Genomic DNA, 72,089 nt, shown 5'->3' with positions numbered 1-72,089 from the left:
TCCTTGAAATTTTTAGTAAAGTTGGTACCATATAACATTTCTGATTCATCTGAGTATGATTTGAAAATCTGATCCTGCTTAATGTTAAAATAGCCAGAGAGAAGGAAAATGGCTGTCATAATGTGATGCATTTTATCATAAATTACTTTTTCTACCTCTTTTGGGATAATCATGTGGGTTTCCTACTGTATTCTTTTAATGAGGTGATTTACACTAAATCGTTTTCAGATGTTAAACTGACCTTACATTCCTGGGATAAGCCACATCAGTTGTAATATGTGTGTGTTTTTGTGTTTCACTGCAATATGATCACTCTGTGTCTCAACTGACATAGCTAATCTGTTAACATTTAACGTAATAACTGATATATTTGGATATATATTGGGATTTAAATTTATCATCTCATCATTTGTTTTCTATGTCTATATTTTCTGTTATTTATTTATTTTGGACTAATCAAGTTATTATCATTGTTATCATTACTATTATTATTTCATTTTGTCTCCCCGTTACCTTCTTAGTTTTACAAACTTTCATTATTCCTTTGGTGATTGCTGTAGATATTTTAGAACACAACCTTTAACTTATTACAGTTTACCTTAAATTAATAATATTAAACTTCTCAAATAATGCAAAAGTATTACAGCATTTAACTCCATTTACATGATTTCTGCCTTATTGCTACCGTCACCATATATTTTAATTAAATATGTATTTTAAAATCAGAAAAGACCTTATATTGTTATTGTTTTAAATAACCAATACCCATTTTGAGTTAACCCCATATTTAATTTTCCTGTTTCTCTTTATTACATTTCTGTTTCTCTTACTACATTTTTGTGTTTCCTGCAAGGCTCATTTTCTTGATTGTAAAAAAAAAAATCCCTTTAATATTTAATACAAACAGCTTTTCTGATTACATATTCTCTTAGTGTTTCTTTGTGTGAAAATAGAATTAAGGGTTGGATGTTATTTAAGTGCTTTATAAATATGTGATTTCATTGTCTTCCAGCTTTTGTTGTTTATGTTAAATAGTCTTTCATTAGTCTTATTTTACTTCTTTGAAAGTAATATGTCAGTTTTTCTCTGACTGCTTTAAAAATTTTCTCATGGTATTTGGTTGTCAGATAATAAATTTTGGATGCCTAAGTATGGTTTTCTCCATATATATCCTGCTTAGAGTTTAGACCATACCATATCTATGGATTTGTTTGTATTAAAAGCTTATCTTTCAGTGCTTATTAAATATTAATTCTGTCAAATGCTGTCTCTTCTGCTTCTAGGCTCTCAAATATACATACATCAGAAATATTCACTATGTCCCATATGTGTCATATTTTATTTTAAGTTTTATTCCTCCACATTTTTTTTCTTGCTTTCCTTCAACCTGGATATTCTTTACAGACTGAACTTCCTCTATTCTCTTCTGTCACATCTAATATTCTTTGAAGCACTTTTGTAAAATACTTAATTACATTTATTGTATATTTTAGTATTGAATTTCCAACTGATTCATTTTTTTTAGGAGATTATAGATCTTTGGCAAAATTTTCCCTATTTTTTATGCCAGATTATCATAGTTTTATTTTCTGTGAAATAACTTCAATATCTAAATTTCTTATAGATTTTTTTTCTTTTTTTTCTCTTGGTTTTGTTTCCTTTGGTCTTGTTTATTGTTAAGGTTGGTAACTTTTTTATTGAATTCACAGTATTTTGCAGGAAAAATATTATAGAGACTTGATGATATTATATTCCTTTAGATAGTATTAAATTTACCTTTAGCAGAAGATAAAAAAAATAGGCAGATCACTTTGATCTAGCTGTGTTAGATTTTAGCCTTTCATTGGGCTGCACTATTTCCAGTTTGCACTATTCTCAATGCTTACTCTTACTCCTAAAACATGGTAGTTACTCTGTGAGCAAAACTCTCTGTGGTCTAAGCTAAAAGCTTGAAATATTTAGCAAGACCCCTGTATTTCTGAAGGGTTCTTAAACTCATCCTACATATTGTGAGATTATTTATATATGTGATCATATCTCTAACCACATACCTGGTGATTTCTACTTGTTTTCATACAGTGTTCTTGGCACCTGCAGTATTCCTTGCATATACAAGAAACAACAAACGTGCCAGGGAAAATTGTGAACAGTATTTTGAGCTCATTTCTATATGGTTTCCTTCTCTTTGAGATCTCAGCCCCTGAAAATCCTGAATGCCTTGACTGCCTGGAAATCCATGCTCTGTCTCCTCTGGTAAGAATGCTTCAGATCCTAAGCAACATGCTTTTCGACTGACCTTTAGGCCATGCATTAAGAATTATCATTTTCCTGAGGGAAAAGAGTATGTGAACATGAGAATCTGTGAGAAATACATCAGTGTATTTCTCATCTCTCTAGCAGAAAAGAAACCAAACCCCGCCCCCTTCAAGTTCTGTGTGCCTTAGTCAATCTCTTATGCTTTGAAACATTTCTTTTATATTTTGTGTCCTACTGTTCTGTTTTACATTCATGAAAGACCTAATCGGATACAAACTGTTCTGTCATGGCTAGATGCAGAAGCTATCATTATGACATTTTTATTGTCAGATTTCTCCTAAATAATAATACAACCAATGACCTCGGATTTGTTAAGTAAATTAAATAACACAGTAGATTCATTTACCCAAAGGGAAAGCTATAAAAGTTAAAAGTCAATTTTTATTTTTATTTTCATTATTTTTATGCTCTCTGATTTCCCAAATATCTATAAACTGATGCCTCTGATTTTTGTGAGGGATGTAGAAATAAAAGAGACCTAATTTTCACCAATCTAATATCATGTCTATTTTTTTAAAAAAGGTCATATGTTGTATGATTCCATTTGCTTGAAATATTCAGAATAGGTAAAGACAGAATGCAGACTAGTTGTTGTCAGGGACTGAGGGAAGGGTGAAGTGAAGAGTAAGTGCTTAATGGATATGAAGTTTTATTTAGGAATGATAGAAATGTTTTGAACTAGATAGATGTGATGGTTGCATAACATTGTAAATGTACTTAATGCTACTGAATTGCTCACTTTAAAATGGTTAATTGTAGCCAGGTCATGGAAGCAACCTAAATGCCCATCGACAGATGAATGGATAAAGAAGATGTGGTACATATATACAATGGAATATTTCTCAGCGATAAAAAGGAACGAAATTGGGTCATTTGTAGAGATGTGGATGAATCTAGAGACTGTCATACAGAGTGAAGTAAGTCAGAAAGAGAAAAACAAATATCGTATATTAACACATGTATGTGGAACCTAGAAAAATGGTACAAATGAACCGGTTTGCAGGGCAGAAATTTAGACACAGATGTACCGAACAAACGTATGGACACCAAGGTGGGGAAAGCAGTGGGGGAGGGGGGTAGTGGTGGTTGTGTGATGAATTGGGAGATTGGGATTGACATACATACACTAATATGTATAAAATGGATAACTAATAAGAACCTACTATATAAAAAATAAATAAAATAAAATTCAAAAATAAAATAAAATGGTTAATTGCATGTTATGTGAATTTTATCTCAAACACATTTTATATATGGACATATATTAAAGCTGTTATTACTTTCAAAAAATAAAAAAAAGTGAGTTCTTTTAGAAGCAATACTAATCAATAAATTACCAAAATCTGAAAAGCTACAGTAATCCTAGAACCATAAAGAAAATATAGAGAAAAAAATTTTTAATGCATTTTGTTTGAGGAAAAAGGCAAAGACCATCAAGGGCAAGGTACATAAGGAAAGACTTCTTGTGAAGAAAATAATGAAAGGAATATTAGCTTGCAGTAGGACCCTGGATTGCTATTGGGGGAAACAAAGTAAAATATCAGTATTTAATATCAATCTGAGCCTTCTTATCAGTACTAATAACTCATTATAATAGGACAGTTAAGCTTTCTCATTATCCCCTGGTTAATACACAAAATTTCCAGAGAGAAAGGACATGGCATGTATGACTTTATCCATATGTAAAATGTCTTAGTACAAAATGACTATAGAAAAAAAGCCATGACTGAAAATATTCAATCAACAACTTCCACCACTTCCATTTTCCATTATCTATCCCCAAATTATCCTCAGAAACTCACAATTTAGGCTTCCCAAATAACCTACATTTTATGAATACTAACATGATTTTTATATGTATGTGCATACCTGATCACACAGACACAATCAGAAAGCGGCAACATTCATTCCTACTTAAGAACCTTCTAAGCACTATACAAATTGGCTACTTCACTACTTTTATCCAAGAAAAATTATTAAGTCAAACTAGAAATTGGCACAGATGCAGATATAACAGTCAATCCAGAGACAATATATGAGAAGACTTAGGCTAACTCCCTAGAGAGTTTAATAAGCAAGATAAGTTACAGGCATCCACAGAATGCATTAGAGATATGTCATCCATTGGCAAATGCTTTTAAAATGAAAGCCTTGTTCGAAATGAGGGATCTGTGTGATACTAAAAGGATGCCAAGTAACACCAGAATGTCCTGGAATTGCAGAAACTACTTTTATCTCAACGGTGGGAGCATTTGACTTCTTGGAAGAGCAGTGGTTCTATCAAAAACATTGTTTGAAAATTATGGAAAAAAAAGAGAACAGTACAACATATTAATGCTCACCATATGACAAACCATATGCCATCTATATTCCTCAAGCCATATTTCCAAAGAACACTGATAGAACTAATGTCGAATATTGCAGCATATTTTATTTAGGAAAACTCATAGAACCAAATTTTTAGGTTAGTTATCACTATGGTTAGGATATTCCAGCAAGGCAGAGCAATTTGTCTGGTATAATCTATATACTAAGCATCTGAATATTTTTCATCACAAAAACCAGGCCTTATCATGAATTTTAAGGTATGAAAGTGAGGTTTAAAACTAAAGGAAAAGATCAAAAGGAATCAAGTCATCTTCCTCAAGTCCTCATTTATTTCAGATTCTCACAGAAGTAATTAAAGAAATAAAAATATCAGGGAAAAGTCTGTATGGGCATTCTAAGCTTAAAAAGGGAATCATCCACTTTTCAAACACAGTATTGTATTAGTTTTCCACTGCTGTGTAACAACTTACCACCAACTTAGTGGCTTAAAATAGCACCCATTTGGTATCATAGTATCTACAGTCCAAGCCTGGCTTAATGGGAGTCTCTGCTTTGAATCTTGCAAAGCTAAAAATAAGGTGTCAGCCTGTCTTAATTCCTTTCTGGAGCTTGTGTTTTTGTTTTCCCATGCTTATTCAGCTTACACTCTTCCTTTTCTATATACTTGACCTTCCCTGTAGGAAGTTCAAAAAAGTTCTCAACAGAGCTGCCCCTTTCTTCTAGGTTAGCAGGAAAGTGTCTCTCTCATACTTCAACTTCTTTTAAAGGGCTTGCCTGATTTGTCAGTCTCACCCAGGTTAATCTCACTTTTGATTAACTCAGACTCAACTGACCAGTAATGTTGTAATAGGAGTGATAGCCCATCATATACATAGGTCTTGCCCACTTTAAAGGGGAGACGATTTTATAGGGTGTGTTCTCCAAAGTATGGGAATCCTGGAAGCCATCTTAGAATTCTACCTACCATAAGATCTTAATGAAGAGTGCCCGGCAAGTAAGACAACGTTTAGGGAGGAAGTAACTAGCCTTGGATCCATTGTATTTGAAACAAGTAGAAAGAATAAGTAGTGGCACCCATTATGAAATTTAGTTTGGTATGTAAAGGGACCACATATGAGAATGTTTAAGGGGGCCACTAAAAAGTACACCATGTGATAGAGCTCAGAGCTTGAATACAGAGAGATACAGGATCTCCCAGTAGAGTTCACGGTTTTTCCAAGACACTGGGATTCCATAAAGAGGACAGGACTGATGAAGCTGGATTACTGTAACACATTCTTCTTCCTTTGCTTAAGAGCTGGTCACCATCACCTTTCCCATGATAATTTTAAGAACCCTAGAATTTTATGGCTTAACTTTATCACCAATTTCCTTGCTTTAACTTGTACAGTTATTCTTGCAGAGGGGTGGTTAAAAGTGATTTTCCATCTATTACTCATGTATTCACTGGTATATTATGCTGAGACTCAATGGGTGAATGAGGATGATTGCTTGTTAAGGTTAACTCTAAAATTCCCTTATTTAACATCTCTATATAAACGTTTTATGACTTTAAATTTAGAAAGATTCATTTTCATTCTAAGTCTTTCAAATTTGCCTGGCCCTTGAACAAGCTAATATCAAATTTGCTATTTTAACTATCTAAATAAATAAGTAGAATATTGGATCCCAATATATAAATGTATTATTGGGGTTTAATTTGAGAGATAATTAAGATTAGTAGGTAAATCTTTTTAAAATTAAAACCCTTTCATCATTTCCGCTGGAGAGAAAAGAAGAATTATTTTTTCTATCATCTTAAAAATCCCCTTTTAGACAGCAAATATTTGAATTGCTAATAGCTTCATTTTTGTTTACAAATACTTCTGTACAAAAGTTAAAATAATAGAAGGATAATAGAATAATCTGTTTACATCATCACATTACAGAAACAGAACTACAGTTTAGAATTATTAAACTACTTCACATTTCTTATTTGCTATCAGAAAATTTAACATTCAAATAATAATAAGCTCTTCAAGTGAAGGCACTGAGACAAGATCAGTGCATATATGTAGAAATTATCCACATCTAACTTGTCTAAAGAAAGGATCCTCAGGTACAATAAATTACTTAAAATCAATAAAATATCTTGAAAAATGTTGATTCCATCTTATCCTACAAGATTTATGATTTTCTAATTTCATTTGGATCTGGTTTTCAGAAAACCAGAAATCTTGCCCAGTGGAATGTTCAGATGAGTCAAGAGCAACCTAGCTTTCCATAAGTCTCTACCAGTTTGGTCTTAGCATTTAAGAGCTCTGATGAGCAAAAGGTAAATAAGAATAACTAGAAACATTAAAAATCAGCATAATTCCAGCCTCTATGTAGCGGCAGAAGTGTATATTCTAGGCCAACAAGCAAAATTTTGCCAAAGCTCCCCACCCTCTGGCTCTAGTTAATCCTGCTAATACCATGGGGAAAAGAGAGGTAGGGGTGGGGGTAGGCTGGGTCCTCAAATACTCTGGACTTTGATGAAGGAGTTGGGCCATGAATGGTCCTCTAATGAAATAATTTTTCATGTAGTAGTTTGATCGTACTTTGTAGAATGACAATTCTGTAAGTCAGAGATAGGATCCCAGGCAATAATTCCTTTAATCTTCAAAGGTTATCTGATGTCCTTCAGAGATGCACTGAAAGATCATTAGTAGTAATCAAGCTGGAAAGATTACTCTTGACTTTATAGGAAGGATGAATTTCATTTTCATTTCATTTTCTAAATAAGAATCTATAGGACTTAGAAAAAGTCAACTCTTCTGAAGGATTAGATTCTTTACGTGGTTCTTTATTGACCTCATTTTCAAAAGGCTGCTTGATTTCTAAGCCACAGTTTCTGTATGGTTGTTTTTACGTGCAATGATTCGTCAACTGCCATGTGCCCTCAGATAAATTTAACAACTGTTCACCATAACAGGCAGAGCCTTATTTTTAACAGAAATAATTGAAAAGGCACCAGGGGCTTCTTGAGAGCTCTGACTATGCCATTGCAAGAACACCATTTCCTGAATCAAGTCAATAATAGAGCAGCATGAGAAATAGGTTCTGAGCAACATAATTTTTCAGGGGAACAAGAGATACCAGGTAATATTTGGAGAATACTTTGTGATCCTCAAAAAAAGGGGAAGTATATAAAATGTCCTTCCCAACCAAGTCCAGTTGTTTACCACCAACATTTCAGGGCTCCATCTGCCTGTTCATGATTCCAATTATTGTAGGAAAATAACTCATGCCCTGCTCATTGAAATTCCTTATTTTATTATATAGTGAAATATTATTTATTCTGACCAATCTACTATTAACCCATACTAATCTGTGGGGCAATGATAATTACCATGGTATGAGAACTAGGTTTTAAAAGGCTTTGCTATTACTTTAAAATATATGCATGTGCTTTTGTGACTCCTTTATTTCAGCTATTCAAGCAGGCAAGTATATACTCTAAATATGATAAGGGGAATGAGTTTATTTGAATGAAAATGTAATATTTTGTAACAAACAAAGCAAAAGAATAAGTTTGTTCTTGCACATTTAGTTATTTATGTGAAGAAAAACTCACTCCTGAGAAAACTGGTAATGGGGACAGACACAAGCAAAACATAATTCCAAAGCTGCAGTTTGAATAGCAGTTATTTTTATTGACTCTTGTGCATAAAAATATGTAGCTCTCGATTGGTTGAAGATTGTGCCTTGAACCACTTGTTTTGTCACTTCCGTTCTTCATTTCTCTTGCTTTGCTTATACCTTCCTTTTCTCTTTTTTTTTTTCCTACCTAATTCACTGTAAAGACTTATTACTGGGAGAGACGATTGTAAAATGAAAAGTGGTATTGGTGAGAATAGGATTATTTTTCCTTCCTAAGGCTGAATTGTGACTTCAGAGTGGCATAGTAGAAAAACACAGGAATACCCTGTCCTAGTTTTCTAAGAAAATTGCTTTGGAACATTTTCTAAGATCAATTCATTAATAGTAGAGCTTATTAAGAAACACTTTGCTACCCTTAGCCCATATTCTTTTAAAAATACAAATGAAATGGCCTGTCAGAATTTTCAGTCTGTTTTCTGACCAGATAAAACTGTTAAATTATAAAGTTTCTTTTCATGGTTAACCTGTTTTTGCATGAACAACCTCAGTAAAATGGTTTACCAAGGATATCATAGTTATAACATGTCCATGGGGGTTGTGAAAATAAAAATACCCCAACTATCTCACAGTAGTAACCTCTGAAATTATACTATTTTATCCTGTTAAAACTGTTGCAAATGGGACAAATACACATTTTATTTTAAATAGCATTTTGCACTTTATTTTAGATAGCATTTTGCACTTTATTTTGCTTTTTTTAATCAATAATTGATAAATTTTGAGTGTTTATTTAATTCCTTATAATGATGCCATGGACACGCTATCATTCCTAAATTGTTACTGCATGTTTACATAGAAACAAGAAATAAAATGGATGACGCGAAGCATATTGAAAAGACTGCAAGTGACTTCTTGGGTATGTAAATAGATAGCTGAATTAATTTCTGACGATCACAATGATAAATTATGTTCTTATTTCAAAGGCTTATGTCAAGTAAACAAAATTCTGTTTGCTCCCTTTCTTCTTACACTTTGGCTTCTTTCTCATAAGTTCTATGCCCTATTATTAGAAGAAAAATTAAATAATTCCCTTGAAGTTAAATTAGCCAAGTTATAAATTGTATTTTGTCATGAGTTTTCCAGGACTCCTAAATAGATCTAAAAGTAAGTATATTTTTACATGTCCATTTCATCAGTTATATATATACATATTAACTTTTTGTTGGTAGTTCTCTCTACTATAGCAACAACAGAATCCCTTCTCTTTTTCTTACCAAGTTAAATGTCTGCCTATGCTATTTTTCTAAAAACCTGTGCTTAAGATCAAGTTCTTAATAATTTGTTAATAGTTAAAACAACACAATAAAACAACCAATATATGAATATTTCATGTAGTATATAGGCATACCTTGTCTTACTGCACTTTGCTTAACTGTGCTTCACAGATATTGATTTTTTACGAATTGAAGATTTCTGGCAAGCCTGCATTGAGCAAGTCTGTCTGCATCATTTTTCCAACAGCATTTGCTTACTTCATGTCTTTGTGTCACATTTTGGTAATTCTCATAATATTTCAAAATTTTTTGTTATTGTTATATTTGTTATGGTGATCTGTGACCACTGATCTTTGATGTCACTATTGTAATTGTTCTGGGGCACCATAACCTGTGCCCATAATAAGACAGCAAACTTGATAAATGTGTGTGTTCTGACTGCTCTACCAACTGGCCGTTCCCCCATCTCTCTCCCTCTGCTCAGGCTTTCCTATTCCCTGAGACACAACAATACTGAAATTAGGCCAATTAATAAACATACAATGTCCTCTAAGTAGTCAAGTGGAAGGATGAGCTGCATGACTCTCACTTTAAATCAAAGCTAAAAATGATTAAGCCTAGCGAGGAAGGTATGTCAAAAGCTCAGATAGGCTGAAAGCTAGGCCTCTCTCATGCCAAACAGTTAGCCAAGTTGTGACTGCAAAGGAAACATTCTTGAAGGCAATTAAAAATGCTACTCCAGTGAATGCACAAATGATAAGAAAGCAAAACAGCCTCATTGCTGATAGAAGAAAGTTTTAGTGGTCTGTATAGAAGATCAAACCAGCCACAACATTCTCTGAAGCTGAAGCATGATCCAGAGCAAGGCCCTAACTCCTCTTCAGTTCTATCAAGGCTGCAAAAGGTAAGGAAGCTGCAGAAGAAAAGTCTGAAGCTAGCAAAGTTTGGTTTATGAGCTTGAAGGAAAGAAGCTGTTTTTGTAATGTCAAAGTGTAAGGTGAAGCAGCAAGTGCTTATACAGAAGCTGCACCAAGTTATTCAGAAGATCTAGCTAAGATAATGAATGAAGGTGGCTAGACTAAGCAACAGCCTTACTATCTAGGCTGTCTAGATGCTATCTAGGACTTCCATAGCTAGAGAGTAGAAATCAATGCCTGGCTTTGAAGCTGACTCTCCTGTTAGGGGCTAATGCAGCTGGTGACTTTAAGCTGAAGCCAATGCTCATTCACCATTCCTGAAAATCCTAGGGTCCTTAAGAATTATGCCAAATCTACTCTGCCTGTGCTCTATAAATGGAACAACAAAGCCTGAATGAAAGCACATCTGTTTAAAACATGGTTTCCTGAATATTTTAGGCCCACTGTTTACTGCTTAGGAAAAAAAAATCCTTTCAAAACATTACTGCTCACTGACAATGCACCTCACCTGGTCACCCAAGAGCTCTGATGGAGATGTACAATGAGCCTTATGTTGTTTTCATGCCTGCTAACACATCATCCATTCTGCAGCCCACAGATCAAGAAGTCATTTCTACTTTCAAGCCTTATTACTTAATAAATACATTTCATAAGGCTATAGCTGCCATAGATAGTGATTCCTCTGATGGATCTGGCAAAATGAATTGAAAACCTTCTGGAAAGGATTCACCATTCTAGATGCCATTAAGAACATTTGTGATTCATTGGACGAGTTCAAAATATCAACATTAACAGGAACTTGGAAGAAGCTGAAACCAATGCACATGGATGACTTTGAAGGGTTCAACACTTCAGTGGAGGAAGTAACTGCAGATGTGGTGGGAAAAGCAAGAGAACTAGAATTAGACGTGGAGCCTGAAGATGTGACTGAATTGATACAGTCTTATGATAAAACTAACCGATGAGGAGGCACTTTTTATGGATGAGCAAACAAAGTGGTTTCTTGAAATGGAATCTACTTCTGGTGAAGCTGCTGTGAATATTGCTGAAATGACAATAAAGGATGAAGAATATTATATAAACTTAGTTGATAAAGTGGAAGCAGGGTTTGAAATGATTGACTCCAATTTTAAAAGAAGTTCTATTATGGGTAAAATGCTACCAAATAGCATTACATGTTACAGAGATATCCCTCGTGAAAGGGAGAGTCAACTGATGCCACAAATCTCATTGCTGTCTTGTTTTAAGAAGTAGCCACAGCCACCTCCGCCACCTTCAGCAACCACCGCCCTGACCAGTCAGCAGCCAGCAAAAAGATTATGACTCGCTGAAGATTCAGATGACAGCACTTTTTAGCACTAAGGTATTTTTTAATTAAGGTAGGTACATTGGATTTTTTAGACATAACGCTATTGCACACGATAGACTACAGTACAGTGTAAACATAACTTTTACATGCACTGGAAAACCAAAACTTTGTGTGACTGGCTTTATTATGACATTCCCTTTATGACATATACCTATAAACATCTCATTTGAACCTCAAAACAACCACAAAAGTACATATTATTATTAAACCATTTGATAGATAAGAAAAGTGAGGTTATAAGAGGTAAATGTTATTTTTCTTAATGTCCCTTAGCTGATAAATATCAGAAGAAGAACACAAATGCAGGTATTCAGACTCAAAATTTCAGTATGCACTAGTCTCTGATAGGATTTGCAAATATAAAGATGAATGAAATATGTCCTGTCCTTCCGGAGCTCACAATCTGTTGGCTTATAATTATGCTTACTGTTCTGTGGGTGGGGGAAATGGTGGAAGCTTTTAATTCAGTTTGACCTAGTCTGAAAGAATTACTGAAAACTGTCATCCTGAACTGAGCCTTTAAGACTGAATAGGAGTTTGCCAGATAAAGTCTATTGGAATGGGATAGGGATATTCTTTCCCAAATGACGAAACAACATGAGGCAGGAAGGAGAGTAGACTCAATTTCAGAAAGATAGAAGAGGAATGAAATAGCAAGTGTCAGTAGATGAGCTGGAGAGTTAAGGTAAATGAGGAATTTGAATGAAAGGGTTTTTATCTGGTATGTTATAAGTAACCATTAAAGGGCTTTAAGAAAGTAAGGATGACATTGCATTTTTTCAGTAGATTTCTGATAAGTGTGAATATATTTGAGGAAATGAGCCTAGGGGCAGGAGGTCCAGTTAGTTGTCTATAAAAATTACCCAGTAAGAGTTGTTAAAGGCCTGGACTAGGATAACAGGAGTAGGATTGGACAGGAAAAGATATTTGAACAAGATTAAGTGGGTAGGAGTTTACAAATGATTGGATTTGGGAATGAGTGATTCTAGGTTGATAGAGTGAATGGAAGATAATGGGATCCCCAACTGAATAAAGGAGCACATGAAAAACCAGTTTTAGAAAAGAGAAAGTATTTAATTTGGGACAGAATTAGTGATGTTAAACATGTTCTTATGAATTTAGACCTTCAGAACAGCAGGTGAAAAACTTCGTACTACATAAATTTGGAAGTCATCTAAGTATTTGTGAACATTAAAAATGAGAGTAAATTATATCTTTCAACAATTGCATGTCACGTGAGAAGGGCAATGAGCAGAAAAAATAAATCTGAAGAACACTAAGAATTAGGTACCAGAGCAAAAAAAAATCGGAAAATATGAGGAATAAATGGCACGGTATCAGTAGAGTTTCAAGAAGAAAGGGATGGTCAACAACTTCAAATATAGAAAGTTTCAGTAACTGAAGGTAATATTTGGATTTGGCAAAGGTTAGAACATTTTTGGTAAAAAATCATCTTCAGAGGTTTGTGCTTCCTTTGAATCCTCTGGGGAAATTCTTCTTTTCCCTAGTACTACAGAATTGTGATTGTTTTTCTTGCTTTATTAATTCTGCAATGAGGTGCAGAGAATGACATCAGTAAGATAAGGATTCCCTGGCCCCCTCACTGTCCACTTCCGTCTTGGCAGTTTCCACTCTCAGTGTGAATCCCTGAATGGAAATATAATGCTCAATAAACAACTTCTGACTGTGGAATTCTTAAACCAAGCTAGTAAGTCAGATGCAGTCTGTAATTCAGTTCTGTATGAATGGAGGCCTACGTATCCCAAAACACTGCTGCACGTAATCCACACACTCTTAACTTTTTGCTTGTCGACAATGTTCTCTCTGTGTAGACTTTTCCTCCTAGGAGGTGCTGCCATTATATTAACACCTATTTCTGTTCCTGGTGGTTAGTGCAGTGAATATACACTATTTTTTTTTCTTTGCCTGGCACCTAAAGCCCCTCTTTAAAATGGAAAATTCGTCACGTTTTGAATCCTGGTGAGAGGAAGAGTTCAGAACTTCTACTGAAGTTGACAGTTTCAGCTACTTGCTCTCTCAGTGTTCAGATGTCTTGCCCGATTTCTCTCAGATCCATTTCCTTCCTTTCTCTGCTCAGCTAGCTCTGTATCACAAGAAACTACAACAAACTCTGGAGAGGTTAGGCCAATGGAAGGCATTGATGGATGTTTGGAACTTGGAAGGCATGCAGAAGCTAGGCAGGGTAACTGTGTCTCTATTATTCTGTCTCAGGCAGCATCTCTGTCACATCTCGTCCATAGCTCAGTCTCCTGGGACAATTTATCCCTCAGGGTCTCAACTTTCTCCAGGCATTCCTTAATTTATTTTTAGTTCCAATCAAATCTCCCTCTCTTCTGAGCTCTGGTAACACCCATTTTTCCTCTAGCCCCAGGAGTATTACTAGCTTCTTTTTGTTCCTTAATTTCTGGATGGGCTCACTGTCTTCCGTTTGGCTACTCAGCTCTTCCAACCCTGCATTACAGATCCAATATATTTGTAAGACTAAATGGTTTCTTGGTCTTATAACTAGACTAGACCCTGACTACCTCACTCAGCCTCCTTTGTAGCTGGGGTGCAGGTCTGTGTCTCAGAACCCATCAATCATATGCATTTACTCTGGACTTTGGAAAGGTTGCTGTTGCCATGATAAAGAGACGAGACAGAGAACACTCTCTGGCTGTTATATGAGTTTCAATGTTGGCTGCAGTGTTAGTGATGCTAGTGATGGTGTCCATTGCCCCATTCCATTATTTTCAGGGGTACAAGCTTCAATGTCCTGTGGCTTGGAGCACTGTTACCTCCTCACCGAGTTTCTCAGCCTTCTAGGAAATTCTATACACTACGCTTCTAATAAATTCTCCTGAGACAAAAGAATTAGTTTCTCTTGCTTGCCACTAAGAACACTGACTGATACATATTGAATCCTAGGAGTTACAGTCTTAAAACCAATATAGAATAAGAAAATGTAGGCAGTTCCCTGGTGGTCCAGTGGTTAGTACTCTGCACTTTCACTGCAAGGGGCACGGGTTCACTGGGGAACTAAGATCCCGCAAGCCGCATGGCGTGTCTAAAAAAAAAATGTGAGAGAAATAGTTTTAAGAAATGAGCCTGATTCTGGCCAGCTCTGACAGTTCCAGTGCAATTCTACCTGACAACATCCTTGAGTCCCAGATTTAGAGACAGCAATTTGGGATGTTCTGGGTCAGAAGGCAGAGCAGGTATAGTACAGAGGTATCTGTAAATCTCTCCAGACACCAACTTAGTTCCTCTCTTTAGTTTGTAGCATTGTTGCCCAGATTTGTGTATCTACATTCAGGGCTATTTCAGTGGAAATTTAGGAGATGACTAGGCATTGCTCAGTAGCCAAAATGTCACCACAGTGCCCAGTCCCTGTAAGTCATGCTGCAATTGATTGTTTATTTGGCTCTCTAATGGGACAATGAACTCCTTAGCAACAAACACTGTGTCACTTTGCTCCACATTCTAAGACCTAGCAGAGAACAGGAAAGATATTCAGCAAATATTTACTGAACAAATGAATGGATTCTGGAAAACCAGACTGAGAAACTAAAATTTTGTTCTGTTTTGTTTCTGAAAATACAGTCACTGAATTTAGAACATTGTCTTTGGAAAGAGTACACAATGCTTTTTAGTTCAGCTATTCTCAGACTCCTCCAAGCTTCCTCCCTCATATTTCTTTACAATATCCCTCTTGTGATTGTTCAATAAAATGTCATCTCCACGAAAACCTCCTTGTAAAGTGTCAGTTATTCCTTCCTTTGTGGTACAATATCACTTTGTACTTATGCTAATTATAAGAATTGTTGTATCACACTGTGTAATTCATCTAATTGTCTGTATCCTCTATTAGACTTGGAATATTTCAATGACCAGAACCATGGTGCAGAACCTGCATCAATCCTTTGCACAATCTCAGGCATATTTTAGGACCAAGGTTCTTCATAGATTACTTGAAGGGATTCAATGAGACTGACTTTCTTCTTAATGCATGCAAAATTTCATGCAGACACATGCTCTTTTTTGAAGAAAAGGTCCATTTAGTGTTTTTAAATGTTTGTTGTATTTAATTTAATCAATCTACATATCAAATATGTTTTTGTTTTCTTATATTTTAATTTTTTCAATACAAACTGCAATACATTACAACATTAAATCTGATACAGTGTTGTTTTCATGAGCATTCTTTCCATAGTAAAATGTAAAATGTTGGGATAAAGGAAGAGAAAGAAAAACAAGGAGAAAATAATCTGTTCTCTAGATCACTGTTCTATAGATTATTATTTTTATTATAATGTTCTACCCCATCTCCTTTCTCTCCACTAGGCAAGGATTTCTCCACACTGCTAAGATGTTACCTATTATGAAATGAGACGGAAAGAAAAGCACTGAAGTAATAGTTCTGATGACTCCATTGAGGCATTAAAGTCCTTTCAACTAAATACTCAATTTAAAAATATATTGCTGATTTTTCTCACCAGAGTTTTTCAGTCCACAGTTCTTTATTTGAACTTCTTGAGGTCAGATGGGTTTTCAAATGCTGTATTTTTTCTAAATACTAAAAAGGTAATAAAATGCATTTACTGCCTATTAAGCAGCACCCTAGTGGAATCTGGGACAGCATCCCAAGATCCAACACACTAAAAATGCTATAGAAAACTGTATGGATATTCAGACTGAGAAAGATAAGTAAAGACTATAAATAAACCAATGTCATTCTTTGAAGTCAAAATTTGAAGCCAAATTAGGTCAGGTTTTGCAGACAAAAAAAAATTAGTTTTCAGAGTTATTTGGATCTTGGAAATCAAGGCTTGTGTTCAACTTGCACTACTGGGCTCCTTATTATGAATTTTTCAACTGAATTATTAAACTATATCAACTTCAAACTCATAATGGAGCTTATGGAATGCTATCACTGCCAAAAGAAGAGTAGCTGAAAAATAATGAGTTATAGGGAGTGTGGAGAGAAGAAACCTCAGCATCTTAAAATGTTAACTACTACAAAAATAATTCAGAGTTTTAGAATTTATGTATGTCACATACATAAATACACAAACATGCACACACACACCAGATAAGCAACAGCAAACATAGAGCACTAAATGGCATACAGGCATGGTCAAGGTTACTTTGGATGCTGTAAGTTAGAGGTTGAATGAGAAAGTATGGGGGGGAAAATGGGATATGCAACAAGGAGACTGTCATGGTCCCTATAAACTTACCATAAGGATATCAGACTCACCAAGCAGTTTAAAAAAAAGAAAGGGCCAAAACCTTCTGAACATTCACAAATGTTCAGAACAGAGGTATTCACAAAACTTCTGCTCATTGTGGACTTAGTGGTTAAACAATCTTTAGCAGAAAGTTAAGGTGCAGTTTCTGGGTCAGTCATTCTAGTTAAAGTATCTCTTTTCCCTTGATTTTCACAGAAGGACCCTCTCTGAATGAGTTTTTAAAAACTCAATAGTTTTTAAAAACTATTGGGAAAAATTTCACTGAGAAAGTAAGAGATAAGCAATATAAGCATCCTATTAAAAAGTAATTTCAGATGACTAGAAGCAAAATATACAAAGACAAGGATGTGAAAAACGAAAGAGCATTCTTTCATGCCTACCATGAACATTTTAAGTTAAATACTTTTTTAAAAAAATTTAATTGTACTGTCAACAATAAGGACCTTCTCAAGAGCATATTAACCAAAACATGGGGACCTAGTTCACTCATTAAAATGTTTCATTACTCAGACAATGTGTGTTACCTATTGATTATTATCAGTTACAATTCCTAACACAAATAAAACTTAGTCACATTTAAAAATCAGGTTTAGCAAAGTCATTTTTGGTAATAATGTCCTTATAAAAGTACTTCAAAATCATACATTTTATACATATATATATCCCTTCAATGGTATTATTTTCCTGAACTCAAATTATCAGGTGGATGTAACCAGACTAGCATGGGACACAAACAAATTCTACTTGCTCCTTACAGAGAGGTGAATCATACCACGGGGATCTGGGATGCTGGAGACCATAGTCTCCACTGATACAATTTCCCCCCAAATATCCATTCTTTTCCTCGGAATATCCCGCCATATTCTTTCATCATGAGTTATTAAAAGAAACCCCTCTGAGGAAACAGCAGTACCTATCAGATCACTGATGTGACGGCTTAAGCAGAGTGACAGATGGCACATGTGCTTTACACATTCTCAGAGTGACATAATTATAATCGATGATTGGCCTATCTTCCACATTTCCCCCAGGGAATACTTCTTTTCTTGTTTGCTCAGTCTCTCTCTGGAATTTTTACTTTTTCAATTCCCTGACTTCATATTGTTCCTTAATTCCATACCCCTTGTTCTTCTGCTTCCTTAGGAATCCAGTCTAAAGCAAACATATTAGAATAGGAAATTTAAATACAATGGCATTAGAAGATAAATAAATAAATGAACATAGCCTTCTTAAATGACAGGATTTTTGACTGAGAAACATTCTAAGATAAAATGCAGCTTACTAATTACCATAATTATGTTGTTTATATATATTAATACATGTATACAATGCGTGAAAGACTTCACTTGAACTAGCGTTCACCGTAAGCAAATATTAGTCAACACTTATTTTAAAAAGAGCTATATTAAAATTTAAAATGAAAATTAATACAAAACAGAAATAGAGAGAGACTCAGAAAAGGAAGACAAAGAATGTGGATGGCATTTACAGAGAAAACAGTATCACTGAAATGGTTACTATATTGTATCATTTTGAAATCACAGTAGAAGACGGCGCTAATGACTCCACCCCCACAAGTCTGGGAAACGGAAATATTACAGATGTTTTTCAAGTAAATTGATTAAACACTGAAGCTTCTGAAAATTTCTGGATAGGAATGGTTTGTGGAAGTGGTTGCTCTCACCGTTTCCCCACCACTCTCAACACACACATCCACACACATATATACAACATGAAGTGTCATCACACCATTTTACAGCATATCAAGAAGCCACTCTATGTTTGTTAGCTTAAACAAATGTATCATTGAACTCATCATTTTTATTATAAAATAATTCATCTCTCTTCATAGTTTCCACAGACGTCCATGAAATTTCTATGGCAAGAATTCAAGAATTTAATAGGCAACTCACTGATAAAAAAAAAATGAAGAAAGAAGATAAACATTTTTTGAGAAGCATAAAAAAGTACTAGTCTAAATTAATAGAGAAATTTCTACCTGCTGTGATGAGATTCATCTATTTAAATATTACTTAAGAATTCATTTTTAAATTTCTATTATCAGGATTAGTTTCATTATATAAATGCATAGTTCTTCTAAGAAAAGGTTTAACATTAGTGTATACAGTTCACAAAAGTGTTTCCTAATGATTCAGAATTTGCATGTAAATATGCATAGCGTTATAATGCTTGGGGAAAGGAAAAAGTGAAAATAAGAATACAGCTACCAGGGACTCCCCTGGTGGCGCAGTGGTTAAGAATCCGGCTGCCAGTGTAGGGGACACAGGTTCGAACCCTGGTCCGGGAAGATCCCACATGTCGTGGAGCAACTAAGACCGTGCACCACAACTACTGAGCCTGTGCTCTAGAGCCCACAAGACACAACTACTGAGCCCACATGCCACAACTACTGAAGCCCACACACCTAGAGCCCATGCTCTGCAACAAAGAGAAGCCACCGCAATGAGAAGCCCACACACCACAAGGAAGAGTAGCCCCCGCTCACCACAACTAAAGAAAGCACACGTGCAGCAATGAAAACCCAATGCAGCCAAAATTAATTAATCAATTAATTAATTAAAAATAATACAACTACACATATTCTACTTGATATAAATCTCTGTAGATTCAACATTATCTTATCAACTGATAGATGATAATGCCTTTGAACATTTGACAAGGTCTATAGGCAATTGAGGGGGCACACTGCAGAAAGTTAAGAATTGGTCTAATCCTAATTATTTTGATAGTTCATTTGTAACCAATGCTATATAGATTCCAGACAAGCACATGAAAATGAAGTGATGTGGAATATGTAGATAAATTGTCATGAAAAACCCATTAGGGGAAAAAAAAAAATTACAGTCTCACCAAACACTGGCCCAAAAGGAGGGAATTTAAAAGAAGCTATAAACCTCCAAGTATTTAGACAAGTTATAAGTAAAAGGTTATGGTATGTTGGGTGAGTATCAAATAGGGATCACCACAGTAAGCAAGTTGTCCATTTAGCACAGAACTCTGAAGTCATGACAAATGGATATTATATACTATCATTCCTGGTTGAAATTATTCCTGATAATCTGGAAAGTGAAATGAGTTTTTTTCAATTAGAATTTGTTGAAGCACATTTGATTGTGACAGATAAACTAGAATCTTTTCTTTTAATCTCTCAGCTGAACTCAAAATTCATCCACTTGAAAATTATCTAAAACTAAAAACCTATGCCTCTTCCTCCATCTTTCTATCCACCTGTAATGTTCTCCACGTCAGATTTCAGCACTATCTTCAGACAAGTCACTGTAACCCCACACCACTCTCTTTTAACAAGCTCTGCTCTGTCTTATCTATCTATACCAAATATTTGAGGTTTTTCTGTAGGTTTATAATCTAGTAATTAGAGAAGAATATTAAAGATTGAGCATCTAAAAAAGTTATACAGCTGCTAAAAATAATAAAGTTCATAAATGAAGTTAGCTCATTATTTCCTTCCTTCTCCATCAGCATCTTAATTTACTTTGGAGCTACTCCTACACAGCACGTTTCTCTGTCTTCACTCACAGATGTTGCATAGTTTTCTCTACATTCCTAGGTTCTCACCCACTTCTCATATTTTCTCTCTTTCAGAACCAGTACACACTGAGGTTTATTAATAATTGTCATAGATATAAAGTATAAAAGGCCTCAAATGAATTTCAGCATCACCTTTTTGCAAGAAGTACAGATATCTGAGGTCATTCCAGCAGAGATCTTAATTTACTTCATAAAGAAGGGTAGAACAACTGTCCTCTGGCATAATATTGTAATCTAATCACTGGAAATTCTGTTTTCCTCAGTTTCATCAGAAAGACCATTTAACAAACCTGAGCTTAGCTCACTTTTTTAAGATATGGAAAGGAACAAATATAAAGTTGGAAGCAACAAAACTGTAAGCATTGTTAACTTATAAACTTCAAATGAAAAAAAGAATGTAAAAATATTTCAGATTCTGAAATGTTTCACATTCAGAAAGCAATATATATTTCTATCATAATTAATATTTTTATTGTTGAAATTTTTAGACTTAAAAAAATCAGCTATTCCAGTATAGTTTAATTGTCATTGTTTTTGCTTATAATTAGATATTAATCACTATAAAGTCTTTAAAGTTTTCCGTTTAGTGGTATCATTTTAGATTACTAAGTTAAAGTTGCTCTTTTACATGAAATCCTTAAGAGAGGAGATTATTAAAATATGGGTTAACTCATGTTCTGCATAAGTCTAAGAAGCAAGCAGAAAGAAGACCAGGATAAAGTACACTTACAACATGAAAGAGCTGGAAATTATGAAGTGACTTGTAAGGGATTTTAAATCATACTATAAAAGGGGCCCTTGAGTTAAGAAAAAAATTCAAATTAGTTATCCTATTAGAGATACAGTACAGGAAAAAATTGCAGATAGGGCAAATACTTTATTCATAACATGCTAACTAAAATTTTAAAAGCTGAAGTAATATCTTATACATATGCCTCAAAGATAAATATTAATGAATCAAAGAAATTTCCATACTGGTGAATGGGAAAAAAATCTATAGTAGCAAATCAGCCTATGGTTTTTTGTTTGTTTCCTTTTCTTTTGTCTGCTATGTGATTTCAATAAAATTAAAACTCTTCGCAGCCATCGCTGATCACACCAGTGGATCTAAACAATCTTTCCTCTTCTCACACATGAGTAGAATCTCACTCTTTAATGGACCAGTACAACTGATTAACACATTTCTAATGAAATTTATATACCATTTTTATGTATTTATCTCATATCCTATCCCTGTGTATTCCCTACTGCCAAGAACAATAAGTTCTTGACGACACAGCAAAGGTCTGTGGTCCTAGGTCTACAAATGCGTGGTGAGGAATTAGAACAAACCCGAGACAGACCATTTGACACATGACTCTGCCCAGCTGTGTTAGAACATTACTTTGACTCCAAGCCTTAAAATACCCACGTGGAGTCTGTGCTCACCTCATTCACACAAGGAGTTCCCTGGACACTGAACCTCTACGAAGGAAAAGAGTCTCCTCTGGAGCAGGGGCATCAGGCTTTGCTTGGGAGCATGACAAAGGCGAGCATGGGGCTGGGCCACGCCCCGGAGGCACTGCTACTTGGGAGGCGCCACTTCACCTTTGTATCAGTTACTAAAAATAGAATTTGGAGCCTTTGGTCAGGTTCCCCCAGATTCTTTTAAGAGATGTCCATGTTCAATTGCTTGAGCTTTGTTTGGGCAACCCCCTGCCCCAAGTTGCTTACAGACTGTTCTTCACCTTATTTCCAAGGCTGAGGAACAGAAAGTAGCCTCTGTTTTGAGCAGGTGGAAGTTAAGTACACATTTATTTTTTACTGTGACTTGCTCAAGACCATGTTTTACAAAATGCCTTGTTTCCTTTATTATTTTTTCTGGAAAGGAAAGTTCTATTAAAATTGTTTTAGTTTGAATATAGAATAGTTTTTTAAATTAAGGCTTATTTTGAAAAAAACTGAGTTTAATTCAAATGTATGCCAGTACCTTCCAAAGTAAGGTAATATTCAGAGACAGCTGTCCTGATCAGATAGCTTAGAGAAGTTTCTGGAATATTCACATTTGAAGACTCCTTATTAATGAATATCTTTGACTTAAATCTAGCCAAAAACTGGAACATTATTCTTCGTACATTTTCATTATATAGTGTTAACAAGTTTAGTTGCAAACAAATAAAATATTTAAGCTATTAAAAAAAAAAGAAATTCTATACTTAAAAGAATTCATGATTCTCTGCCTACTCTTTCAATTTAGTATTTTCCTTATTCCCTTTAAATTAATAGAAAATATTGTGAAACTAGACAAATTGGTCTTACTACAAACTCTTGCTAACTCATCAATGATTTATTCATATCCACCTGATTGCCTTTTCTGCTTTCCTTAAGTTCCCTATTCCTTTCAGCAAATACTCTAGTCTATTATTGTCTGAGGCCATTCAGTATTAATTGTTTATTCTTCCAATTTTCCTGCCTCAAAATATCTGTATTTTGACACATTCTCTTTTCTTTACCTTCACTCTACAAGACTGACACTTGTGCCCTACTTTCACCCTCCCTATCATCTTCATAACCATTATGCTTTAAAGAGTGTTTTCACCATGCTTTTGAATATTCAATATTTCCAAGGTATCTCACTACACAATATAATCTTCTTTTAAATTAATTAATTTATTTATTTACTTTTGGCTGTGTTGGGTCTTTGTTGCTGTGCGTGGGCTTTCTCTAGTTGTGGCGAGCAGGGGGGCTACTCTTCATTGTGGTGCGCAGGCTTCTCTTGTTGCAGAGCACGGGCTCTAGGTGCGCGGGCTTCAGTAGTTGTGGCACGCAGGCTTGGTAGTTGTGGCTTGTGGGCTCTAGAGCACAGGCTCAGTAGTTGTGGTGCACGGGCTTAGTTGCTCTGTGGCATGTGGGATCTTCCTGGACCAGGGCTCGAACCCGTGTCCTCTGCATTGGCAGGTGGATTCTTAACCACTGTGCCACCAGGAAAGTCCTACAATATAGTCTTCACTCTTCTAAATCTCTTCTTCAACTTATTACCCCTTCAAGCAATACATTCCCCTTTCTCTATTTCAAATGTTTTGAGAAAGTAGTCTTCCCTTTATAATCACCCACTTCATTTGAAATTGTATTGACACAACTTCACCAATGATTCACTCCATCCAAGTCCTTTGGCCTTTTTCTCATATCCTTAATCTTGCTGCAAATTATCATACATAAACCTCATGTCACTAACTCGTCTACATTTTAGAAATCTCCATACTAATCTAGTTTCTCATTCTTGACCTTATCTAAAGTGTAGGCATTTCTCAAGGTTCCAGGTTTTTTTGTCAAGTCCCTATCCCCATAACTGTCTATACTACATCATTTATTGATCTCTTATCATCCCATACTTCAAGATATTACCTCCATGAAATCAATTTCTAAATTTATAGCCCAAGGTGCCCCCTTTTCTGGTAGTCATTTAAGCAGAAACTGCCTAAGACATTCTTTATTTCTCCCTCTTTTAACATTGCCATCGGAGCAGTTGCCCCACTGAGACAATTCTACTTACACAAAACATTTTTCATTCCTACTGTCATCACTTTACACCACTATCACATCACCTAATCAGTCTCTCAATTTGTCTATTTCACTCTCTTCCCTCAATCCATTCTGCATATTAAAGCTGAGTTAACTTTTCAAGGATATAGTTCTGATGTCACCATCATCATGCTCAGAAAAATTCTTTCATTGTTCCCAAAGTAGAAAAACTGATTGGCATCAGGGAATTCTATAATCTGAGCCCCATTTATCTCAAAAACAGTTTGTACTGATTCACTTTAGGCACTCCAGGCACCAATCAATCTAGACTCACCATTTGATCATAATATGTTTGTCAAGACTCTGATTTCAAGGAACAAAAACCCACTCAAGTAGTTCAAATAAAGGAGTGTCTACTGAAAGGGCATAGTGTCTTTAAATAGCACCAGAACAGAGTTAAATCACATGAAACCTGGAGATGAGACTTGGGAAACTACTAAGGATTGAGGCAACCTCTTGAAACTTTCTTTGCTTCTCAGCAGCAAATATACCAAACATAGCTTTCACTCTCCTGACTCCACGTGATATTTTTATGAACTCATCTCTATCATCCTACCTCAGTGCCTTTGTTTCTTAGTTTTAAGTTTTGAAGGACAGACTCCACTTGGCAGTTGGCCAACCAGCAGTATGACTCTAGATAGGTACTATGTCCAGAGAAGGAGTCAAACTGTGCAATCAAAAATATGTTAATTCAAGAACATACACTGTGTTTCCTGTTCCTGAGCTAGTTTTTATATATGCCTTCTACTTGCGACTCTATGTACTCCCCCAACCCCATCTTTCCAAATACCCAAAATTACTCATCCTCCCAAGACGTCACACAAACACTACATCCTCCTTGAAGTTTTTCCTGATTTCTCAACTGAAAGTAATTGCTCCCTCCTCTGAACTCCCATAGCTCTTCCTCTGACTCTCTGCTGTGGCAAGTCTCATCTCCCAAATTCAGCTAAAAGCAGAAGCTATACTATTCCCCAATGCTTAGATCAATACAAGGAACACAGTAACCACTCGGTAAGTGTTTGCTGAATAGCAAAGAGTATTCTAAAGGATAATTAAAGGCAGGAAGTACTTCTAAACCTTAAACTGAAGCCTTTTTCAGAAAGTAGGTCATGTACTGTCATAAATATTCTTACAAGAGAGGAAATATTGATGGGCATTAGAACATATCCAAACCAATTCAATCTCAGTTAAAAGAAGATGAGACTGCATTTATGTCCTAGGTGGGAGACCCAAATGATAGATTTACTTTTAAGAAGAAAAACAAGAACAAACAAACAAAAAACTATCCAATCATTCAATAAGAATTTGCTGTAGACTTAGAGGACACTACTCTTGTGTTGACACCTTACTTGTGGTAGTAACATTCTTTGTTTCCCAGAAACAAGCCTATCATTAGTTAACCATTCTATTACCTTCCCCTAAATAGAATAGTTGTTAAACTCTGTTGGATTGCTAATCAGTATATTATCTTCTTCAGAGAGGCAAACTGAAGTAACAAGATATATATTGCAATTCTTTAGTTTCCGCTAGTCTCTTAAACTCTAAAGTATACACTTACTACTCAAATTATCTAAGGAGAGAGATCCTGTGCTAGCTAGGGACTGCAATATATCATTAAACAAAGGCTATGGAGCTACTAAAGCATCTCTGTACAAAATGCTAAGATTCATTAAAATATTAAAGTATTAGCTATTATTGCACTTGAGAATGGGGACAGAAAACCTCTCTGCTTCAGAAGAGTTGCTCAGTTCCTCTATAGGCTAAGAGTTTGGTCGAGTATTCTGTTAGCTTTTAGGATTAATAGTTCAACATGACTTGATCTCTGCAAAGTTCATTCTGCTCATTTTGATATTTTTACTCAATATTTTACCTCCTTATCCAGGTCCCTCTCTGGCTTATTAAAGCAGTTCATCTTTCTCACATATTTTGAATAATAATTTTGAACTGTACACAATGAAATGTATTTCTGGTTTCTGTACTCAAGGGCTTTAACTGTGAGACATCTTCTCTATGATTCTTAGGTAAATAAAGATAAATAACCTCTCAGGGTATCATTCATTTATAAATTATAGTAGCCCTACTGTTTCTAGGAATTCTCAAATAAATTGATATTTACGTCTATTCTTGCAATACTTCTGCCGCATATCTGTGTTTCCCTATCCAGACTAGAGTACTGTTTAGCATTATTATTTAAGGCGTTTGTATTTTGCCTAGCCAATATTTCATCATGGGATCCTTTTAATTGGATTTGTCCTAGGCTTACTGAATAAAATTCCAATGTAATTTTTCTTTGATTATTTTTCCCCGAAGTAAATGTTTTGATTATAGTCAATGATGTCACCAAAGAATGATTTTAACCCCATAAACCTCCATCAGCCTCTCCAAAGTTCCCTCTCCCAAAATAAGCATACAATATAAGTATAAATGACAGTTTTACTATGCAGACGCAGCTTCCAGAAACAACTCCTCGGGATGCGGATGCGCCCTTTCCAACTAGATTATCCTTATCCCCTTCATACATATGCATCCTCTTCTAATACAGCTTTATACGCACTCTTTCTTTTGAAGAATATGAAGAGACACCATTTTATCCAAGTTCATGCCTATCCTTTAGCATCACTCAGTGTCAAGCACATATACCAGATACTCAATAACTGTATGTTAAACAAAACTATATTTGGAGTTCATTTTCCCCCCCTAGGCTGAAAAATTTTGTATATGGAATGGTCCGTGTATATGTTGTCAATCTGACCACTGAATTGTACAATTAGATGTAATTACAATTTGATTCTATTACAATTTGATGTAATTAAACATAGAACAAAATTTTAAACTTTTCCTTTAAAATAATGCTGAAATTAATTGTTTTCCCTAAGTGTAGCATACATAGGTCTTGGCCAGATGTAACATCTTTTCCACCATTAATATGTAAAGGTACTAGTGAATCTTTAAGAAATGTAAAAAAGCATATCTTGGCTTCAGGATTAATTAAATTACATTGCTTCTAGTGACTTGGTGTTATTAGTCCTTTAATTTTCCAGGTTAGGTCATGATATAAACCTAAATGAATGCCAAACAGAACCTTAGGATCCTGAAAATTCCCCTCAAAAAATAAGAGTTCCATTGTCATTGGCTGACCCTCTTGTTACATGTAAAATACTGTTTCTTCCTGCCTGCAGTGCTCTCTGCTTGCCCTTTTCTTTGTGAGGAATAATTTAGCCATCCCATTCTTAAATAGTTTGAGACCCTGTTTAAAGAACACTTACCCTAATGAGCTTTTCTTAACTCATTATTTTCATCTTCCCTTGTCTTACCCTCACCAGTTTGTGATAACACATATATTTTATTAAAGTTGTTTTAGATATCTGTCTCATTAAACCAGAAACTTATTGGGGTTAGTGACTTAGTTTTATTTTCTTTGTATTCCGAAAGCCTTGACTAATGGCTGGACAGCAAAATGAACTCAATAAATCTATGTTGTAGGCATATCATTTTACATGTGTGAATATTTTAGAAGGTTGAGCTAATACTATGTCTATATTTAAAGCATATGCATATATTATAACAGTGGTCTTTTCAAATGTCATTTTAGAAGCACCATGACAATAAGTGTCAATGGTGAATTGCTAGTTCAGGAGTGATTTCTGATTTAAAAATAAGATCACTCATCCTTGTCATCATTGTAAGGTAATTAATATAAATTTCATTTGCATATTCTTGGCTCATTTCTTTTCACTCTTTAATCTTGTAATCACTCCTAGTAATACTCTGAAAAGGTGACCTTAAGAAGCGATTAACATATTTGTTTAGAATAACAGAATAATTGCTTGTTTATTAGGGTACTGTTTGAACAAATAAACAATAGATTAACTGAGGAAGAACGGTTCTCAAACTGGAAAATTGGTGGACAATGCTAATACATGTCATCTTTTTAAAGAACAGGTAATGAATTTATTAAAATACTAAAGAAATATAAGCTTTTGGTAGAAACTGACAAACTTAACGTTTAGACTTCAATACAGCATTTCTTTATCAACTTTTGTTTCTTTATATTTTTCCCTTCATTTTCTTCCTTAATATTTGTTTCATTTATTTCTGAAAATACTCATTTATACCTTAGGCTCACTCCTGTGACTTTTCAATGTTTTTTGCTATAATACTTCCTGTTTCTATAGATTCTAAAGTCTCTCTTCCATCATTTTCCTCTTTCTCATTTCTTCTTGGTCTAGTTCTTATAAACTTCTTCCTCATTTTCACTTCCTATAACACTTTTCATTTTTTCACATCTTCCATACCACTTGTCATATCTTCTTTTTCTCCTTTCTCTTATATCACACTCTTCATTGTAACTTGCAGTTATTTTCCTCTGTGTTGCATGCTTTTCTGATTCATCTGAGCCTATTATTCCTCATACTCAAAAACTCTACTTCTTTTTAGGAATGACCCTAACTCAGGTTCCCATTCTTCAAGAGGTCACATCTAATTGCACCTGTTATTGCCATCAGAAGAGATTCCTTTGCACAGGAATCTTTCACATATTTCATAGACTTGAGTTTTTTTTCCATTTCTAGTGAAAATTCAGCTAATGAATTTAAGAAGATTCATCTGGAATTTATGATACATATCCTATCTTCAATAACCCCCATCCTATCTCAATCATTTCCATTTTAATGCCCAGAATATAACAATCCCAGTTAGAAAGTTGATTTTTTTTTGTTTATTTTAAATTCAACAATAAAATACTAGTTAACACCAAACAATTAAAAACATCCCAGACATTTTTTTATTCACAGCTTATCCACTTTTATGAAAATCAAAATATCAGTATTAAAAACACATGTGGTCAGGTACACACTTCAATGTCCAAACGGATGCCACTTCATTCTTCTCAATGGGCTATAAAATGGCAATAGTTATTTTCAAAAATAGCTTACTATAACAGAACATTTTCTATTTGCCAGGTGCTATCCTAAAAGTTTTAAATGTATGAACTAAGTCTTCACTACAACACTATGAGGTATATGTTATTTTTATCCTTGTTTGTACAGATGAGAAAACTGAGATACAAAGAGCCTGAGTAACTTCTTCTGGGTCTCAGCCCAGGGTCATCCCAGACCCAGACAGCTTGCATTCAAGGCTGAATACATGAGATGCTCAAAAACATGCCCAGCCTCCCATGTAGTCTATAGAGGTTGATAGGTACTCTTTTTTCAGTGAATACCCACTATGAGTAGACACAGTAAGTGACTAAAGTTAAGAATGTAGGTGAACATAAAGAGGCAGGATAGGTTGGTTTAGCTTTTCTCATCATGGTTCACAATGGCCAATTGTTGAATGCTGCTGAGGACCTCTCACAGTACTAGAACAAAAATATTTGCATGCTTTGTGGGAATTTGTTGACACAAATCATGTAAACACATATATAAATTAAAAAATCCAAGATAATCAATATGTATCTAAGTTTGACTCATATACTGATTCCATGAAAATGTTATCAACAAAATTACAATTTTGCATTGATTGTAATGCTAAATGTTCAATTATATACACACATATTTACACAGAGGATTTTTCTGCATTAATATTTGTTTACATAAAGTTCTTTTAAAAAAATAAATCAATTGCAAAAATTTATAATTTTGTGTGTTGTTATTTATTTTGGATTTCATGCAATTTGATGCGTAGCCAATTCAAAATCAAATATATTATTCCTTATTGATGAAATATAACTGAAGATATCAAAAATAGAAGCCTGTGTTTACCACAACATATTTGTAAAACTGGTATATTTAAGTGTTTACTTATACAAATACACAGATTTTTAAATTGTTCCTTGCATGTATTATATAATCTCATTCCTAAAACAACCCTTTGGGATAGGTTCTATTTTTATCACTGCTAGAAAGAATATTCACAATATTAAATAACAGGTATAGCAAGAGTATGGACCATTTAGAATGCAAGCCAACCATGATGGAGCAGGATTCTGAAGGATTCTTACTGAGTCCAGTTCTGTGTTGGGGAGGACCAGGGGAGGGCATTCTTGAGGAGAACTTAGGTAGCCAGAGAAGTGGTGGGGGGAGGAGGCACTTAGAGGATTCAGGACATTAATTATTTACCAACTAGTATGCCTCATAAAGTGATTTTAATTTGTTCATAAAGACCTTGCCATTAGTTGCAAAGCTATTAAAATGTATATATTTCCATTAATTTTAATGGGAAAAATTATGATGCATTTCATCCCAACCCAAGACACTCAAACAACTTTCAAAGATAGAAAAATATGAACAATTTAAATAACATAAAATACTATTGTACTAAACAAGGAGGCAAATATGACTCAATAGTAGGTGGAGCTAAGTGGAAAAGGATACAAAGAAATCATACTGGGGAAGGAATGAAGAAATAAAGAACCAAGTGATTGACTTTGACCCAGCTAATAAGCCTTTTGGGAGGTACATGGTTATTCTGCACTCAAATACAATTAAAAATAGTTACAGTACAGAAAAACAACAACAATAAGAAGCTCAAAATAAAAATAAAACCTGAGAGCACTTCAAAATAAATCAAATTTGTGTGGGCTCACAACAGAGAGACTGAGGTGTCAGAGAAGCATCTACTTCTTCATATCTCTCACTTGTGCTAATTATACAAAGCAAACATGTTAACACAGTGATTGGATATTGTTTTGTAGTATATTCTCTAACCAAAAGCTGATGTTTTTTAAAAAATTGGTACACGTGTCTTTGCCTGAAACTAAAGTGTCAATATGGTAATATATTTATTTAGTAAGGTGTGGGATGGAAAAAGTATTATACTGAAATAAAGAGGTCATCTGAACAGTGGTGTAATTTTTTAAGAATCATTATGACTCTTAAATAACTGAAGAGTTAGCAATCAATACAGCCATATGGGACAAAAAAGCTGAGTATTAGACCTGATCATTTTCATTTTCCATTGCAGCAAATGAGACTGAATTAGCCAAACCTCCGTCACAAAGGTAGTAAAATATAGAGTCAGAACTTCACCCCAATTCTGTCTCATATCAAAGCCTATGTCTTAAATAATTGTGTTATGTATGAAGAATTTCCTTGTTGATGTCTATTGCCAACATTTGAATGATAAAAAGGAATTATACAATTTTTTATCAAAAAGTGGAGTAAGAAAATGATCAGATTTGCAAGAGTCTGCTTTGCAAATCTGATCATTTACAGGTGAAGTCAGTAGATTTTTCCTAAAATATTTCCACTTCCAAAACTCTGTTGCTAGTGACTGAAACTCTACCATTTGATAGTCTTTCAACTGGGCTTAGAAATTGTCCCTAATACAATGTATTCTGGGATAAAAGCTAAAGGAAGCTTTTATCATACATAAATACCACGTGAGATTTAACTAATAAGTGTCTTTCCAGAGTAGCGCTACGGAAAGAATGCTGACGTATGGTTTTAGTTCTCTCTTGGCCACTTACTAACTGATTGGCACTGGTGATGTCACTTGACCTTTCTGAAGTCAGTTTGTTTATTTACTGGAGGTAACAATGCCTTCCTAATTACATTGCAGCTTTGCTGCAGAATATCCCATGTAATAAGGCAAGTTAATGTATTCTTAAAGCTACTTACCGCATCAACACATAAGCTTTCAGTTCTGTTAAATGGAAAGGGGATAGATTCATATTCCACCGACAAAAGCTTTATTTGAAATAGTGAAATAAGAAGAAGCTGAAAAGGGTCTCTGGGTACCTGGTGTCAGGGTGGGGAGTGGAGGAATAGAGGTGCTAAAAAACAGACAGAAGAAAGGCAAACTTCATCTATTTTACAAATTTGTTTCTAGATGGCCATGAGATTTAATGTACAAGAAAACAGAAGTAAAACTAACTAAATGAAAAATAAAATGCAAGTTCTTTTTCATAGCCTATCTACAGCTAAGTCTCTTGTTCCACTTACTCTGGAAATGTAGGCTCATTTAAAATGGAAATCATTCTTGCATACTGTTTACAAATATAAATCAATTCTAAGATACAGTCTAGGTTGGTTCTACAAAGAAAGAAAGGGGAAGGGAGGAAAGAAAGAAAGAGGAAAGGAGGGAAGGAAGGAAGAAAAAAAGGAGAGAGGGAGGGAAGGAAAGAGGAAAGAAGGAAGGGACAGAGGGAAGGAAAGATTTAAGTATAATGCTACGAAATAGGCAATTTCTTGTTAAGAGTACCTCTGTGGACTCTAGCTTTAAATTTCTGCCATCTGATTAAAGACCTAAATGTAAGGCCAGAAACTATCAAACTCTTAGAGGAAAACATAGGCAGAACACTCTATGACATAAATCACAGCAAGATCCTTTTTGACCCACCTCCTAGGGAAATGGAAATAAAAACAAAAATAAACAAATGGGACCTAATGAAACTTAAAAGCTTTTGCACAGCAAAGGAAACCATAAACAAGACCAAAAGACAACCCTCAGAATGGGAGGAAATATTTGCAAATGAAGCAACTGACAACTGAGGATTAATCTCCCAAATTTATAAGCAGCTCATGCAGCTCAATAACAAAAAAACAAACAACCCAATCCAAAAATGGGCAGAAGACCTAAATAGACATTTCTCCAAAGAAGATATACAGACTGCCAACAAACACATGAAAGAATGCTCAACATCATTAATCATTAGAGAAATGCAAATCAATGCTACAATGAGATATCATCTCACACCAGTCAGAATGGCCATCATCAAAAAATCTAGAAACAATAAATGCTGGAGAGGGTGTGGAGAAAAGGGAACCCTCTTGCACTGTTGGTGGGAATGTAAATTGATACAGCCACTGTGGAGAACAGTATGGAGGTTCCTTAAAAACTACAAATAGAACTACCATATGACCCAGCAATCCCACTACTGGGCATATACTCTGAGAAAACCATAATTGAAAAAGAGTCATGTACCAAAATGTTCATTGCAGCTCTATTTACAATAGCCAGGAGATGGAAACAACCTAAGTGTCCATCATCGGATGAATGGATAAAGAAGATGTGGCACATATATACAATGGAATATTATTCAGCCATAAAAAGAAATGAAACTGAGCTATTTGTAATGAGGTGGATAGACCTAGAGTCTGTCATACAGAGTGAAGTAAGTCGGAAAGAGAAAGACAAATACCGTATGCTAACACATATATATGGAATTTAAGAAAAAAAATGTCATGAAGAACCTACAGGTAAGACAGGAATAAAGACACAGACCTACTAGAGAATGGACATGAGGATATGGGGAGGGGGAAGGGTAAGCTGTGACAAAGCAAGAGAGAGGCATGGACATATATACACTACCAAACGTAAGGTAGGTAGCTAGTGGGAAGCAGCCACATAGCACAGGGAGATCAGCTCGGTGCTTTGTGACCCCCTGGAGGGGTGGAATAGGGAGGGTGGGTGGGAGGGAGGGAGACACAAGAGGGAAGAGATATGGGAACATATGTATATGTATAACTGATTCACTCTGTTATAAAGCAGAAACTAACACACCATTGTAAAGCAATTATACTCCAATAAAGATGTAAAAAAAAAAATTTCTGCCACCACATTATTCCTCCTGTGTTATGGGATTTAACTTACCAACACTCATCCTGAATGCTGAGCCATTTAGAAATCATTCATTCATAGCTTAGAAAACAAATAGGTCAGAATATTTTTAGAGTATAGGTAAATTATGACTACCAACTTACCACAGCCATCTCAGCTGGACTGCTGAATGGACCTAAATTAATCTCTGTCAATTTTAACCCATAGAAGATATGACCATTAGGCTTTTCTTCAATAAAAATCAGTTGCAGCAAAATAACTTTGCTTCATTAGTAAACAGTCATAACTTGAGCACTATCTAGCTGCTAGCTAACAAGCAGTGTCTCATCCTAAAGGTACTCAGAGCACAAATCATAAAATATTGCAACTTATATTTTTCTAGTTTTATTTCAACATATAACCAAAGTTAATTTTAAGGAGACCATATAACATTAACAGCTATCACTGTGTTGTATTTACTATATCCAATGCTTTTACCTTTACTTTTAATATCAAAAAAATTCCTTAAACTTGAGAAATGATAATAGTTTTCCTAATCATGAAATGTTAAAAATACCTCTTTTACAACTCATGATTCTAGTGAGAAATAGGAGAATATTCTATTCATGGTACTTCCCACGTGTTATTAGTAATTTATTGATCATCCATAATTTTAAATGTCTGTAAATAGTTATACCTCTGAAAACTCCCACCACTTTTTCTCTCCCAATTTCAGTTTAAAAAGCTTATAGATCTTGGGGGCTTCCCTGGTGGCGCAGTGGTTGAGAGTCCGCCTGCCGATGCAGGGGACACGGGTTCGTGCCCCGGTCCGGGAGGATCCCACATGCCGCGGAGCGGCTGGGCCCGTGAGCCATGGCCGCTGAGCCTGCGCGTCCGGAGCCTGTGCTCCGCAACGGTAGAGGCCACAACAGTGAGAGGCCCGCGTACCGCAAAAAAAAAAAAAAAAAAGAAAGAAAAACATTACCTATTCAAATAGGTTTGTAGAGGCAGCTCATTGTGCTTTTAATTTGTATTTCCCGAATGGCTAATGATGTTGAGGGTTTTTTTCACGTGCTTATTTACCATCCATATAGCTTTTTTAGTGAAACGTTCGTTTAAAATTCTTGCTCATTTTTCATTGGTGTTTTTTGTTTGTTTTCATATTACTGAATTTTGAAAGTTCCTTATATATTTTAAATACAAGTCATTTCCTAGGTCTGAGGCTTGCAAAGTCTGTGGTATATGAAGTCACGTATCCATTCATACAATTGTACATGGACAGTCATAACAGCTTTATTTACAATAATTCATAACTGGAAACAACTCAAATTTCCTTCAAGAGGTGATTGAGTAAATAAACGAATGTATCCATACGGAGGAATACTATTCAGTAATTAAAAGCAATAACTATTAACACATGTGGCAGCATGAATGAGTCTCAAAATAATTATGTAGAAACAAGACAGACAAAAAATGTACTTACTATATGATTTTCTTTACATAAAATTTGAGAAAATACAACCTAATCTATAGTGAAAGAAACAAAATTATACTTTGCCTAGAGAGAGGGGTAGGAGTAAGTGGGATGAATTCGAAAGGCACATGAAGAATCTTTTGGGAGGTAATGGATTTATTCATTATTTTAATATATATAGAGATATATTAAACCTTATCCGACGATATGTGTTAAATGTGTGCAATTTATTTTTTTGTTAGTTATACCTCAATGAACAAACTTAAAAAATATACTAGGGAATTCTTTATTAAAAGAAACCTAAAGTGAACAATTGTTTCTAACGCAGATTACCCCTGCACTCTGGGCCTGCAAATATAGTACATAGATTTTGGATTGGGTACAGTTCTCATCTGTGAGATGTTTGCCTCAGCACCTGGTTACTTATGCCCTTGTGGCTCTCTTGAAAGGTGTGTAATGAATGTTGTGTGTTTATTTTGCCTGTGGTGCTGCACCAGGACACCCTACCAACATCTTACCAAGGCCTTGTCAATCCTCATGAATCCCTTGGTCCTACAGCTGTCAATGCAAACATACCACATCTGTCTTTCATTCCTTCAGGAAGTGTCACCTGGTCAGCTGACAAGGGAGACCTCTACATTAATTCTGTGAGAGCTTCTTTAGAGTTTGTTTCCCTTACTACACAGGGAACTACTACTACTATTGCTACTACTGCTGGTACTACTGCACAATACAGCCCTAACCCGTGTAACAACAGGATTTTCTGCTCAATGTTTCTGTATTTTCCTATTCAGTTCTGTAGCGGACGCAGACCTATTTTGTTTTTGTTTTTAATTCAATCAGGTGTTTCTTTAGATTATCCCACCAAATACTTAATTAATGATTTTGTCTTGATTGTAACCTAGTTTTGTTTGACACTACACCAGACTTGGATTCTGGTTAACTAGTAACAGATATATTATGCCATCTCTGTTACTTATTATTTGTAATTAAATATTCACAGCTGAAAGCAATTTATTTCAATAGTGACAAATTCCTGCTGAGGGACATATCCAGGATATCCTAGGGGAAAGGAGAATAGAAAGTCACCACTTGGGTGTGATTTCAGAGTGCCAAAAGGCCCTTATGTAAAAATATTGGAAATATTTCCCCTGGCTGTTACTACCACAGTGGCTGAATTTCCCATGACAGGCATTTTTCCTTACAGATCTTACCAAGAATCTATGTATATTTTTACATGACAAAAGCATAGTGCTTTCTGGAAAATCAAGTATACCAGTTATCATTTTAGTACAGGGACATTTATAAGATTAAACAAAATTTGTATAGGTTTTATATTGAAAAAGATAAACCACCTATTGGCCCAACTTTTAGCAAAAAGAGACATATTAAACAAGCTTGATACCCAATTAACATGTTTGCAAAGCTATTAATTTTGTCTTTAATCTGTTTTGGGAAAAAAAATAAAATCACTTAGTACTTGACCATAATTAGGGATAGCATTTATACATGTTATGCACTCAAGTATGTTCATTTGAACTCTTTCTCAAAATGGAAAAGCAACATTCAAAATCATAAAAGAATGAATCACGTGGCCTAACATTTTTACACTATACGTATGTTTGGGTTTTTTTTTAACATCTTTATTGGAGTATAATTGCTCTACAATGGTGTGTTAGTTTCTGCTGTATAACAGAGTGAATCAGCTAGACATATACATATCTCCCCATATCTCCTCCCTCCAGCATCTCCCTCCCACCCTCCCCATCCCACCCCTCTAGGTGGTCACAAAGCACTGAGCTGATCTCCCTGTGCTATGCGGCTGCTTCCCACTAGCTATCTCTTTTACATTTGGTAGTGTATATATGTCTATACCACTCTCTCACTTCATCCCAGCTTACCCTTCCCCCTACCTGCATCCCCAAGTCCACTCTCTATGTCCACGTCTGCATTCCTGTCCCGCCCCTAGGTTCCTCACAACCAACTTTTTTTCCTTTTAGATTCCATATATATGTGTTAGCATACTGTATTTGTTCTTCCTTTTCTGACTTACTTCACTCTGTACGACAGTCTCTAGGTCCATGCACCTCACTACAAATAACTCAATTTCACTTATTTTATGGCTGAGTAATATTCCATTGTATATATGTGCCACATCTTCTTTATCCATTCATCTGTCGATGGACATTTAGGCTGCTTCCATGTCCTGGCTATTGTAAACAGAGCGGCAGTGAAGACTGTGGTACATGACTCTTGAATTATGGTTTTCTCAGGGCATATGCCCAGTAATGGGACTGCTGGGTCCTATGGGAGTTCTATTTTTAGTTTTTTAAGGAACGTCCATACTGTTCTCCATAGTGGCTGTATCAATTTACCTTCCCAACAGCAGTGCAAGAGGGTTCCCTTTTCTCCACACCCTCTCCGCACTTATTGTTTGTAGATTTTTTGATGATGGCCATTCTGACCGGTGTGAGGTGATACCTCACTCTAGTTTTGATTTGCATTTCTCTAATGATTAGTGATGTTGAGCAGCCTTTCATGTTTCTGTTGGCAATCTGTAAGTCTTCTTTGGAGAAATGTCTATTTAGGTCTTCTGCCCATTTTTGGATTGGGTTGTCTGTTTTCTTGATATTGAGCTGAATGAGCCACTTGTAAATTGTGGAGATTGATCTTTTGTCAGTTGCGTCATTTGCAAATATTTTCTCCCATTCTGAGGGTTGTCTTTTGGTCTTGTTTATGGTTTCCCTTGCTGTGCAAAAGCTTTTAAGTTTCATTAGGTCTCATTTGTTTATTTTTGTTTTTATTTCCATTTCTCTAGGAGGTGGGTCAAAAAGGATCTTCCTGTGACAAAAAGGATGTTGCTGTGATTTATGTCACAGAGTGTTCTGCCTATGTTTTCCTCTCAGAGTTTTACAGTTTCTCACCTTACATTTAGGTCTTTAATCCATTTTGAGTTTATTTTTGTGTATGAGGTTAGGGAGTGTTCTAATTTCATTCTTTTACATGTAGCTGTCCAGTTTTTCCAGAACCACTTATTGAAGAGGCTGTCTTTTCTCCATTGTATATTCTTGTCTCCTTTGTCAAAGATAAGTTAACCATATGTGTGTGGATTTACTCCTGGGCTTTCTACCCTGTTCCACTGATTTATATTTCTGTTTTTGTGCCAGTACAATACTGTCTTGATTACTTTAGCTTTGTAGTATAGTCTGAAGTCAGGGAACCTGATTCCTCCAGCTTCGTTTTTCTTTCTCAAGATTGTGTTGGCTCCTTGGGGTCTTTTGTGTTTCCATACAAATTATGAAATGTTTTGTTCGTGTTCTGTGAAAAATGTCATTGGTAGTTTGATAGGGATTGCACTGAATCTTTAGATTGCTTTGGGTGGTATAGTTAATTTCACAATGTTGATTCTTCCCATCCAAGAACATGGTATATCTCCCCATCTGTTTGTATAATCTTTAATTTCTTTCATCAGTGTCTTTTGTCTTTTGTCTTTCATACAAGTCTTTTGTCTCCTTAGGTAGGTTTATTCCTAGGTATTTTATTCTATTTGTTGCAATGGTAAATGGGAGTTTCCTATAAACTTCCCTTTTTTGCTGCTTCCATAGGTTTTGGGTCATCATATTTTCATTGTCATTTGTTTCTAGGTATTTTTTGATTGCCTCTTTGATTTCTTCAGTGATATCTTGGTTATTTCGTAGTGTATTGTTTAGCCTCCATGTGTTTGTATTTTTTACAGATTTTTTTTCCCATAATTGATATCTAGTCTCATAGCATTGTGGTCAGAAAAGATACTTGATACAATTTCAATTTTATTAAATTTACCAAGGCTTGATTTGTGACCCAAGATATGATCTCTCCTGGAGAATGTCCCATGAGCACTTGAGAAAAAAGTGTATTCTGTTGTTTTGGGATGGAATGTCCTATAAATATCAATTAAGTCCATCTTGTTTAATGTATCTTTTAAAGCTTGTGTCCCTTATTTTCATTTTGGATGATCTATCCACTGGTGAAAGTGGGGTGTTAAAGTCCCCTACTATGATTGTGTTACTGTCCATTTCCCCTTTAATGGCTCTTAGCATTTGCCTTAAGTATTGAGGTGCTCCTATGCCGGGTGCATAAATACTTACAATTGTTATATCTTCTTCTTGGATTGATCCCTTGATCATTATGTAGTGTCCTTCTTTGTCTCTTGTAATAGTCTTTATTTTAAAGTCTATTTTGTCTTATATGAGAATTGCTACTCCAGCTTTCTTTTGATTTCCATTTGCATGGAATATCTTTTTCCATCCCCTCACTTTCAGTCTGTATGTGTCCCTAGGTCTGAAATGGGTCTATTGTAGACAGCCTATAGATGGATCTTGTTTTTGTATCCATTCAGCCCATCTATGTCTTTTGGTTGGAGCATTTAATCCATTTACATTTAAGGTAGTTCTCAATATGTGTGTTCCTATTACCATTTTCTTAATTATTTTGGGTTTGTTATTATAGATATTTTCCTTCTCCTGTGTTTCTTGCCTAGAGAAGTTCCTTTAGCATTTGTTGTAAAGCTGGTTTGGTGGTGGTGAATTCTCCTAGCTTTTGCCTGTCTGTAAAAATTTTAATTTCTCTGTCAAATCTGAATGAGATCCTTGCTGGGTAGAGTAAGCTTGTTTGAAGATTTTTCTCTTTCATCACTTTAAATATGTTCTGTCACTCCCTTCTGGCTTGCAGAGTTTCTGCTGAAGGATCAGCTGTTAACTTTACGGGGATTCCGTTGTATGTTATTTGTTGCTTTTCCCTTGCTTCTTTTAATATTTTTCTTTGTATTTAATTTTTGATAGTTTGATTAATATGTGTCTTGGCGTGTTTCTCCTTGGATTTATCCTGTATGGGACTCTCTGCACTTCCTGGACTTGATTGACTATTTCTTTTCCCATATTAGGGAAGTTTTCAACTATAATCCCTTCAAATATTTTTTCAGTCCCTTTTTTGTTCTCTTCTTCTTCTGGGACCCCTATAATTCGAATGTTGGTGCATTTAATATTGTCCCAGAGGTCTCTGAGACTGTCCTCAATTCTTTTCATTCTTTTCTCTTTTTTCTGCTCTGAAGTAGTTATTTCCACTATTTTATTTTCCAGGTCACTTATCCATTCTTCTGCCTCAGTTATTCTGCTACTGATTCCTTCTAGAGAATTTTAAATTTCATTTATTGTGTTGTTCATCATTGTTTGTTTGCTCTTTAGTTCTTCTAGGTCCTTGTTAAACGTTTCTTGTATTTTCTCCATTCTATTTCCAAGATTTTGGATCATCTTTACTATCATTACTCTGAACTCTTTTTCAGGTAGACTGCCTATTTCCTCTTCATTTGTTTGGTCTGGTGGGTTTTTTACTTTGCTCCTTCATCTGTTGTGTATTTGCTCCCAAAGTCCTCTGCCTCAATTTTAGGATGACTCATTGTCTATTCAGGTATTCCACAGATGCAGGGTACATCAGTTTGATTGTGGAGATTTAATCTGCTGCTCCTGAGCCTGCTGGGAGAGATTTCCCTTTCTCTTCTTTGTTCGCACAGCTCCTGGGGTTCAGCTTTGGATTTGGCCCCGCCCCTGTATGTAGGTCACCTGAGGTCATCTGTTCCCCACCCTGACAAGATGGGGTTAAAGTAGCAGCTGATTAGGAAGCTCTGGCTCACTTAGGCCAGTGGGAGGGAGGGGTACGGAAGGCGGGGCAAGCCTGCAGCGGAAGAGGCTATCATGACGTTGCAACAGCCTGAGGTACAACGTGTGTCCTCCCAGGGAAGTTGTCCCTGGATCACGGGACCCTGGCAGTGGCGGGCTGCACAGGCTCCTTGGAGGGGAGGTGTGGATAGTGACCTGTGCTTGCACACAGGTTTCTTGGTGGCTGCAGCAGCAGCCTTAGTGTTTCATGCCGGTCTCTGGTGTCCGTGCTGATAGCCGCGGCTCACGCCTATCTCTGGAGCTCATTTAGGCGGTGCTCTGAATCCCCTCTCCTCCTCACGCACCCCGAAACATTTGTCTCTTGCCTCTTAGGCAGTTCCAGACTTTTCCCTGGACTCCCTCCTGGCTAGCTCTTGTGCACTCGTCCCCTTCAGGCTGTGTTCACTCAGCCAACCCCAGTCCTCTCCCTGGGATCTGAACTCTGAAGCCTGAGCCTCAGCTCCCAGCCCCCATCTGTCCTGGAGGGTGAGCAGACAAGCCTCTCAGGCTGGTGAGTGCTGGTTAGCAGCAATCCTGTGCGGGAATCTCTCCACTTTGCCCTCTGCACCCCTTTGCTGCGCTCTCCTCCGTAGCTCCGAAGCTTACCCCCCGCCCACCCACTGTCTCCACCAATGAAGGGGCTTCCTAGTGTGTGGAAGCTCTTCCTCCTTCACAGCTCCTTCCCAGATGTGCAGGTCCCATCCCTATTCTTTTGTCTGTTTTTTCTTTTTTCTTTTGCCCTACCCAGGTGCGTGGGGAATTTCTTGCCTTTTGGGAAGTCTGAGGTCTTCTGCCAGGGTTTAGTAGGTGTTCTGTAGGAGCTGTTCCACATGTAGATGTTTTGATATATTTGTGGGGAGGAAAGTGATCTCCACGTCTTACTCCTCCGCCATCTTGAAGCTATCTCTAATGTTTTATTTTTTAATTTTTTTTGGCCATGCTGAGCAGCATGCGAGATCTTAGTTCTCTTGACCAGAGTTCGAACCTGCACCCCCTGCAGTGGTAGCATGGAGTCTTAACCACTCTAGTGTGTTCATCTTTTTTTTTTTTTTTTTTTCCAGTATGTGGGCCTCTCACTGTTGTGGCCTCTCCCATCGCGGAGCACAGGCTCCGGATGCGCAGGCTCAGCGGCCATGGCTCACAGGCCCAGCCGCTCCGTGGCATGTGGGATCTTCCCGGACCAGGGCACGAACCCGTGTCCCCTGCATCGGCAGGCGGACTCTCAACCACTGCGCCACCAGGGAAGCCCTAGTGTGTTCATCTTTAATGAACATTTTCTAACTATTTTCACAGTATATGTGTTTTAACAGAAAAATGTAGATTATTCACATTTTGTATAATGATATATTTAATTTTATTTCTTGATCTTACTTTATGTTTACTATTCATTTCCTTGGTTACGTTTTTTTCCTCTTCCTTTTTTTAATTTTGCCTAGTTTTATAGAATCATTACACAACCCCCTTTTCCTCTTGTTACTCTGGAGATGTTTTTCCTGTAATGTTTATCTTCTTATTCTGAGGACTCATTAAGGAATACATGTCTCTACTCTTATATGAAAGAAAGATGAGAACTGTTTTTCCCCACTCAGGGCTCTATTCCCAATTTGCTTTTCCCACCCAACAAGATGAGACTTGGGGTGTGAGTACTTCCCCCAACCCACTCCAACCCAGTGTCAGAATAGACCTTTGCTGGCTCTTCTGTCTTTTCCTCTTCCTTCATCCCCAATCCTTGGTTTCACGGGATACAGTGAGAATAGTTTAGCACTTTTCACTGCAGACTCTTATTAGGTTTGCTTTGCATGATGCCTCCTCTACTTTTAGAATCGTCATTTAGCCTCATTAATGTTTCTTCCCCTCCTTGTCTTCCATTCTCCTAAGGCCACTGCTGTGATTCATTCATCATTTGGGTGGAATTCTTAGCAAGGATTTTCTTCAGATGGACTGTGTGGGTCTTATATACTCTGAGTCTTTGCTTATCAACTAATATCTTTCTTTCCCCTTGACAGGTGAATTATATCTCATCCATATGTAGGATTCTCGAGTTGCAGTCCTTTTCTTTCACTAGTTAGCAGAAGTTATTAAACTGCGCTTTTAGCTTTCAATATTAAAGATAAGAAGTCTAACGAAAGCTTGACTTTTTTTCTTTGTATGTAACTTTTTTTCTTCTGTTTGGAGCCTTATAAGAATTTTCTCTTTATTTTCTGAATCGGAAACTTCACTGGGATATACCAAAATATGTCTTTATATCAATCCTGCCTGGAACCTATTAAGTCCTTTCAATTGACAAACTAAAAATCATTATTCAAACTAGGGAGAATTTCCTTTGTCATTTCTTTAATTACTATAATTCCTCCATGTATTCATTACTCTCCTTCTAAATTTCTATTATCCAACACTTTCCCAAGTCTCTAATCTTTTCCTTCCTGATTTCAACGTCTTTGTATTTCCATTCAGAAATTTTTGTTATTTCTTCTATTTGATCTTCCAGGCCGCTAAACTGGCTCTCAGTAGTGACCATCCTATTCTTTAAAATAATTTCTCAATGAAATATTATGGAAATTTTCACACTTATACATAAGTTGAAAGAATACTATAATATACACACCTTCCCTTCCCACCTCCCATGTGCCCACCACTTAGCTTCAACTACTACCAGCACATGGCCAATTTTGCTTCATGGAAACCCATACCCGCTACCTCCTAACCCAAATGGACTATTTTATAACAAATCTCAGACATCACATCCTTTCATCCCTAAATATATCAGGATCTAAGGTCATCTTTCAATGTCATCTTATGTCTTTATGTGTCCAATTATTTTCTGTTAAAGTTCTTATTGTCTCCTTCATGATTCCTATTTCAACAAGAGGCAACTGTTCTAGGTGCTCTATTTTCTTTTGTAGATAAAAGGTTCTAGGCATCTGAGGTCAAGATGTTGCAATGCTTTACACTGTTGGCATTGCGTGTAATCAGCATTCTTATCTGCAGGCTCAGAAGACAAAAGTAACAAAATTTCATTATCTTCTTTCCTTCCTTTTTCCCCTTCTTTGACCTCTCAGTCTCTGCCTCTGTAAACTGGCAATCTGACAGCTGGTAAACTGTCACTCTCTTATAGTGGAAAGAGGAAGAAATCTTTATTCTATTCTCTCTTCAGCTGCAAATCTGTGGTCTGCATGCCCCAGGATAGTGATGGGTTAAAGCCATCAGTTTCTGTCTTCTGTAAATCCTTAAGGTCCAAAGAGACTAGCAAGTCTTCCTCCCATGACCACTCATGAAAGATAGTGTTGCCCTTCCTCTCAGGGGTCAGTGGATCTCCATGGGCCAGTTTTTTTCCGATAACCAGAGTCTTGACTCTTGCCACAGAGCTCTCTACTACCATCCCAGAGCTTAGTCAGTTCTAAAGGAGAAACAAGCCCTAAGCCCCCAGTCCCATCTCCTTCTGAAAACTAGGGAGGTCATTTCTCTCATGAACTTGTCAGACTCCACCTGCCTGCTGGCCCTGGTATCTGTGCTTGTGGATGGACTGTAATTCACATTGGAGGATGATAAGGCAGTGCAGGTGAATCACCATCTCTACAGAACCATTCTTCTTAGCCCTCTGTTCATAATACATTTTTTCTCAAACCACATGTCATTTTAAGGAGTCTGAAGCATACCAAATGTCTTGTGCCTAAAAATATGAACTTAAGCAAACATTACTAATATCAAGTCTGCATCCTATGCATCTTTCCTAAGCAGATATCACCTCTTGTAGAAAAGAGGATAAAGTATAAAGGGAACAAAATTTATTGAGGTTGTTCTGGCCTCTGTTTCTAAGAAAACTCATAATGTCTAAATGGAGGCATTTATATGGCTGATCACTAGTATATGGGCCCCACAGGAAGATGACTTGGTCCAACACAAGACTTGAGTATTAGAAACCTATATAGTGTAACGGAATTATGCAGTCTTAGTACTTGAAAGTATATAAAGATCATCTGCATGCACACACACACACACACACACACACACACAAATTCTACCTCCTCTTCTATACTAAAGGAACCATGTGATTTTTCTCGAGGTGATTGATGCCAATTTCTCCAGGCCACCAATATGTGTTTTACAATGTACACAAGAAAATATCATTTTCTCTCAATATAGACTTGTCCAATTTGGTTGTCTGTTATATTTGGTTAAAAATATATGACAAAATAGCACCATAGGTGTCCAATCATACAAAAGAATCCATCAAAATTAAGTCTGGCAAAAATAAGCATAATACATAGACAAGGTGAATCTATGCTTTAAGAAAAAACATTCTGTAGAAGTATTGTGGGCATTTTTTATAAGTATAGAGCAAAATTAGATGGATGACACTATCTACTTGCTAATATTTGAAATTGAAGTACCTAAATAAGCATAGAAAATCTGTGTCTACTCACCTGAATTGTTAAAATGCAACATCTCAGGGGATTTATATTAGAATTAGATTGACCTTTATACCAATCAGAATATAATACATATGGGGAGGCTACATTGAACCCTACAATATTTCTTCTTTGGCTTTGCCAAAGAAATTAAGTCCATATTATTTTCAAATAATGGAAGTAATTGCATGTGAGACCATAATAAAATCATAAAGAGAAAAAAGCAAGATACGTATATTAAAGTGAAGTGAAATGCAGAGTTAGAAGGCACAGGGGGTTCTTTTGGAAACAGAATGATGGCTGGAGACATCTGTGTGTGTGATTGGCAACTAACATCAGCCATTATTTGTCATATCTTTTTCATCAGTGAATGAGAAGTCTCATAATTTTTAATGAAATTGACCAGATGAATTCCCAGAGTTCTCTATCAAAACTCTTATACAATATACTTGCTAAATTACAAGTCATCTCTTCAATACCTCTTTTACAATACAGTGTGGTGTACCTTTCAGGTGCTCTCAGTAAACTAATCTGATGACTATAAAGTTGAATTATGAAAAGGTAAAAACTATCTACAGCAGGACATACATTTATTTTTAAAGAAAACAGTCTTACATCAAACATGTCCATTTTTCATGTTTGATAGGTAGAAGCTAAATATGGATACTATTTTAATAAATAATCTTAAATACAGAATAAGCCCCCGTTTGTATTAAATACATTTTTAGATTTCTAAGAATTATTCAGTATTAATGAAATATTGTCATCAAAAGATATAGATCAATAATTGAAATAATCCAGTTTTATTCTAATATCACAAATGGATGATATTTCCTAAAAACATCTGAAATTTAGCTTAAAAAAAAACACACAACCAAAAAAATCCACATGTCATTCCTGCATACCTTATGGAGCACAAGGTTATTTTATCCCATAATCCAGTGCATCTGTACTAGTATTTAGGACCATGGCCCATCTAAGAGATAGTTAATTTTTTCTCACCCATCTGGGACAGGTAGGCAGAGAGGAGCAAAGAAAGAATCCTATTGATGATCAGTTTCAGAACCAGTGCCTCCAACTGCCCATAAAAGAGAGACATAAAAAACAAAAACTGTGGCTGCTACGCATGATTTTTTTTCCACTATGGTATCAGGAGGTCATGGTATGAGCCAATTGCAAAATATAACAATGATTCTCATTTAAAAACAAAAATTGAGGTAAAGGACATAAACAGAATCTTAAAGAATTCTAAAGGGTAAAACACCACAAATTAAACATGTTTAAACTCATTTTAATAACCATAAATAAAAATAATAAAATATTGCTTCTTATCTTCCAGATTAGCAAATATAAAAAGACTGAAAATACCCAGCATTATAGAGGGCACAAAGAACTATCTATCCCATGTAGTGTCAGTAGGAAATTAAAGTGCCTTTTATCCTGGAAATTCTATCACTAAGAATATATCTTCCGGAGATACACCAGTAAGAGTACAGAAGCAAGAAGTCAGAAAGAGAAAGACAAATACCGTATGCTAACACATATATATGGAATTTAAGAAAAAAAAATGTCATGAAGAACCTAGGGGTAAGACAGGAATAAAGACACAGACCTACTAGAGAATGGACTTGAGGATATGGGGAGGGGGAAGGGTAAGCTGTGACAAAGCGAGAGAGAGGCATGGACATATATACACTACCAAACGTAAGGTAGATAGCTAGTGGGAAGCAGCCACATAGCACAGGGAGATCAGCTCGGTGCTTTGTGACCGCCTGGAGGGGTGGAATAGGGAGGGTGGGTGGGAGGGAGGGAGACACAAGAGGGAAGAGATATGGGAACATATGTATATGTATAACTGATTCACTTTGTTATAAAGCAGAAACTAACACACCATTGTAAAGCAATTATACTCCAATAAAGATTTTTTTAAAAAAAAGAATATTCACGGAAGCATTTTTTTAACACCAGAAGTTTGGAAACAATATAAATTTCTATCAATTAGGAAGTTAACTTTCCTGAGTTATCTAAGTTCCACTTAAGAATGATCATGAATATCAATGTTCATTTGAGCCTCTGCATTTACAGCTCCCCATATACCCATGTGCTCCCCCAATATATGCACGGATTCCCCACACTTCCCAACACCCTTTCAGTTAAGCCAGGGAATATGACTAATTATGGACAATGGTGGTAAGCAGAAGTCATCAATGACATGTCCATGTTAAAGCATTTACAAGCCAGTGTGTGAACATCCAACACCCCCTGCCGCTGACTTAGAAACTACATATTCTAAACAGCATGCCTGCAAGGCAACTGTCTGAATCATTGAGTTACTACTTGGAAAATAGCTACTGGACCCACAATAGACTGTGAGAACAAGAAACAAATAGGTTGTTAGGCAAATTTGGGGATACATTAATTACCATCATAGAGACTAGACTAACCTGAGTAATAAAAACATTATGGCAAAAGTGAGATACTGTTCTAAGGAAAAAAAAAAACACTAAAATTTATGACACTGGCTTAGTTATCATGTGGAAGGTAGTGAGAAAACTATTTCCAGACAGCAGTGAGATACAGATTCATGCTGCACAGTAGCAAAATATTTAATAAAACTGAAGACTTGATAACTTGAAAGAGGCTACATAGCTAACGAACTTGTAGCTCTAGGCTGATGATCATGATGATTAAATAAACTTAATAGCATGTGTTAATTGCTAATTGATTGTGTATGGCAAGATATTACAAGAAAACAATGAGTTCAGGATAGAATTAGTAAATTTACAAGAAGAAATAAAAGATAACTTGGGGACTTGGAGACTTGGAAAAGACATTTCTTCTAGACACCAAGTATTTGGAAATGAAATTAAAGATGGCTTTGATTGGCACGATGACCTGGGTTACGCAGTAAGCTGAAAAGGAAGGTTGTGCTCCTGCAGCTCTGCCTTCATGCGTCTTTGCCAATTCTTAAGAACAGCAACAAATGTACAAATCATAGGGGTCAGTAACACTCAAGAATGTGACTATTTATTCCTGGACCCTACTCAAAGAACCTGGTCAGAGATGTGATAATGGAGATCTAGAGGACCATCTTATCAGTGGATTACCATAAAACCAAACAGACATTTCAGTAGGAGCAAGGAGAAGCGCTCAAGGCAGTAGAGGGAGAATTTCCAAGTCAGAGCTACCCAGAAAAAGTCTGGAGAGTTAATGATTTGATGATAGCAAGATTCCAGAGAAAGCCACCTGATCATTCAATGTGTTCACCAAGCAAAATTTTGGTATGTTCAGTAACAGCAAAGTGCTGATACTCTATTTAAAAAGTATAAACACAGACATTTAATCTGAGTATAAGACCTCTTCCTTCAAAAAAAAAGTAGACTGTGAATATGACTCCTGTATAAAGGGAAGGAAATATAATTTAGCATAAATGCTTACAAAGAAAAAAACTTTTAAAAAGTTCCAGTGAGATTAACTGACCTGGAAAATCAACACTTGATTCCAAAAGTGAGAAAATACATATTGGAACAAATCCCTATAGATATACGGGTCTTCTCTGTGATTCTGGAGCTGGGACTCGGCAAACTACATTTATTTATCAGCTGGCTTTGTATTTGATTCCGGTAAATGGAGTACTCAAAGGAGTCGATAAGGTGAGAGAAATGAAAAGGATTTGCTTCTTTCTATGAGCTTACTGCTACTGGCAGCATTGTCTCAGCAACTGGTGCCAGTCTCAAGTATCTTTCAGCTCTTTCTGAACGAGCTTCATTGCATCCTCTCAATGGTTACCAGCAGAATCCATCCAAACAGCAACCATCCCCAGAGTCTGAACTCCAGCTCCATAAATTGCCTCCTCCAAGCTCCTGGTGAAACACTAACAGCAGCCAAGTTGTGTCCCCTTCTAAGAGATCAGAGTCTTAACTGTTGGGCCTCTTCTCTGGGCTTTCAGGTTTCATAATGCCAACCAACTTTTCTGTTTGGTCCTCCTACCCTAGGAGTAGCAACAGCTCCTGCAGTTCTTACCTTTGTGTTTCTTTCCTTTTTTGCTGTTTAATGTTTTAATTGCTGCAACACCTGCTAGCCAATTCCCTATATTTAACTCTCTCTTTTGAGATACTTAGTATGGTTTCTGTTATCCTGTCTGAACTCTGAATGATACAATGCATCGTATCAAAAGAGGTCCTACAAAGCAAGCCCTCAAAATAAAATTCTATGACAATTAATTTTTACCTTGGCCGTGAAAACAGAGCTGGGTTCCTTTTTTAATAGAATAGGATGCTGGTAATCCATGATGTTCCATGGTATTCACAATTAATTAAAAGATCATCTGTGACTGATTGTGAAGGTCTGTCAATTCACATGCTTTGAGATACTAAGGGGTGCTGCATGTTTCTGTCATGTAACTATAATTTAAAAACACTAGTGAGGAAGGGATAATTCTGCCCTGCAAAGTTTGCAGAAAGAAATGGCAAGCTTGGGTTTTGAACATCCTGACTTCAAAGCAAAAGATGATTTCGCAGAATATTTGTGGACAAGTGGCAGTACTTCCACTGAGAAGGTAAGTGGCAATTACTGAAATATGCCTCAAGAATGAAGTTGTGATGTGAATGTTTTGAACATGGATTTTGGGGGGTTTGTTTATTTACCAATGTGTAATTGATCATGGTGTCTTTAGAAGTAAAATACATAGGCAGCCTACTAAATATTACTTGCTATAGTCTGAATGTTTGTATCTCCCCAAAATTCATATGTTGAAATCCTAATGTCCAAGGTGGTATTAGGAGGTGGGGGCTTTGGTGATTAGATCAGGAGGGTGGAACCCTCATGAATGATATTAATGCACTTATAAAAGAGGCCCCGCGTACTGCAAAAAAAAAAAAGGGGGGGCCCAAGAAAGCCCCCTTGCCCTTTCCACCATATTAGGACACAATGAGAAGTTTATGAATTGGAAGAAGGCCTTCACAAGAACCCAGCCATGCTAGCACCCTGATCCTGCACTTCCAGCCTCTAGAACTGTGAGAATTAAATTTATGTTGTTTATAAGCTACCCATCTATGGATATACAGACTAAGCCTGTTCATCTATATAACAGATAAAAAAATATATATATAGGTCTTGTGGCCAAAAACCAGGCTTGAGTCAACATAACTGGAGTCATAGCTACTTACCTAGTTTACAGATCTAAGTTCACAGACCTAAAGCTTTTGACTGATGGGGAGGCTAGTTTCCCTTTAGGACTGACCCTGAATAACTGCCATACATACATACTATAAATCTCTTAGTCTGCTCAAAGGTATTTACCACCATTTGCTTTGATGACTGGTACACAGGAAAAGTGAAGTCCCTAGACCTTGAAAAATTTATTAAATACAGGCTCAAAATTGGTGGTTATCCCTGGAAGCCCAAAATACCACAATATTTTCCAAGTCAAAAGAGGGCATGTGGTGGTAATTTGATATACGGTATTTTCATTCAAGTCTGGATCACGACAACCTCAGTGGACCCAAGGACCCATATTATGATTATATTCCCATTTCCTGGATAAGTGATTTAAATAGATATACTCAGTAAGTGGCAGAACCCACGGATTGGCTCTCTACCTCATGAAATAAAAGCAGGACAGGGCTTCCCTGGTGGCGCAGTGGTTAAGAATCCTCCTGCCAATGCAGGGGACACGGGTTCGAGCCCTGGTCCGGGAAGATCCCACATGCCGCGGAGCAACTAAGCCCGTGTGCCACAACTACTTAGCCTGCACTCTAGAGCCCACGAGCCACAACTACTGAGCCCACGCACCACAACTATTGAAGCCCACGCGCCTAGAGCCTGTGCTCCACAAGAGAGGCCACCGCAATGAGAAGCCCACGCACCACAATGAAGGGCAGCCCCTGCTCGCTGCAACTAGAGAAAGCCCGCGGGCAGCAACGAAAACCCAACGCAGCCAAAAATAAATTAATTAATCTATTAAAAAAAATAATAAAGCAGGACAATGTGAAATCCCCTAGATTTTCCTCTACCATAATAGTAAAACATAGCTATTGCACACCTGGGAATTTGGAGAGATAGCCACCAGCAGTAAGCAGCTGGATCTCAGCAAATAACTATGCACTATCATAAACTTAATCAGGCGATTACACCAACTACAGCTTCTATTCTAGAAACAGTATGTTTACTTGAGCAGATTATCAAAGCCTCTGGTACCTGGTATGCAGCTGGTATAGGCGAATTTCTCTGCATTCTTCTTCCAGGCCGTGGGAGGTGGGGATGCAAGAAGCCATTTAGGGCAGTAGAACAAATGACACAAGGGAGGAGTTCCAAGCATGCGTGTGCTGATACCTGAGACACATTTACCAGCTTCCCTCTGGTGCCTTGGCTCCCTGCAGCCAGGCTGGGCATCTGAAGCCCCCAGGCTTCCCGTGTCAAAGGGAGACTCCTTGCTGGGAAGAACACTGAGGCCACACCACATCATATTCTGGCTCTCTCTCCAGCCAGGATTATATCAGTAACAGCAGTCCAGAATATATTTTGCCTAATGGCGTTCTGCATTTTCTTTCCTTTTTTTTTTTTTTTTTTTTTTTAATGACTAATAGTACGTTGACAGTTGATCTTGCGCTAGAAACTTGATGTACCTGGAGCTCAGAATGAGTACAGACAACATTCTGCCAGGGGCTGTGGAGAAAGTCCAGGAGCGAGTGCTGGGAGGGTAGGCTGCCCAGGACGGTTCACTTCCTATCTGAGAATAAAGAAGGGCTGCCAGGGAAGCGAAGTTGGTGTTCACTGAGTACTGCCTCCATTGCATAACGGCTTTAGTGCTCTCATTTCCAAACGTGTCAACTTCATTATTTGTTTTCGTTTTTTTAAAATTCAATCCATTTATTTAAATGTATATTGTACACAAGTTACAAATCCTCACTTACGCCACTCCGCTAGAACTTTCCACAAAAGCCTCCATTCGTTCCTGTTTCTCACAAGTAGCACAACGTTACTGTCTGTGATTTGAGGGTTACAGCTGACAAACACCTCTTTGTTGGTCTTCCGGGCTAGGCGGTGGCAAGGCCAGCTGAGGTAGCCTGAGGAACCGTCTCGAGGAGAAAGGAGGCGACCACCGGCGGGAGTCCTGGCGATACCACGTGGCCAGGCGACTGTGCGCAAGTGCAGCTTGGCCCCGCCCACAGCAAGAGCTAGTGCGTCAGCCGGGACGTGGACGCACTGACGCACTGACATCGATCAGGGAGACGGCCTGGCGGACGGAGGTCTCCCCAAGCCGCCCTGCAGGCTCGGCCCACAAGCGTCCTGAGCCTTCTCCCCGCCGCAGTCGCCGTCATGGCCAGACCCGAGCAAGCGAGTGCCGAGAGGCCGAGCGCACCTCTGCTTAAGGTCAGGGCGCGGGTACCTGGTCCGCGGCTGTTGATGGACAATTGTTTTTTTTCACTTACAGTAACTGTGAAGAAACATGAAGTCGGCTTTTACCCACCAGGGTCGAAAGTAATTTAGAGCCAAATTAACTCAAATTAACTCTCCAGTTCTCTACCAAACTCTTGTCTGACTGGGTTTGGGTCTGAGTGAAATCCTACAGATTATGTTTCTTCACTACATTGATGACATGAAAAATTGGACCTGATGAGTAGGAAGCAGGAATTACCTCAGATGACTTAATGAGACACATGTTAACAGGAAGTGGGAGAGAGAAATCGAACGAAATTTCAGGGGTTAATTATTTCATTGATGTTTCTGGGATCTAGTTATTGGGATAGTCCCTCCAAAGTAAAAGATAAATAACTGCATTTTCACTTTTTTGGTATTGAAAAAGAGGTACAATGGTTAGAAGTCATTTGGATTCTTGAGAGGAAGTATACCACTTTGGAATGTGCTATTCTCACCAATTTACAGAGTAACCCATAAGGTTAACAGTTTTGAGTGGGATCCAGAGGGAGAGAGGGACCTGAGATTGGCCCAGGTTTTATTTTTTTTTATTTTTTATTTTTTGCGGTACACGGGCCTTTGACTGCTGTGGCCTCTCCCGTTGCGGAGCACAGGCTCCGGACGCACAGGCTCAGCGGCCATGGCTCACGGGCCCAGCCGCTCCGCGGCATGTGGGATCTTCCCGCACCGGGGCACGAACCCGTGTCACCTGCGTCGGCAGGCAGACTCTCACCCACTGCGCCACCAGGGAAGCCCTGGCCCAGGTTTTAATGCAAGCCCCTCGACTGCTTGAGCCTATTGTCACAGTAGATTTAATGCTACTTACAATGTCTAAGAAAAATAAGGATATTATGATATACACAGCTCTGGTAATTTTTCGGTAGGAGAAATGCAGTGCAGACACATAGGGATTGGGAGTAAAACCACTACTCCCTGGTGCTCTTACATAGAAAATCATTTATTTGACAACTACCTCTTCTGCCTTGTGCCTTCTTCCTCATCCTGGGACGTTCCAATAACAAGCTGTGTAAGCCATTCACCCTGTGCACAAGAGCTGACTGTAGGAAAGAGCTTGGTTGTACACAGTGGGGTGCCACACACCCTCACAAGATGCACCTCACAGGGCAGAACGATGCTGGATATGGGAAGAGTGGGGACAGTGGGCTGCAGGCCCAGAGGAATTGGCTCATTCCAGTGATAAGGCCTCTGGATGCAAAATGTGAGCACTTGTGAACAGAGGAGAATTGAAATAGGAGGAGAACACTATAAACATTTGAAAGTGTGAATGTGTGCAACAGTAAATCGAAACTTGTATCAAAGAATTCATAGTAGGGAAAATCTTATCAAATGTGATAGTAGGGGGAAATAAAGCTTTTCCCTTAGGTGTAATCTTGTGTTATAAACCATGTTTCAGATGTGATACCAAACATTTTCTAGAAAAGATTACAGAATTTTTTAGGAATAAGTTCAGTCACTGTAGAATATAAAGCTATTCAAAGAGCAATTGAATGATTTTAATAATCGGACCATGTACATTAGCATAAATACAAACTTTCCCTGGAAAAGAAAGGGTTTATATAACTGAAAATGTTGATTAGACCTTCTTATTAATCTAACATAACCATAATGATGAAATTAATACAGTAAATATTATCATAACTCGTTATGGTAAAATATACAGTGGAAATAGCACATGTAGAAATTTAGCTATCATTCTACAAACCTTTTCTCCTATTATTTCTTGGCAATTATAAATAGCTCTGACACTTGTAACTGAATAGTTCTTTCAATAAAAAGCTATTATTTTGGTTAAGTTGCAAAAAAAGGACTTTGTGTGAAACATAGTAAAACATATCAGCAGATTGAAAAGTTTCAGGTCTCAAATTAGGCTAAGGGCATTGTCAGGAAGTGAATATTTTCATGTTAAGGTTTTAGAAATGCATTTTGCTGAAACTTGAGTTAAGGAAAAGACTTGGATGTTAATAGATAACTGAATAAACAATATACCTCAGGGAGGGTTTAAAGATTTGCCTCACTAGAAGTCTGTGTTATCTATCAAAAGGGAATGAGATCTGGGCCATAGAGATATTCTAGGGGCTGTAGACTGGAAGAGGCTTGCCTAATCCCACTCCCATGCCTACAGGTGTTTATTTACATTCTAGAGAGTAAGATCCAAGGGTATTGTGTTTACATGTTAAAGATTACTACCCCTCTCTCAGGAGGAGAAGAGGAACAGTTATCTTCCTATATAAACTCTCAGCTTCATATTTTGAGGGTTCCTCATTTAGAAATCCAGGTACATCAAGGTCACCTTTATCTGACTTTCATCACGTCACCAAGAACATGGGGAAGAATTGAGGCAAAGAGAACCAATGTAGTTATTGCTAAAAGTAATAATTAATATGTCCCTGCCTCAGAAACCTTGTACTTATTTTTGGAATAATACATATAAATACACATATTAAAAACTTAATAGGTAAGACCTTCCTCCTTCCTCTTCCCCAGAGTCTCACATTACACACTATTAAATTGAGAGAGATCTTTGAAGGCAAGAAAGAAAAGAAGTAAAACAGATGGAAGGGCTATTATAGATTATTACAGATGAAGCTACGGGCACGTGGAATGGAGTAATCTGAAAGATAGGAAGTCTTTTAAGATTATGAGAGAGCTATAGTGCCAAAAAGAATTATGAGTTTTGCCTTAAAAAGCCCATGATTGTTCAACACTTGAAACAGCCCTTGACTCCACAGTTCTCCATCGTCAGGAACTAGTCACAAAGGTATGCAATTACCAAAAAGAGCAAAACCCTAACACCCACTTCAAACGTGTCCAAGAAAGATGAAAAGAAAAAAAACCTCATGATAAGTGGAGTCTGGGAGCCTCAGATTCAAGAGCAGTTCCAGAAGCCTAGTCACTGGCCTCCCCACACTCCTAGGGTAAAAGATTTTCACAGTATCTGCCCAGCAGAATTCTAGAACTGCTTTAGACCAGTGATACTTGGTGCCTAGAAGTGAGGCAGAAACATTTATTGATCACCAAACATCTCTGTGTTCCCCCACTTTCTGCATTCCCTTTGCAGTTAAAAGAAGTTGTGTTCTGCCCAACAGTGAGCAGAAGTGACGTGAGTCACTTGGGCAGAAACATTAAGGTCTAGTTCTCTCTTCCCTGCCATAGTCACCTGAAAGCCAGATGGTGTGTGTACATGATGCATGCCACCGGGATCCTACAACTTAGAAAGAAGCTAACCTTGAGAACAGTTAAACTGCAGACTTTGCATGAGGGAGAAATAAGTACACGTGTTCAACTCCGGAAATTTGGAGGGTTTTATTACCACAGCATTGCCTTTCCCAGTAGTTCTCAATCAGGGATCATTCTGCCCCAGCAGAGACATTTGGTCACATCTGGAGGCATTTTTGTTTGTCACAACTGGGAAGAAAGGGCTACTGGTATCTAGTGAGTAGAGGCTAAACATCTTACAATGCACAGGACAGCCCCCCCCAACAAAGAATTATCTGGTCCCAAGTGCCAATAGTACCACTGCTGAGAAGCCCTGGCCAAGCCTAACCTAACCCACACAACATTGAAATGGTCCACGATGTATTGTTAAATGAGAAGTAGCAGATTTATTCTCCTCACCTTATACTACATTTTGAGACTGTGTAAATCTCCTGGAGTCCACTCGTGCCTCTAGTCTGTTCTTCCCACAGTCACTACAGTGATCTTTTTTTAAACAATGTAAAGCAAATCACATCACTTCCCTGTTCCAAACCTTCAAGAGCTACACTCATACTTACAATAAAAACTCTACTCTGTACCTTGGCCTACGAGGCACCCACCCTCCTACCTCTCCAACATCATTGCTGTCCCTCTAGCCTGTCCTCACAGGCCCTCACGCTGTCCTTCTAAACTGCCAAGCACATTCCTGCCTTGGAGCTGGAGGACACTGCCTCTCCTGATGTGTTTATCCTCTAGACATTTGATGGCTTTTCCCACAGTTGAGGGCTCTGTTCCAGCGTCTCCTCCTCAGAGAGGCTTTCCATGATTACCCTACCTGGAATAAATCCCCCCTCCTATCATTCTTTATCCCCTTACCCTACTTTGTTTTCCCTCACAGAACTTATCGTACCTGAAATTTTGCTATGTATTTTTTTTGTTTGTTTACAATTGCCCTCACCAGAATTAGCTCCACAAAGTAAAGGTTTAATATTTTCCCTACAACATTTCTGAGTGTAGAATCATGACTAGATCAAAATAAGTACACAATGAGTACTTGTTGAATAACTGACTAAATGCATGGATGTCAATGCATTGAGAGATATTAGGAACTATGTCAAAATGTTAATATCAATCACCTTGCAGTTGTACAATTTCAGAAGGTTTCCATTTTCCTACAGTTTTATACATTGCCTCATTTTCTACCTATGTTACCTTTATAAACCAAATTTTAATTTTACTTTCCAAAGAAAAAATACAAACATGAATGTATGACATGAAAATATGTTGTGCATACTGAACAACAATTATGTTGTACATGATGAACATGAAAATACAAACATGCAAGAAGATTGAGTTTTGGAGGCAATTTCTTTATTATATACATGAATAGAGAAATTATATAGCAAATCTACATGTTTGCCTATTATACTCTCTTGGAATCAAATGGAATAGCCAGATTCCCCTAATTTTATACTTTAATAAGAATTTTTCTTTTGGTTGATACTAAGTCCACCTGAGGAAATATAGGAGTAGGAGAAATTTCCCCTAACACCTCAAAGGATTTCAATTCAAATTACCAGGATGTCCCACAAATAACATGTGGTTATAAAATAATATGATTCCTACCCAATCTCAACCTTCAGAATAGCTCTTAGAAACTAAAAGCGGGGACTGCCCTGGTGGCGCAGTGGTTAAGAATCCACCTGCCAATGCAGGGGACACGGGTTAGAGCCCTGGTCCAGGAAGATCCCACATGCCGCGGAGCAACTAAGCCCGTGCGCCACAACTACTGAGCCTGCGCTCCAGAGCCCGTGAGCCACAATTCCTGAAGCCCACGTGCCACAACTACTGAAGCCTGCGTGCCTAGAGCCCGTGCTTCACAACAAGAGAAGCCACCGCAAGGAGAAGCCTGCGCACCACAATGAAGAGTAGCCTCTGTGCACTGCAACCAGAGAAAGCCCGCGCGCAGCAGCGAAGACCCAACACAGGCAAAAATAAATAAATAAATTAATTAATTAATTAAAAACAAAAAAGAAACTAAAAGCAGTCATATATTCATCACTAGTGGGCTCTGAATGAACTGCAAAGCAATGATAAAAGAAAAATCTGAATTTTCTAATGAGAGACTCTGGGTACAAGCCACATTTGAGATAATTAAAAAATAATGGGCATTGAGTATTGAGAAAGGATGTTAATCTTCACTAATGAATGAGACTATATTATGATGTTATAATTAAAATATCTGTAGTTTATATTTGAAATGACAAGCATAAACAAAATAAGGAAGCTGTGAGATGGGCTTATGAAAGTCCAATCTGAGTGAATCTCTAAAGAAAAATCTGTAGTGGATATGTGTAGTGAATAAAAAAGAACATGCTTTCTTCACATACTAGAATGAGAAATTTTCAGGGGGTAAAAACAAATGGTGTATGAAAGCATTTTGTTTTCAGGTTATAAACAGTTTCAATAAAAACAATATCCTAAACAAATAATATAACACTGAACAACGTTCAACTGGTGTTCTTTAAATATCTCTCAGTATGTTTGTTTTTGAACTATGTCCAATAGGAAAGGAAAATACAAATGGACAACTGGAAAGTATTTCAAAAACTAAAACACTAGATACTAATGACAAAATTGATATAAAACTTTGAATAAGTAATATCCGTGTTAGCACAACTATTTGCTTTGTATCTTAAAGAACATGGCTGACCAAAATACTGAGTCATTTATAAAATCCATATCTCCCTTAAAGACATAAAATGCCTGTTCATATAAATGGTCATTCAATCAAGATAGCACAAAAAATATTGAAATAATATATCCAAGTATCTGGAGAGTGGGTAATGAAATCAAAAGTAATAAGCCAGTAATGTGACAAAGTTACACTTAGTAGATTTTCTTTTACTAACAGCCTTACTCAGTTGAAGAGTGTGACTATGAACAGAATACAATAGATGTTTTATATTAAGGATTCATTAACGATTTTGACGTGATGTCCCCTGACTTCGAAAATTAATATAAATTGGTTTGGATATGAACATAATCCTGTAGATAGGAAACAGATTTTTAGATTAAGTAAAAGTTAATCACAAATTAATATTAATGGGGCCTACTTGTTAAGGGTCCAATCAGCTCACATAGCAGTGAACTTACGCATTGGAAGCCATTGGATTTAATGGTAAACAAAGTATTTGAGTACTTACTAATGGGTAAAAATGAGCTTTAATTACATCTGCTGATTATATTAAAGTGGAAGAGTAGTAAAAGATGACAGAATGTGTTGTGCTGGGCTGCAGCAGGAATGAAGTCAGGGTGTGGAGGACAGGTGATTTAGACAAGTATTGCTTGGGATTCTGTCTCAGTGAGATGATATTTGGGCATTTTGTTTATTTATGTGTTTTTCTCCTAAAGCAGTCACTTTCTTTGCCTGAAGAAAGCAGCAACCACAAAAGAGTGGGAAGATTTGGGGATTCATGGCTGTTTTCAATTATATATTTTGTAAATTCACGAAAATTATTTTAACCTGGCAGTTGTTTGCCAGCATTTAGCTCTTATACTTGAGAAGGGTCAAAATGGATAACCATGAAAAAATGGGAAAATACAATTTGATAATTTTTCATTCTACACATATTTATTGTGCTCCTAGTCTGTGCCATGCATTGTTTTAAGAGATTAGAGTATTTGTGAACAAAAGAGATTAATCTTTGCCCACTCCCCCCTGTGAAATTTACACTGTAGTAAAATTACTTCCTCCTGGATTTTTTTTTTACTCCTTCAGTTATACTGTAACAAAGTTTTACATGAGAGCATAATAACCATCCTCTGTGCTAGCAGAGAGAGTGGGAGAAAGGAATTGGCATTTATGCAGCACCTACTGGTTTTCCGTGTTGTGGCTTGGAGGATACAGAGATGAAAATCGTCTACAGCTGCTGGGGAAGTATATGGGGCAAAAAAGGTTGGGGGGATGAGGGTTACCTGAGACGATGAAAGTTGTTAGACAGATGAGGGAGCAGCATGTGAAAAGGCACTGAGGCAAGAGAAAGCATGACATTTTCTTTGAACTTAAAGAATGGTAAGAGATGAAGGTATGCAAAGGCCAGATCATAATGAGCCTTATGTATCATGCAGATAGGTTTAGAATGATATCATGGTGAAAGGGGGCTCATTGAAGGATTCATAGTAGCAGGGAAATATGAACAAATTTGTATAAGGCTCATGCTGGCAAAGAAGAATATGAGCCTAAGTACAGAGACACTGATGAGTCTCTTGCAGTAGCCCTGGGGACAGATGAAAAACCAGTGCTATCTAATATGGGAGCTCCTAGTCATATGTGCTATAAAAATGTAAATTGAAATTAAGTAAAATTAAGAATTCAGTTCCTTAATCATACTAGCCGTGCTTCAAATATTGTGTAGCACAGATGTAGAACATTTCCGTCTTCCGAAAACATTCAGGCACCATTGGATACCTAACTATGGACAATAGTCACCTCTTCTGGGGAAGAAAGTGAGATTATACTGAAGGAGGAAAGGTGAGCATTTTAAGGGGAGAGAACTTTAGAATTTACTTAATATGTCTCTAAGCTTTTTATTCTTTCACAACAAGAATGTTGTGGCATTCACTACTCATAAAAATTGAAAAGAAAAATCAAACACTAGGGGCTTCCCTGGTGGCGCAGTGGTTGAGAGTCCACCTGCCGATTCAGGGGACGCGGGTTCGTGCCCCGGTCCGGGAAGATCCCACATGCCACGGAGCGGCTGGGCCCGTGAGCCATGGCCGCTGAGCCTGCGCGTCCTGAGCCTGTGCTCCGCAACGGGAGAGGCCACAGCAGTGAGAGGAAAGCGCCCCGCAACCAAAAAAAAAAAAAAAAAAAAAAAAAATCAAACACTAAATTTGGTTTGAGGGGATGAAAAAGAAGGAACAGGCAGAGAGGTAGACTAAATCTCTCTTGAAATTTTCTTGCCTATTTTTAATGCTCTCTACTTGATCTTGGCTAGAAAATCCAGAATTTAGAGTATAAACTCTGAATTTGTCAAGTGCTTAGTAGTAATAATAGAATATCTACCTTTAACAAAAAAAAAATTGATGCTGCATGATATTGAACATTATCATTCTTGTTCTTGTTGTTATTTACTGGAAAAAAATAACACTTAAAGGCATGAAATTACACTGACCATGAATTATACATGAAGAAGATTCAGAGAGAAGACACAGGACTATCTCTCCCTACTTACTACCTAGAGAGCGAGCAGAAAGACAGCCTGGCGGTAGAACAGCCCTTGGCCAAAGACAGATGTGTACTGGCACAGTGGACTGCCAGTGACTTCATCCTTCCAGGGCAAGTGTGCCAGGCTTATGGTGTATTTGGTAGATGCCCAGAGAGCCCAACCAGAGTGGGGCACCACAGTCTTCCAGCTCTCTAGCTGCCAAATTCCCAAGCTGCCAGATTCCTAAGCTGCTGACTCAAAGAAGGCTTCACAACAATCTACCCAGGAAGTTTCAGCACTTGGATCTTGTCTAACCTGCCTGGTGTGGTGAATGTGATGTTGCTTCTTTAGCCAAAATAAAGCAAATCAAACTTCAGGATGAAAACAAAATTAATGAATACACTGGAAAAGTCAACTGTTTTCAGAGCTAAATTACAAGATGGTGTCAAATGGTTTTCAATTTGCCACACTTCCATTCAAATTGTAGAAGTTATATTTTTAAAGAGATTAATTTTTAAATCCCTGAATTGAAAATATGAGGCAGACTTTCACAGGAACAAATCTTTATAAATTAGCCACTATTTATCAATGAACTGCAACAGTTTGTTTATCAATAAACTGGAAAGCTTAAACATTCCCTAACTCCTGTCAGCTGCAGAATTGCTTGGATTTAGATTGCTGCTATCAGGAGAGTTCTAATTTTTATTTTGCAATAGAAACAAGACAGGCTAGGAATGCAATACAGAGATTATATATTACATGGTTATCCTAGCTGAAATTTTCTGTGGCATGTTTTGTCAGAGTTATTTCAGAAGGGCTGAAAGTCTCTTCCACTCCCAAACTTGCTGGCAGCCCCAGACCTGCAATTAACAAACAGGTGGGAGAGATCTGCACACTGCTCATTGCAGGAACCCAGCCCAAGGAAACTCTCATTGTAGGCAATGGGACCTTTTGTCACAGGGAGCAATGCTGTCCCGATGGGAACTGTCTCTTTATCCCCTAGGCTTCCACTTCTATTCTTTCTAAGAACTTTACAAAGTCTCCAGAGAATATTAAGAGGAACTGGACCAAGAATTTGACCTGGAGACTGAAACTTTATTTGGAGGATTAAAGAAGAACCCAGCCGACCTTGAATGGGGCTTCTGGATGAAGTAGGGGAAGCAGTGGCTGGTGTGGTTCTCCTTGGCCACGTGACTGGTCTCAAATGGCCAATGTGCATGCAAGGAAGATTCCTAGTCTAAAAAAAAAAAAAAAAAGAATCTGTGCTTGGAAATTTACCCCGTAAAAACAAAACACAACGAAAAACTGACTTGGAAGTCAACCCAGAAAAAGTATTTATTCTTAGAGGTTCACAGAGGTGAAGAAACTGAAGGGACAGAAGAAACAGGAGCCTCTGGGGGAGAGAGACCAGAACATGAGACTGAGAAAACAGGATGCCATGTGGATAGAGATCTGCAACGAACTTGGGCAATTTTTCAGCTCTTTCCTGCTACCTTCTGGGCCTGCTTCTCATCCTGGAATATAAGAAATCCCAATAGCATACTTTCTATGCTTTAAATATAATATGGATTACTTTTTTGTACTCAAGAAATTTTCATCTTCTGTAGTGGCAAAAACTAAAATATTAAATGCTGTCAGGTCTGGATATATTTAAAATTTTCATATAACTTCCCTTTTGTTCAGTTTTACTGACATCAGCACTGTAGAGGTGTAAGGTATACAGCATAATGATTTAACTTATATGTATTGGGAAATGATTACCACAATGAGTTTAGTTAACATTAATCATCTCATATAGACACAGAAAAAAAAAGAGAAAAAAGAATAAAATGTTTTTTCCTTACGATGAGAAAAAGAAGGCTAAAAGTCATTTATATCTACCACATACCAACATACTATATTTTATATATTTATACAATTATATATAATAATAGAAATTATATATCATATATCTTAGAGGACATGAACAATGTATTATTATGTATTATGTTATATCCACTACGTACCTATTTTTGCCTAAAAAAATGGAAATGGTATCTAAACATGTTAGAACTATATATTATCCTGGCACATCAGAGCTTTTATTTCTAATTTAATAATCCTGTGAAAGCAAACTAAATATTACCACTGAAATATTTCTTATTCTATAGAAAAGGATTATTACAATATTACATGACTCAAAAGTGAATACCCCTCATGTGATGTGAGGAATAGAACCCAGGTCAGATTATCTTTTTTTTTTTTTTTTTTTGCGGTACGCGGGCCTCTCACTGTTGTGGCCTCTCCCGTTGCGGAGCACAGGCTCCGGATGCGCAGGCTCAGCGGCCATGGCTCACGGGCCTAGCCGCTCCGTGGCATGTGGGATCTTCACGGACCGGGGCACGAACCCGTGTCCCCTGCATTGGCAGGCGGACTCTCAACCACTGCGCCAGCAGGGAAGCACCAGATTATCTTTTGATTGAGAGTAAAACTTTACAGAAAATAATCCCTTAAAAGTAAAATTGAAGATTGTTATTCTTTTTGTTCTAACACTGTAATTAGTACAGTGTTTTTCCCAGCTGTCTCAAACCAGGTCCTCTTCTGGCTTTTCCAAATAGTGTACCAGCCCATTTTCATTCTCCCAAGGTCTATTGGTGTTTCTGCACCTCCAGGGCCCATCTTTCATATCCAGAACCTGCTGCAATCAAAGACACACACCCCAGGCCAATTTGTATAATAGTGGTTTCCAGCAGTGTTAGCGGGCTTTTTGGCTAGTTCTATCTAGATTACTGGGCCAGTGGCTCACACTTCCCCTGCAGCTCTGTCAGACAGAACTGAAGTTTGAGGAGTTCTGGAAGCCTGTGTCTTAGGTTAATTATAATTTGCTGTGAATTCAAAGGAATTTCACATAAAAGACAAAATATATGTTTTCACAGTGATATGAAAAATGTGTGGAGATATATATGGCACACACACATATGTATTTGGTTCAATTCCATAAATATACATTGATGAACTCCTGTGTGCAAGTACTAGATTCATATGTGTTTATAAACTGTGACCCATGATTTTTAGGAGCTTATAATCTAACTAGCAGATCAGCAATCTTGGGTTAAAAGGTTGCCTGAAGTCATTTTATTTTGTTCCTAAAATGGGATATAACTTAAGCATACTATTGTTGAAATACGGATGGATTTTCCTGCGTAAATCTTCCTATTGTTTTTTGAAAACATCTAAATGATAAAACCCTGATTTCCCCAATTAATTCACAAGCATGCATAGCTTTTCTTTTTTATGTACAAACCAAAGCTTTAAAGTGTTGTGCTGCACATTAATTTTACATTTATCTAGACCTCTCACTTGTTGGGACATCTGTAAGATTAGTAATGAAGAAAATCTTTAAAAACTTCATTCACTATGTACCACTCTTGGTCTCACCAAGTCAAGAATGTGCTAACTCAAGTGAATACTTTTTATATTGTGTAGTTTCCAAATCACTTACCAATAAGAATAAGAAAACAAGAAAAAACTGAAATAAAACTGGAAATGAAAAAAATATGCCATAAAGTAGGTTAATAAAAATAGATGATAAAAACTAAAAACTTAAGATTTAAAATTATATAACACTGTGACCACATTTGTTTGGTCATAAGAAATTTAATTACTAAGTAATATTGAGTGCTACTTTCCCGACCCAGTCTTCTCTCACTCTCTGTAAATCAACTTTCCTTGGCTTACTCATACTCAAAAACAGTACATTAACTCTTGTTCACCTTCCCCATACCATACTGAAGTATTTGTACAAAAGGGTCTGCCAGTTGATCTTCTAGAGGGTGATATATTTTCTTTCCACTCACAAGCATCATACACCCTCCTAACTCTATCCTCACTTCCTCCTTTGCATTTGTTTTCCAGTCTTTAGTAGCAAAATCTTCCCACTCAAGCACTATCTGAATTACATCCATTTCCCAGAACACCTCAGTCCATAGTGATTTCATTCCCCCTTGTCGTCACATTAAGTCTTGATCACATGTTCTATGATCCCACTCAGTCTTGTAGTGGGTTTTTTTTTCCAGCAGAAAAAGCCTTTCAAACCTGCTACACCGGTATTTCCTGATTCCATGTCTATACCAACTTTCACAGTTGTAACATGCTATAAGGATGTCTCCATTTAATGTCATGAAGTACAGTCAAAAATCCTTCATACCGGAGCCTGTGCTCCGCAACGGGAGAGGCCACAGCAGTGAGAGGCCCGCGTACCGCAAAAAAAAAAAATCCTTCATATTCCACCTGCTCTGATAAGCCCATGGCCCTAACTATGTGAGCATATATATGTTATTCCTTACAATTTTGTGTGCTAGTACCCAGAGAATCAAAGCACTTCCAAGCTAAAAGGACCTTATAGATTACTGGGCAGGTCCAATCATTCTTTTTTTCACATTAGGCTCATTAACCAATTTTCTCAAGTAACTTGCCTAAGGTCACACAGGTATCAAGGGAGCTGGTTCCAAAACCCTAGCTTCCTAACTCTGATTTCACAATCTTCCTTCCCAAAAAGATGCACATCAAAATAGATTCCTGTGGTTCCTTTCTTGTGAATACCAACTGCACTGTGTTTTTCCACCCTTCCTTCCCCCAATTACTTCACCCTCCTCCAGCCCCTCACTTCTGTGTGTTTTTCCTTCTATTCATGCCCTCTACTAACTATTCCAAATTTGGAGTCACTCATTTCTTGGTGGTATTTATTTCCTTTAAATACCTATAGTCTTTCATCTATATTTCTCCTGTTGAATTTATCAAAATCTACCACACATGACAGTTATTTATATTCTTGTTGTATCTTGCTATGGGAAAGTAAGTTGCTTGACAGAGAACTCACCATGTCTTACAGATCCTCGTAACCCTTGTGGTTCTTAGTAAATCAGTGTTCACCTGAATATAATTCCACCTATCATAGGATATAGCTAGATGAGAGGCAAATTAATTATCACTCAACATTTAATCTATCTGATTTGCCATGGTTTAAAAATAGTTTTTTGAGTTCAGTAGTTCTTATTTTTTTTATTATTTGCAGGACCACAATAATAAACTATAGCAAATAGAAATTGAACTTTTTCAGTCACATTCAGTTCAATCAAGTTGTAGATCATATGCGCCCAGAAATAAAGCATCTCTTATTTTTCTTACTTCATACCACCTATTACAGAGCCACATTCGGAAAAGGACTGGGCAATATTTGGGCTCAAAAGTATCAGAATCCCCATTTCAGTATTCAGAATTCTGAATTATGATACAAAAGTTTTACTTTGTGCTTGTCTTGATTGGCAGAAAAATTTTATATGACCCGAATTTTGTGATTTTCATGGTGTTGTTTTAACATTATGTGGTCACCTAAGATACACTAAAAGTGACCACAGTTTTAGGATATGAATAGCAGAGTTTAGAATAGAATTGATTCTCAATGAAAGCTATATGAATAAACTATTGACTAGTTTACACTAGCCTATCCCTGAACTTATTCTTTTGGTATAATATTTGATGCTTATTTCCTCTATGAGAAGGGGAATTTAGAAACTCATATTCCATTTATTTTGTAGCAGGTGAAAGTAATGTAAATAATTTTCCTCAAGCACAAAAGCTTTCCTTTTAGAACATCATACATCTGAACTTCTTTCTTAACATTCCTGGATAATCATCTTAACAGTTGGGTTTTCCATTGTTCTTAACACTGTGTGAACATAGCAGCTGCTTCAGGATATAAGCTACCACTTACTCATAGATGTCAGAGCCCCATCTTCTCAAAAGTATGGGTAACCCTTATAAGAAAGAAACTGTTCTATAATCCTCATAAACCAAAGCACTACTTATATTCAGAGTCAGATTTTCTGGAAAAAAATAACCTAAGAGGCATTGTGTTGCCCATAGCTCAAAAACCTCAGCTAATGAGGAGAAAATATGAAGTATGTTCAAACTGGTCTTTGATGACCTGCTGCTATGTGATGCTTACTAGCATAGACAAACGTATTTCAGCATCTGATTGCTATCTGATCAATCTCTCATTGCTATCCGTTGGTCCACCTATCCCTACAGTAGTTTTTGTGGCTGACTCTGTACTTGGTGTACCTTATCTTACTTTGGTGCAAAGTAAAATTATGTGGGTGTTACTTGGAGTAGAAAAGCCCCACAAGCACTCATTAATGACACACAATTTAGATACTTATAATCCCAATTATACTAGCAACCATGTTTGCAAATGACATTTCATGAAATAGCAAAAGAAACTCAGCGTGCACAGGCTATGGCTATTCTGTGTCTTGCCATTTCCATTCCATTCTATTCTACCTTTACACATATGTAGATATTAATTTCAAAAAATATTTAATAGTGTACATACAAAATGAAAGGCATTGTGCCCTATACTGAAACATTTAATAGTATCTTGACGCTATATACTTAGATCACTCAGTTAAACAAAGCCCTTCTTTAAGATAAACTTCTCTTATAACAGAAATCCATTCAAATGTTATTAAGAAGTTACTGAACCAGGAGTGTCAGACTTTTATACTCATGAATCTGGCATATATGGAAGGAGTTATAAGGGTAGGAAATACCCAATGTCAAATAGTGCATGAAAAATAATTATTCCTCTTGGGGTGTTGTAATGTATTTCTCCAAAATTCATTTTTACTACACTGCCACTCTTCACACACACATAACCATAGAACTGACAAATACTTCCAACAAGTAGTCAATGGATTTTAGTAATTCACGGCTTAGAAAAGGCAAATTAGGTAGTTCATCCTAAACATCTCCCCTAAGGGTTAATTATGGGCAGTAATACCTGCATCCAAAGAGTCTGTGGAGATGCAAAGATGGGTTTGATTATGTCTAGAATAACTCTTTGAATTGCCTAGTGAATAAAGCTATAATAATTTACAGCAATATTGTGTTATCTATTGCCATGAGACTGTTAACTTGTGTTTATGTAATGTCTTTCTTAGATTAATTGGAAATGCTCCATTTGAAATCAGAACAGTCTCTAGAGAATACTGCTAAAATGTTTTATCCATTAAAAATAATTCAAAGCCAGTTAACTGGCCAATGAAAAAATTTAATGCTTTAGGAAATCCCTCCTAAACAGTTACTTTGAGCCACCATGCATGTCTGTATTTGGCTTTTGAATTAAACCTCCATGTAGTATATTCCATGTTAGGAACACCAGCAGAAATGAATAGACTCTGTGTGATGCAAGGGATTATAATAATGATTGAAATGATCAATCAGCTCTTTTTTCAGTGTGTGCAGGGAAACAACTTGCTAGAGATTGGCCTCAAAATGAACCAATCATTTTGTATTTTATAGCATTTAATAATTGTTAAATAATGTGTATGTAATTCCATAGGTGCCTCAGAAAAATTATATAATATAATTCATAATTATATGAATCCTAATAACTGCAATGTAGAAAGCATATACTAGGCATACGCACAGGTCTGTTTTTTTAAGACAACTGTAGTGCGCACTGTAGCATGCCACCCAGTCCCGCCTCTCAGGAACAAGGCATTCATTTGCCAGCTGCCAAAAGTGTTGGCTTTTAAGCTACTTCCTAGGAATTTCCTTTGGCCAAAGAGAGCTATCTCCCTCAAAATTACATACCTTTTTCTCAGGGCAACCTGCACCCAATGATTTGTTGATGAAACGTTACAGAGGCCTGAATCACTTACCTCAATTCAAGACACCTTAATTCAAGGGATATTCTATTTCAGAGCCCCCCCCCCACAGGCTTGGCGGAGGCCTTTATTTCAAACGTATAGAAGTTCAACTTCCCCTGCTTCCCTCACTTCTTCACAGATGCCATTCCTGAAAGCACCTCTCCCTGTCCAATATACCTCCCCCAGTTTAGTGTCTGTTTCCTCTCTAACATGACCTAGGACATGAATCTCAGTGTTGGGGATGAGGAAACTGAGGATCAGAATGAATGCAAGAAATACGCCTCAAACCCACAGCTTTTTTATAGCTCAGTGTTGTCTGGCTAGGAAGAAGCTGATCCAAACTCTAAAACCTCCTATTTCCTAATGAAAAATGATTTTGCCTGTGGGAGTAGGCAGACCTATGTCCAATCCTGAAAAAATAAATTCTTTAAGAATCTTAGAAAAAGGAAAGGTTATTAAAGAGTTATTCACATCACCTTTTTAAAGTAATATGGTCTAAAATTTTTAACTTCCTACTCATTTTGTTTATGAAGGTAGCAAATTTTCGTTCATTCATGCACTATTCCATTTATTTAACATTTTAAAAGGTCTAATACAAAGAAATAGAAAGTAAGGAAATAAAATTTATGCTCTTCTGGAATACATGAAGTGAAAAACATTCTATGAATGAGCAAGTTCCATCTCAAAGATCTATAGCTATTGATTGACCTAGTAGTTGTACAACATTGAATGCTGATAACAGAACTTTGGTTAATATGTTTTTAACTTTTGCTTTCTGTCCACATGTTTATCTAGAGAGAGCATTTGCTATTCTGTTGATATAAGTATGTATCCTTTTCCTACAAAGTTTACATTCAAGAGGCAAGGAATTAAAATACGCCTAGCACAAAAGGTACAAACTCCAGTTATAAGATAAAAACATACTAGGGATGTAATGTACAACATGATAAATATATAATGAACACTGCTGTATGTTATATATGAAAGTTGCTAAGAGAGTAAATCCTGAGTTCTCATCACAAAGAAAAAATTTCTTTTTCTTTTATGTTGTATCCGTATGAGACAGTGGATGTTCATTAAACTTACTGTGGAAATCGTTACATGATGTACGTAAGTCAAATCATTATGCTGGTACACCTTAAACTTACACCGTGCGGCATGTCAATTATACCTCAATAAAACTGAAAGGAAAAATAAAATAAAATACACCTAACATCTTATTTTGCATAGTAGTCATAGCCCTACATAAAGTAAAGCTGAAAGTTTTACATAGTTCCGTTTCTGATAAGGTGTTTTTGTTTTTGTTTTTAATTCTAAAATTACAGCAGTAAAGGCCTTCCAAAGCAATGAGATACTGCAATATATAGGTCATTTGCATAATAAATTTGAAAACTAATACCCCATGTATTTTCAGAAAAGATAATAATTTTCCCACATGTCCTTATAACAACATTCTAATGCTATACAACACTTCAGATTTCTTTTACTTATAAAGGTTCTATTACTAAAAAGGTCCATGTCCCTGTGAGAAATAAAAGCCTTCATATTCTAGATTATATTCTTTTGTTCCTTCTTTTTCTCATGCCTTAGACATTAGACCCCTGCACCTAACATTATAGGAATTAAAAATTAGGAAAAAGTATAATAGCAATGCAATTAGATAATTTGGCTAAAAGCTGTTTGATTTGTTTCCTATGATTTTCTGCATAAAATACAAAACTGTGGTCCATGGCAGAAAATAAAATAGAATTAGACAAGAAAAAGTCAAATATACCATAAATTCTCAAAAACACACAAAATTTGAAAGGTGCATTTTGCCAAACCACCCCCTTACCAATCCCAACCATGTATGAAATATCAGGGATTAAAAATATTTTAAACTGACCAATTTGTCATTTTAACCAAATTATCGCCCAAACCAATTGCTGTAACACAAATCAAGAATCATGATGATGATGCAAGAGTCGTACATTAGCTCTGGGAACAAGAGCTACCCATGACTCGAATCTGGGCTAGTGAGACACTTGATATACACATTATCTTTTTCACTAGTACTTGGTCAAACCAAGGAGCTTCTTAGAAGAAATATACTCATATATGCTTTATGGAATAAGTCTAAGACAGACTCAAACTCAGTGGTAAAAACTATTCCAGCTGATGAATATACCTGCTAATAAGTAGTCATTGGGAACGGTAAGTCATAACTTGTAGAAAAACCCAATGTTTTCCATGTAATAACTTTTGCTGGAAACTTTACTGAGAAGCTTCTACTCTAGGAAGCTTAATGAATATAAGCAGAAGAATACTAGCACTTAGAGTGGAAATAGATGTAAAACCTGTGCAACCATAATGATCAGACTGCTTGTCCTTTTTATAGAATCATTAAAACCACCACAGTCTTAACAGCCACAAAATGAGCCTCTTAGCATTTGGAACTTTCTCACGTGCCTGAACTCTTGTCCTGACACCAATGTTCAGAAGGTAATATCTGGTGGTATGAAAATAACGAGCACAGTGATTTAAACAAGAAAAGAGCATTTATTGCTACCTATTAAAACACTACTATTTTTGGTTCCTATTAGCACCAGCAAGAAGACAAATTTTCTAATTAGCGGCTGGGCTATAAGAACTGTTGCTGGTAGATATGGAAACTTCTGGGTTGCATAATTGGAATACAAAGGTAAAGAATCTCTGAATTCTTGTAAGCGAAGCTAGGGAATTGTTAGCAATAAAGAGACAAGAATTACCACCACATTTCCAGATACTGAAGACCATTTTAGGTTTGTGTGCATAGAATTGGCTCACTCAAGGTGAAAAGTCTCCCGTCTGTGTGTTTTGAGTCTTTGATCTTTAAACATGACCTAAGTAGTTATAAACATTACAGAGAGGGGAGCACAGCGCCGCATTGTCCCTTCCTGGGATACATTTCCTTCTCCTTTATGTCACTCCCTGCACCCTGAGATCTTAGAGACTTTTCCTGTGTTACCCAATAACTAGAGGATGAGGGCAGGAGCAGCACTGCCCTGTGGGTTTTGCTTGTTTTTATCAGGATACTTAAAGGAATATTCTTCCCAGTAGACACATTTTCTGGGCAAGAAAATTACCTACATTCATTTCAGAGAGAAAAAGAGAGAAAGAAACAAAATTACAGAGCCAGGTAACCACTGTCCTGAGGGAATTGTTGTTTGTCAACCTCCCAGTTGTTCCTCTGGACAGGCGAAAACTCAGA

The sequence above is a fragment of the Aethalodelphis obliquidens genome, unplaced genomic scaffold, assembly GCF_003676395.1.
Source record: "Aethalodelphis obliquidens isolate GAN/ISIS:26980383/991018 unplaced genomic scaffold, ASM367639v1 scaffold5, whole genome shotgun sequence".
NCBI classification, from domain to species: domain Eukaryota; kingdom Metazoa; phylum Chordata; class Mammalia; order Artiodactyla; family Delphinidae; genus Aethalodelphis; species Aethalodelphis obliquidens.
This window is presented reverse-complemented; position numbering follows the sequence as displayed.